Genomic DNA, 60,410 nt, shown 5'->3' on the forward strand with positions numbered 1-60,410 from the left:
GCTATATGCTCACGATTTACTGCTGAAAGCCAAAAATTTTAGACACTCTTTGTATTATTTTATAAAAAAAAATGTACAGAGCAGATCACTGAAGAGACGCCGTCTGTTTATAGTTTATAGCCCAGATTTGCGGAAAAATGGGTCGACTTTTAGTAGAAAAATGAGTTCAGCTTCTTTTATTATATGCGTTAAAATTACAATACCCATCTGTTTGACTAGAAAGCTCTCATATGACACCCATATTAATGAATTGAATGTTGAATGTATGAAATATGAAATATGAAAGTTATGAAGAATATGATGAAGTGTGTTTTGGAACCACTGGTGGTTCCAAGGAGCATAAGAGGCTATTGGCTGCAAAATAAAAAGTAGTTATGCCGCTATGCTGATGTCATTAACAACTCATTATATATATTAATTGTGTTCATTAGGTATTAGTTATTGGTTGGTTATATACTTAAATTAGTATAGTATGTATAATTATTTATAACTATTGTTGCCTGACAATGGTGGAGCTTTCCTCGCACAGCAAGAAGGACCTAAGTTTGATTCCTTGGCCGGATGACCAGGGTTCTTTCTGTGTGGGGCTTGATCTGCATGTTCTCCCTGTGTCTGAGTGGATTTCATCATACAGTCCAAAGACTTGCCGTCAAAACAACTGGAGCTGATAAATGCCCCCTCAGTGTGAATGTGTGTATCTGCCCTATGATGAATTGGTGACATATGCAGGGTGTTTCCTGCCTTGAGCCCAGTGACTGCTTGGATAGTTGTGGTGTATTTGCTCTGGGTTCTTTAAATAAAGGAGATTTTATGCTCAAATACAGAGGGGAATTGATATACTTCCATTGAATGAGAGAGAAGAAGGAACCCACACACACACACACACACACACATACACACATTTTCTAGGCCGCTTCTCCGTCAAGGTCGTGGGGAGGAAGTTCTCCCGAATTACTCTATTTACGATAGTTGTGGTGTATTTGCTCTGGCTTCTTTAAATAAAGGAGATTTTATGCTCAAATACAGAGGGGAATTGATAGACTTCCATTGAATCAGAGAGAAGGAGGAACCCACACACACACACATACACACATACACACATTTTCTAGGCCGCTTCTCCCTCAAGGTCGTGGGGAGGAAGTTCTCCTGAATTACTCTATTTACTATTATCTATCTATTACTAATTACTCTATACTCTATGGCGGTAAGTTTCAGAGATTACATGTTGGTGATTATCATAGAATATATTTTGTAGAGTATATTTTTTGTCCAAGATTTAGCTGAAATTAAATGAAATTAATGAAATTAAATAGTTTTATAGTATTCTCTATACTAGAGTATAGTTAAGGCCTTGAAATAATATCACAATATTTGGGGATATTTTTGCAGTAACAATATTAACTAATTAACTAAAGAAAGCTCTGAAATTATGTCCATTCATTTAAAATACTTTATTATATTTTGCTGCAGATAGTGAACACTTAAATGCAAATTCCAATAAATGTACAATAAATGAACCTTCAAAAAGTTGACAGTGAGAGTGATGCCGCTATGTGGTGGAGGCTGCATAACTTCTTGTTGTCAGCAAGTTAGCCAGTAAATATCTGTGCATATCTCTGCCACCCATGCACTCTCTGAGAAAATATTTAGCACTGTTTGCAATATTGTAGCTTTTGAAGCCAGCGCCAAACATGCTTGTTTTCTTGGTAAATAAAGGTAGCAAACCACCTGTCAGAGGAGCTCAAACAAACATCTCAAATGTTTAAACAGATTATTTAATTTTACAGGGACAGGATGCCAAAAAATAGCCTATTGTCATTGGCTGTGTGTTTCAAGGTGTGGGTCAAAATTCAGTAAATATGAATTCAGTGCAGAAAAAAACTGTCTATTAAAAATGAATGGATGAGGTACGTGTAAAACCTTTTTGCCATGATGTTAACATACTTTAACGTAGCAGTTAGCTTGACACAGCATTCGTCACACATTTGTTCAAGGCCGTTTGCAAGGACTATTTCCTTCCTGAGATGTGGCACCTAAAAACCTCCTTTTCCATTTGCATAGGCATCATGTTCTTGGCTAACCAAAATGTGACTACTTCAATAATTTTAATCCAGGGCTTGCTTATTTGATTTGCGGAGTTCCATTTGCAAATGCTCCAGCGATTGTTGCCTGAGAGACTACCTTTGGTTTAGTTTGTTGGTTTGAGAAACCTGTGCTCATCTGTGCTCTCAGACTCACAGGTTCTGACACTCCTCGTACTCAAGAGAGCACCTTTACTTTAGGTGATTAAATAAATTGCCAGCTTTTGTGGTCATGGTATTTTTGCACATTTTGCAAATTACTGTTTTTTGGGGTCTAACCTTCCGTTGCCAAAAAACCACTACACTACTGACATAGCTCCCCTTTTAAGAACTGAATTGTACCCAGTGCTTGTGAGACTATTCTCTGTATTTAGGTACCATGAGTACAAGTCATGTGTGGTTACAACACAATAGCAGGATATGGCAAAATCCTGTTGCATTTAAAACTATACTGGTGTTAATATTCTGTTGCCCTCCCCTATATTTCAATAGTAGTTTCTTTTGTTTTTCTTAATGCTTATTGATTGTTGTGGCACTGCTAACTGTATGCAGTAATTTAGTTCAAACACAGAATACCCATCCATCCATCCATCCATCCATCCATCCATCCATCCATCCATCCATCCATCCACTATCTAAGCCGCTTCTCCGTCAGGGTCGCGGGGGGGAGCTGGAGCCTATCCCAGCAGTCTTCGGGCAGAAGGCAGGATACACCCTGGACAGGTCGCCAGTCACACAGAATACAATACATTTTTTTTTTTTATTTTAAAGCATTGATGCAACAAGAGAGGATGACATCCTTGCCTGACTAGTGAACGATGAGCACAAGGACCCCAACTGTAAAATGAAAAAGATCACTGTCCAGGGAAAACCGCATCTCTGCTTTTTTGATTGTATTTGTTTAAAACTGTAAGACAGGTGAATGACATTATTAGCTTAGTAGTATGGTATTTGTTGGTTTAGGTATTTGTTGTTAACAAATGCTCTTCAATTCTAAATGTTTGACTGTAATATTTGAAATCCCTGTAGCCTACATGTAAGGATACTGCTGACAATGTTGAACCAAGCTGCTCAGCTTCAGGTCCTGTGACCAATGCTGGAGCTTCTACTTTTGACTAAAAGGTATTTTAAATCTCAGAATAGAAATGTTTCAATGGTTTTGATTACACTCACTGTAAAGGTTAGCATAGCGAGGACCACGCCTAAGGAGAACCTTCCACTATAGTGGTAGACTCTCAGGAAAACATATAGATAACATTTCTGAAATACAGTGTATGCCCTGCAATGGACTGGTGACCTGTCCAGGGTGTATCCTGCCTTCCGCCCAAGGCTCCAGCAACCCCCACCCCCACCACCCCCCCGACCCTGACGGAGAAGCGGCTTGGAAAATGGATGGATGGATGGATGGATGGATGGATGGAACTACAGTGTAGGTTACCCTATAACTAATGTCATTCAGGATCTCACATGAACTGGCAATAATTTCCTGTTTTTAAACAAGTGTTTAAGGTTGATATTGGTTACACACACTGTCATGTCTGCCATAATGGGGACCACGTCTAGGTAGAAACCTTCAGTAGAGCATTAGACTCACAGGACAATATATAGACTTTATTTCTGAATTACAGTTTAAATGCCCTCATGAGCAATGTCATTCAACATCTGAAATGAATAGTTTCCTTTTTGTACATGAGTCTGTAAGGTTGGTATTCGTTACACACACTGTCAGGTTTACTATTGTGGGGACCATATCTAGGACAGTTTGCATTACATGTGCACTATGTAGTGTAGCCTGGGACAGCCTCATTGCTTTTGTAAGAAATGCTCTTCAATTCTAAATGTTAAACTGTGATATTTTAAATCCCTGTAGCTTGCATGTGAGGACTCTGCTAACATGATGGATGTAGTTGAACCAAGCCACTCAGCTTCAAGTCCTGTGACCAACACTACTTGATAGTTCTGTAGCTATTTGACAGTTTAAATGCCCTCATGAGCAATGTCATTCAGTGTCTGAAATGAATTTGTAATAGTTTCCTCTTTGTACATGAGTCTCTAAGGGAACCAGTCCTGTGACCAAAAGGTAGTTTTGAACCCTTAAGCAAGGCACGTAACCCGCAACTGCTCCCCGGGCACCGTGGATAGGGCTGCCAACCGCTCTGGGCAAGTGTGCTCACTGCCGCCTAGTGTGTGTGTTCACTAGTGTGCATTCATGTTGGTGTTTCACTGCATAGATGGGTTAAATACAGAGGTCTAATTCCACAGTGTGCAAATACAGGTGACATAATAGTCTAAAAAAAAGGTTGGTATTGGTTATACGCATTGTCAAGTTTAGTATAGTGGGGACCAAATCTAGGTAAAGACTTCAATTAAAGCAGTAGACTCACAGGACAACAAATAGACAACATTTCTGAACTACAGTGTAGGTTACTTTATGACTGTCATTCAACATCTGTAATGAATTTGTAATAGTTTCCTGTTTTTAAACCAAGTGTTCAATGTTGAAATTTGTTAAACACACTCAGGTCTGCCATAGTGGAGACCACATCTAAGTAGAACCTTCCACTATAGCAGTAGAGTCACAGGACAATGTGAAGACTTTATTTCTGAATTACAGTTTAAATTCCCTCATGAGCAATGTCATTCAATGTCACTGTCAGGTTTAGTATAGTGGGGACCACATCTAGTTAGAGACTTCCACTAAAGCAGTAGGCTCAAACATATAGACAACATTTTTGAACTACAGTGTAGGTTACCTTATGACTAATGTCATTCAGGGTCTCATATGAATTTGTAAGAGTTTCCTGTTTTTAAACAAGTGTTTAAGGTTGATATTGGTTAAACACACTGTCAGGTCTGCCAGAGTGGGGACCACATCTATTCAACCTGAACCAGCAGAGCACACTATGTGCCTCAGCATCTGCTGACCACGCTGTTATTTTACATGGCCGACCACTTCGTGGCTGAGTTGCTGTCATTCCCAATCGATTACACTTTGTTATAATACCACTAATAGTTGACTGTGGAATATTTAGTAGTGAGGAAATTTCACAACTGGACTTCTTGCGCAGGTGGTGTCCTATCACAGTACCATGCTGGAATTCACTGAGCTCCTGAGAGCGACCCATTCTTTTATTAATGTTTGTGGAAGCAGTCTGCCTATCTAGGTGCTTGGTTTTATACACCCTTGGCCATGGAAGTGATTGGAACATCTGAATTCAATGATTTGGATGGGTGACTGAGTACTTTTGGAAATATAGTGTATCTTGAATGGAGAATCTCCAGAGCTTTATGTTTTATTTTATGTTGTTAATTTTGATGGTTTTCTTTGGTCTGGATAATCTGGTCATGTGGACAGGGTTGTTCAAGGTAAAATATTTTTATTCTTTATTCTCAAGTTTATTGTTTAGGTTTATTGCGTATTTGTTAGGGTTGCTGAGGTATGTTCATAACATTTCTACATCTAAGACTTATTCTGTTGCTAATAAATAAGTATTTAAACTAATGCATCTGTCTGGATTAGTCATTTTGTCTGCATTAATAAGAAAAAAGCAGGGTTCCTTCCCAACATGGAACTGTTCCTCACAAAGAATGACAACAGGTGATATGTGTAATGATGGTCCACAGATATACTCAGTACCTGAAATGTCCCCACAAGTGGCCTTCAGTTCAGGTCTGAATTCATTATGTTCAAAAATGAGAAATTTGATAATTGATTCACTTGATTCACAAGTGCATTTTGATAAAGATTTAGATTTTTTCAAGTCTGTTGGACCTTTGGAAAGGGTGGCCCCCACAATGTAACAATTCCTCCAGGTGACCCCCACAATTCACAAAAACAAGTATGTGTGTGTGTTCTTGTATTGCTATACTTGTGAAGACCCCATGTCCTCGCTAAGATATGACTCACTTTCCTCACTTGAGCATATGCTCATGTGTGTTTTCATGACAATTCCTTTTTTTATTTGAAAAACTAAAAGAGCAGAAAAATCCAAAAAGTCTTTTGTATACTGACATTAAGGTTAGGGTTAGCTTTATGTTTAGGTGTAGTTTTATTCAGCAACAGTAGCACAAAAATCAATAGAAACCTATAGACGTCCTCATATGTATAGCAAGACAAATGTGTGTGTGTTGCAAATATTTGGTAGATGGTTGTACTTTATTGATCTGCAATAGCAGCAAAATAAACCATTGAATGTACAGCACAAAAACAGCATACACAGACTATAAAATGTGGTGCAAAACAAAAAGCTTTGGCTCGATTATACAAGCCCAATTCCCATGAATTTGGGACGTTGTGTAAAACATAAAAAAAAACAGAATATGATGATTTGCAAATCCTTTTCAACCTATATTCAATTGAATGCACTACAAACCAAGATATTTAATGGTCAAACAGATAAACTTTGTTTTTTGCAAATATTCACTCATTTTGAATTTGATGCCTGCAACACGTTCCAAAGAAGTTGGGACAGGGGCAACAAAAGACTGGGAATTGAGGAATGCTCAAAAAACACTTGTTTGGAACATTCCACAGGTGAACATTTTAATTGGAAACAGGTGAGTGTCATGATTGGGTATAAAGGGAGCATCCCTGAAAGGCTCAGTCGTTCACGAGCAAGGATGGGGCGAGGTTCACCACTTTGTGAACAACTGTGTGAGCAAATAGTCCAACAGTTTCTCAACATGCAATTGCAAGGAATTCAGGGATTTCATCAGCTACAGTCCATAATATCATCAAAAGATTCAGAGAATCTGGAGAAATCTCTGTAAGTAAGCAGCAAGGCAGAAAACCAACATTGAATGCCCGTGACCTTCGATCCCTCAGGCAGCACTGCATTAAAATCCAACATCATTCTGTAATGGATATTACCACATGGGCTCAGGAACACTTCAGAAAACCACTGTCAGTGAACACAGTTCGCCGCTCCATCTACAAGTGCAAGTTAAAACTCGAAAGCCATATATCAACAACACCCAGAAAGGCTGTCGGCTTCTCTGGGCCCGAGCTCATCTGAGATGGACTGACGCAAAGTGAAAAAGTGTCCTGTGATCTGACAAGTCCAGATTTCAAATTGTTTTTGGAAATCATGGACGTCGTGTCCTCCGGGCCAAAGAGGAAAAGGACTGTCTGGATTGTTATCAGTGCAAAGTTCAAAAGCCAGCATCTCTGATGGTATGGGGGTGTGTTAGTGCCCATGACATGGGTAACTTGCACATCTGTGAAGGCACCATTAATGCTGAAAAGTACATACAGGTTTTGGAGCAACATCTGCTGCCATCCAAGCAACGTCTTTTTCAAGAACGTCCTGCTTATTTCAGCAAGACAATGTCAAGCCATATTCTGCATGTGTTACAACAGCGTGGCTTCATAGTAAAAGAGTGCGGGTACTAGACTGGCCTGCCTGCAGTCCAGACCTGTTTCCCATTGAAAGTGTGTGGTGAATTATGAAGCGCAAAATACAACAACGGAGACCCCGGACTGTTCAGCAACTGAAGTGGTACATCAATCAAGAATGGGAAAGAATTCCACCTACAAAGCTACAACAATTAGTGTCCTCAGTTCCCAAACGCTTATTGAGTGTTGTTAAAAGGAAAGGTGATGTAACACAGTGGTAAACATGCCCCTGTCCCAACTTCTTTGGAACATGTTGCAGGCATCAAATTCAAAATGAGTGAATATTTGCAAAAAACAATAAAGTTTATCCGTTTGAACATTAAATATCTTGTCTTTGTAGTGTATTCAATTGAATATAGGTTGAAAAGGATTTGGAAATCATTGTATTCTGTTTTTATTTATGTTTTACACAACGTCCCAACTTCATTGGAATTGGCGTTGTATTTGCATGGGTACTAATTGAAATGCGAGCAGTCATGCTCTCGACATCAACAAAAAAAGTCTGCAGCTTTTTATCATTTGGTGAAGCAATAATGGATCATTTTTATTTGAAACAACAATTTCCAGCGAGAAGGGACCTTTGTGTCGTTAGGAGTCCAGGAATGGAGAGGTAACTGGTGGATGGCCATACATCAGCATGCAGGAGGAGCTCAAAATCCAAGATTCCCTTCCTTCACCTGACATCCCAGCAAAGCACTTCCGGCCTTCAGGCATTCAGACAGGTTCTCCACTGAAACACAGCATCATGAAACATGAATCACAACCATTACACTGAGCTCTCCAGTTTAATATACATACCTACCTCACACCTACATTATTATATCAGGGTGCCAGAAATCGAATTATGAAAATCAATTAAATCAATCAGATATTCGCCACATTCCAATACAGGAAGTCTGAGAAAGTATGCAGGCTATAAAGACCAGTAATTCTGGTGACATTTGTGAGTAACATTGATGCATTCCACCAGACAAGCTCTCTCTGCTTGGCACAAGTGAGCACTCAATGCTGTTTCTGCTATGGAAATTAAGATTAGGAGCACGAACCATATCAAACATATCTAAGCCACCTGACTAGGATTTCCCTGGATGGTCCAGGTTTTTGGTTGTCTGTCCTGGAAATTCCTGTATGCAAAATCTCTAGGACTTCATGCATTTTCATATTGCTGCTGTCAAAAGAAAAACTTGTATATCCATTTGTCATTTTTGAATTTTTGGCATAATTTGAAAATGTCTGTTGCCCTTTATATTGTATGTAAATTCCATTCTTAATGAAATTTACATACAATATAAAGAGCAACAGACATTAAAAATAAAGTAGATTTATTCCTTCTCCTGTAAAGTTACCATTTTGGAGATACAGGGTTTTCTTTTGACAACAGCAATACAATAGTATTTATTACCTTTCATTTGATTGGTCAAAATCATATGTATATAAAGAATACTTTGACTAGTTCTGATTATCCTCAATGTTTGGACAAACATTTGGGGACAGTGCACTGCTGTTGACATGTATAGACATTTGGCAGCATTTTAACTCATTAACTGAGTAGATTGGGTTCTGCAACTGAACTGATATCTATTTTAGACTGCATCATAAGCATAGCAACCCATCAGCTGAACCTAGTAAAAATTCACATCACAGATCAAGTGACCAGGGTTAAGGTGACAACACTAGGCAGCAAACAATTTGATATACTTTTTGTTATTTCAACAGTTAAAAATGTTGGACCTTTAAAATCTCTAGCTTATTACATACTAAGGTTTATTGTTCAGTGACTACAGGGACTTCAGTGCAAACTGTTTTTTTAACAGAGAAAATACATAAATGTGTAGGTTGCTTTGGTCACTCATGCTGCCATCTTGCCAGTTATTCTTTTTTTTCTCATAACTCTCTGTTTGGAGTCTGAAATACCTCCATTTTGAGGGCCATGTAGCCCTAACACTTTGCCCTAGCCCTCTATCTCAACAAAAATTGGGACATCCTAACCTTGACATGAACCAAAACAGAGGTCTAAGGGCGAAGTGGTAGGGGCAGTGGGACTGGGCCTTAGTGCACCTATGTGGCAAGTGTACCTAATAAATTTACTAGCAAGCACTGCTGCAATTAAGGTATTTAATAAACTGGCATCTCAGTATAATCATGGGACTCCAGTAAACTATACCAGACAGAAATAAGACCCAGCACACATGTGTTGTGAATTGTGACTAAACCAATCAGTGTTTCCTCTCAGGTTTGCTGTTTTACGTTGAATGTAAGAGTCATAATGATTGAAATATTCTACACTGTGTTTGTTGGTGATGTTCTGTGTCACCTTTCTGAGAATGGATCCAGGATGTGGCCTTCAAGGCAATAAACTTCCACTCTTCACGTTTATCTGCCCTGAAACCGTGGAGCCAAATCAGAGCCAGAACAGTGGCCCACACCGCACTGTCCACCTGCACACCATCATCAAAACCATAGACAGATTTCAAAAGGATCAAAAAACATTTGGTTGTATAAATATCCCATATCCCATTCATCATTGGTCAGTTTCTAACCTCAAGACCACTGTTGGCCAGTTATTATTTAGGTAGTGGACTATGAATGTATCAAGCACAGTGGTTTTTACATGTCAGCATAACTGGTAGGTGGATCCTAGAACCAGAAATCTCCAGGCAAGAGTGACTTACTTTGACCACAGATAAAAAGCTATACATTTAACTTAATGTAGCTAATTGCCTATAGTAGGATACAGTGTCTAGCTACAAACTACAGTATAATAAACCTTCATAACATGCACCAATAACAAATTTAGAAAAGCTAAAATAACCTACTCACTGGACGTTTTGTCTGGGACTCGGGGCAGCAGGACAGCAGTGACTTTACATAAGGAAGAGCATCTTAAGTAGCTGATAAATACATATAATTAAATCTGATTGGTACTTTGGCAGATTTCACATCATCTGCACCAAATGTAGCTACACCCAGTTCAAATCAAACAAAAGTCAACTTTCAAGTCAAAAAGTCAACAGGTGTCTTTTATACAGATGACGAGTGGAGGATAGAAGAGCTTCTTAAAGAAGAAGTTACAGGTCTGTGAGAGCCAGAAATCTTGCTTGTTTGTGGGTGACCAAATACTTATTTTCCACCATAATTTACAAATAAATTCTTTAAAAATCCTACAATGTGATTTCCTGGATTTTTTTCTCATATTGTCTCTCATAGTTGAAGTGTACCTATGATGAAAATTACAGACCTCTCATCTTTCTAAGTAAGAGAACCTGCACAATCAGTGGCTGATTAAATTCTTTTTTACCCCACTGTACATTATTGTAACTCAGCATGACAAACCTGGGCCGGCATCTGCTTGTCCAGATTCTTCTCTGCCTTGCCAAGTAGATCAAGAAGTCGAGTCTCCAAATCCCAGAACCCTGCAGCTTTCTGGTAAGAGATCAGCTCCAAGTAGGGGTCCTTCTGGGATGGTGGGACTGACATGAAAATATGTTCTAAAGTATTTATTTTAATTAGAGAATCATATGCAGTACTGTGTAAAAATCAGACATATTTGTTAAATTTTTTGTCTTAAGCTTGACTGGACTTAATGGTAGTAGGCAATGTTTCTACTGACCTAATACTAAAGCTTCTGCTAGCTATCTTGGTAGAGCTGGCTTCAAAAATGGCATGAAACCCCGTTTAATTAAAAAAAAAATCAAACAAAAATGTGAAAAAAATCCAATAATTTAATTTTCATAGACCTTCAAAAGACCAGTCTCCCCAAACATATAGTGTAATTAAACCTTGCTCTGCTCAACAAAAGTTCACTACATAACAAAACACTTCTGACTCGAGATCTTATTAAAGAACATATGCTAGATTTTATGTTTCTGTCAGAAACATGGCTTGGTGATGCTGGCACAGCAACTCTACTTGAAATTGCTCCTGAAAACTACAGATTTATATCCATACAGTAAGACGGGCAGATGAGGAGGAGGAGTGGCCTGCCTTTATAATAGTGACTTTAACTGCAAATGAATTCATGAATTCTTGTCTTTTGGGTGTTGCTATTAATCTTTTTAATGATGAAGACTGTGTTTATATAGACCTCCAAATTCTATATTTACTACAAAATAGTAAATTTGATCAGAAATTGTGGCATTATGATCAGTTGTGTCTACAAAATTCTTCTCTCTGGGCACTTTAACTTAACTAATCAATAATCCTTCAGATAGTAATGCATTAGAATTCATCAGACTCCTAGAGACATTTGATTTGAAGTAGCTCATGGGCAGCTTATACCTACAAGCTTTTTTAGAATGTGCTGTTGGCATCAAATTCAACATATGATATGTTGTCTTTATATCATTTTCAATTAAATATAGGGTTCCAATGATATGCAAATCATTGTATTCTATTTTATTTGCATTCTGCACACTGTCCCAACTTTTTTGGAAATGGGGTTGTACATGCCTGTCTGTTTTCTGCCCCCTGCCTGTGATAATGATGAGCACTGAAGTTTCCTTAATAAAACTGCATTGCACACATTGCCTTGCTGAAATAAGCAAGGTGTTCCCTGAAAAAGAAGTTGTGTAGATGGAAGCATATGTTGCTCCAAAACATGTATATATTGTTCAGCATTAATAGTGCCTTCACGGATGTGCATGTCACCCATGCCATGTGCACTAATGCACTTCCTTACCATCACAGTTACTGTCATTTGAACTGTGTGCTAATAACAAGCCAGATGGTCCCACTCCTCTTTAGCCCAGAGGACACAGTGCCCATGATTTCCCAAAAGAATTTCAAATTCTTATTTGTTGTACCACAAGACACTTTCCCACTTACCCTCAGCCCATTTTAAATAAGCTTGGGCCCAGAGAAGGTGGCAGCATTTCTGGATCCTGTTTATATACAGTTTCTTCTTTACATCGTAGACCTCTAACTTACATTTGTGGAGGCAGTGACAAACTGCCTTTACAGACACTGGTTTTCAGATGTGTGCCTGAGTTTTCCATTACACAATCACATCTGCTTTTAATGCAGTGCAGCCTAAGGGGCTTAATGATCACTGCCAGTCAATATTGGTTTTTGGCATTGTCCCCGTTCATGCAAAGATTCCTCCTGACTCTCAGAAATGTTTCATGCACCACAGATGAAGAAATCCCCACATTCTTTGCTATTTCACATTAGTTGTGAATTGTTACACCAGATGTTTTTTTAGCATTACAGAACTTTATCAGTCTTTTACAACTGGTAAAGGAACTGGAATTTTATCACATTCAAAACAGGCATATATTTAAAAAAAAAACCATTTATTAGTTTCAATATATATGTGTTATCTATGTACTTATTTTACATTAAATATACATCTTAAATGATTTGCTCTCATTGCATTTAGTTTTTATTTATGTTTACCACTGCATCCTAACTTTTTTGGAAATTGGGTTGTAATTAAACAAGACTCTTTCTCTGGGTTGCTAATAAAAAAATGTGTCTTACCCTGTGCTACTGATCCTGACTGATGTCGATCGTTCCTTGCCCTGGGTAATTTTCAGAAAGAGAAGAAGGAGAGGGAAGCTGATGACCCCTGTTTAAAGTACTGAGACACAGTAAGGATGCAGTAATTATGCTAAATGCAGTCATCATGCCTCAAATTTACCAGATATAGTGTTTCCAACACCTAATTTTTACTTTGGCACCAAGGTATATCAACATCCATCCATGTATTTTTCACCCATTTCAGAAGTATAAGCATAAGCATTTTCATTCATAAGCATTTTCTGTGAAAGGAATGACGGTATTGTCTGTTAATTTTACTGAAAAAATATCTGTAATCTATGTTTTACCAGGGTTACCTAGAATTCTTCAGATTTCAGTTTTACTTAATTACCTCTTATTTTCTTATCAGATCTCTTCTAAAGTGAAGTGAATTGTCCTGCATATGCACAAAGTATATACTGTAATTTAACTGAATTTTCCATTAAATGTGTGACTGGATTGACTGTTAAATTCTATGGAAAATGTATCGGCATTTTCTTCAGCATATTTTCCTTTTTGGGGGCATTTTTTACAGTGTATTCAGTGTTACTTTGATTTGGTTGGATGTCTTCACTGTTGTACTGAATTGCCTGTAATGTTGTTAACAATGTGTAAAAGAGTGGATTTTAAACTTACCTTGCAAGAGTTTGATATTCATGTTCTGCACAAAGAAAAGTTATTGAGAAAAATAACTTATTTTAGGGGGAAAATATATGAAGCCACAAAAGGCTATAATTTTTTTGCTCTTCTGGAAAAATGGTGAAGAGTTAGTAATATAGTATCTGATTTCACTCTGATAACACACCTGCAAATGCTTCATAGCAGGACTGAGGTGAACTTCCCATGGATCTTTTTCAATAAGTGAGAGAAACAAGAGGAGGAAGCTGGTGAGTACTGTACACTGAGTACTGAGAAACAACACAATAGCTATGGCCAAAATAAACCCTATAACTGGCTGCTGAATGGTGGTCTGTGTGCTTGCCGTTAAATTAACTTAAACATACTGAAAATAGTTAGAAGTGCATTTGGGTAATTTCAGGGGTTGATTATTCTAGTCCAGCTCACATCTTCAGTTTTGACCTATGTTTGACCCCTTTTGCCAGAAATTATAGTTTCTTTTGTCAGTCATTAACACTTCAGTTAACTGTAATTCTCCTGCCAGAGTATATAAAACAGCCATATATAAAGGAATATAAAAACAGCTGGTGGGCTGTAGTGCAAAAAGCCTCAGAAACTGATTTTTAGTGTAATATTTTATAGCAATAACAAAAATGGCAAGTTAAAGCTGAGGCAGACAGCAGGCCAGAACAGTTGTTTTTATGTGTATTTGAAAGACAAGGTATAGTTTCACAGTGAAACACTGCATTCCTCACACTCAAAAATGACATACATTAAGCCTATACATAAAAAAAATGTAAAAGTGCAGTGTGCCATCTAGTGGTGAAGTTGCAGATTGAACTGAATACCCCTCCCTCACCACTCCCTTTCCAAGTGTAGTAGAGACTATGACATGTTTGAATCCTGGTGAGGCCACAGTCCAACAAAATAAACTGATTAATGATAAATCGTAAATGACACTTTTGTTAATACCGCTAAATCTGTGGGTCATCAATAATGGCTAAAATTCTCAGCCAGCCGATGTATTGGCTGGACTTTAGTGGAGGATCCAGAAGATTTTTCTCTTTTGAGCTGAAGGAAACATACTGAAGGCATTTTTTTTATATTGTGCTATATCTGTGATATACATTCTGTATCTGTGCGCATGTGCTGAAGTTGTATTTTAGGCTGCCTGTTATTGTGGTTACCCTTGTATGGTCATGTTTGTCACACCTGTTACTTGTCCTGTATGAGCTATGCCTATTCTTGGCATCAGTCCAGCTATATAATTGTGCTAGCCCAATGACTTACGGGCTAGCCGGATGTCTTTGACCTGCATGCGCAACGAATAAACTTCACTTGTCAAGACATATGGCTGGTTCCCTGGAACACAATGGTTTGGTTTTCTACAATACGTTATTTTTTACGGATAAAACAGTAAAACTATGGAATGTTTCATATATGGAGTGAATAAATTGTCCTGTGTATATACACAGAATATGTACTGTAATTTAACAGAATTTTTTATTCTATAGATTCTATTCTATAAACGAGTGACAGGATTGTCTGTTAATCTTACAGATAGTGTACCCATATTTTGCATTTTTTACAGCTCTTTGACACTGTACTTGATAGTCTGGGTTACTTTGATTTGGTTGTCTTAGGGCTGTACCGAATTGCATGTGATACTTTATGCAATGCTTTAAACCGTGTGTAGAACTGTGCATTTAAAACTTACCCTAGACCATTTTCGTATTCATATCCTGCACAGACAAAGAAAAGTACGAAAAGTAAGAAAAATTAAGCCAAATAATGGTAATCATACAAGCCCTCATTTATCAAAGTTGCATACGTCAAATATTGGATTTAAAGAAAACTCCTCTCTGTTTTCCTGTTTAAGAAAAATCCCTACCTGCTAGTGATTCCCATTCATATGAGGGTAATGCTCCATACCAGGACTGAGGTGAACTTCCCGTGGATCTTTTTCAATAAGTGAGAGAAACAAGAGGAAGAGGCTGATGAGCACTGTTCACTGAGTACTGAGAAACAACACAACAGCTATGGCCAAAATAAACCCTATAACTGGCTGCTGAATGGTGGTCTGTGTGCTTGGCCATTAAATTAAGTTAAACCTGAAAAACCTGAAAAAGCATTTTACTCATTTCAACGGTTGATTTTTCTTGTCTAGCTTGCGTCTTCATTTCGACCCTATGTTTAACCCCTTTTGCCAGCAATTATGGTTTCTTCTATCAGTCATACTTCACTGACAGGGTATAGCTTCACAGTGGAATAATACATTCCCCACACTCAAAAAAGACAAAGATATATAGTATCTTACAAAAACCAGTACACCCCTCACATTTCTGCAAATATTTTATTATATCTTTTCATGGGATAACACTATAGAAATGAAACATGGATATAACAAAGTAGTGAACAGCTTGCATAGCAGTAAAATGTACTGTCCTCTCAAAATAACTCAACACAGCCATCAATGTCTAAATAGCTGGTAACACAACTGAGTACACCTCACAGTGAACATGTTCAAATTGTGCCCAGTGGTGTTGTTGTCCCTCCCTCATGGCAGGTGACTTGTTAGAGAGAGCAGGGCTGTTAAATTTGGTGTTTTGGGTACAGTTGGCTCATACTGGCCACTGTATATTCAACATGGCACTTCATGGCAAAGAACTCTCTGAGGATGTGAGAAATTGAATTGTTGCTCTCCCCAAAGATGGTCTAGGCTAACACCCTGAAAATAGATGCATGAGAGCCGCCAGCATCTCTGCAGAGGTTGAAGAAGAGGGAGGTCAGCCTTTTAGTGCTCAGACCATACGCCGCACAATGCATCAACTCGGCCTACATGGCCGCCATCCCAGAAGGAAGCCTCTTCTGAAGCTTACACACAAGAAAGCCAGCAAACAGTTTTCTGAAGAAAAGCAGTCCAAGAACATGTGGAAGGAGGAGGAGTGCAAGGTGTCTAACATCTACCAGTTCCTTGATGTCATTATGCAGTGGAAGAGGATTCCAGTAGCAACCTGTGCAGCTCTGGTGAATTCCATGTCCAAGAGGGTTAAGGCAGTTCAAGATAATAATGCTGTTCACACAAAATATTAACATTTTGAGCACAGTTTGTTTACTGTGAGGAGTACTCATGTGTTGCCAGCTATTTAGACATTAATGGCTGTGTTTTGAATTATTTTGAGAGGACAGTAAATTTATACTGCAGTTATATCCAAGTATCATTTCTATAGTGTTGTCCCATGAAAAGATATAATACTTGCAAAAATGTGAGGGGTGTACTTACTTTTTTTGAGATACTATAAATTAAGCCTGTAAATGGAAAAAAAAAAAAACAAAAAAAAAAAACAAACTCTTAAAGATGCAATGTGTACTGCAATGTGTACAATGTGCCATCTACTGGTGAGATTGAACTGAATACCCCTCCCTCACCACTCCCTTTCCAAGTGTGTAGTAGAGACTTTGGTGGGTACATAGCATATAGACTGGTGCACTAAATTACCTGTCCAGCAGTGAACAAGAAATCATTAGAAAACATTTGTCCCTCATCAGCAATTTTTATTTGAGAAAGGCTAGTGTTTATCCTTGTTTTCTGCTGTCACTAAATGGTTATCTAGCACCGGCAGCAACCACTGATTCTTCCTTTCTGTGTCTTCCAACCAGCGCTACAGCACCTGCTGCTTAAACATAAAAAACACAAAAGGTGCTCTCTAGAGCCAGTGTTTGGTTTGTCCATTTTGAGATAGTGTAGGAACATGGTGGTGCAACATGGTGGATGCTGATGAAAGATATGTAGATCTGATATGTAGATCTATGTAGATCTGAAAAGCTGATTTTATCTGGATTATAATATTATGGATAGTGGCTTATTATAGGGGTGATTTATTTCCATTTTTGCATTTTGCAGAAAAGATGTATTGGCAGGATTCTAGTGGAGGATATAGAAGATCTTTTGATTTTCTGATTTCATGATTTTTTGTGGATAAAACAGTAAAAGTATGGAATGTTTCATATATGAAATCAAGGAACTGTCCTGTATATACACAGAATATGTACTGTAATTTAACAGAATTTTCCATTAAAGGAGTGATGGGAGTAATTGTGCTATAGAAAATGTACTGTTTTTTCTTTAATATATTTTCCATTTTTCATATATATTTTTACAGTATACTTTATATGCTGTGCTATTTTGATTTGGTTGGTTGTTTTCAGTGTTGTACTTACAATGCTTTAATCAATGCTTAAAAGTACAGATTTTAAACTTACCGTATAGGCATGCCAGTTTCACCTCCTACACAGACAAAGAACATTTATTAACAGAATTTACTCATTTTGGGAGAAAAATGCATAAACCTGCAAAAGCATTTCATGTGCTTTTCTGACCAGAGAGAGAAGAGTTAGTAATACAGTATACCACTGCCCATGTCACCTGCCAATTTTGTAGGGGGACTCAAATTTAAAATTTTATTTAACTATAACTGCATTATATACATGCCACCCCCCACCGTGAGAAGTTATTGGAGGAGCCTGTTAACCTGTTAACATCTGCTGACTTACTTAGTATGGTTTTGAACCTTCTGTTTCATATATGTGGTTGGTATAATGTAGTGAAGAGGTATTTAATTAAAATTCAAAAGGTCCAGTTAAAGAAAATATCCTTAAGCAAAGGTCCAGAACATCATAATGTCTAACTTCAGTGCCATATACTGTTTACTGAAGTAGCCTAGTACTTATATCGACATCTTATACAGTCAATAACTGAATGTCAAATCAAATAAAGTACAATTCAGTCACTTTTTAACAATATTTATTGCCATTTTTCTATTTTAGAGAAAGCTTTCTGAAATAATCTGGCTCACTTTCTTCTCTGACTGCCTTGTCCCTCCCCTGTCTGTGCGTCACTCACAGTCTCAGTGCTCATCGTAATGCACAGATCTGATTAGCTGAGTAACGTCACATGTTAGTGATGGTCCGTGAGTCTCCCAGGCTGCTAAACTGGTACCATAAATGCTAAAAAAATCATGTCAATTAAAATAGGACCTGATGTTAAACCTCACTGAAATTAAAAAATTCTCCATAGTTTACCTATTATATGACCAGGTCCACATAAGACAGCATCTGGGTCCGGACTGTAGTCCACCTATTTGTAACCTCTCATGTAATGGGTAACACCTCTGCTTTCTAAGCTGTAGACTGGGGTTCAGTGCCCTGCCTGGGTAAACACCCTACATCATACTAATAAGAGTCTTTGGGCAAGACTCCTAACACTACCTTGTAAAAATGTGCCTACATATGTAAAAATGATCATTTAACAATCAATTAATTTATCAATTAACTATAAATCGCTCTGGATAAGTGTGTCTGCCAAATGCTGTAAATGGAAATATACATGAAAGTATTGAATACAAACTTCTCCCTCAATACTGGGCAGCATGTGAGTTTAGAGTTCTGAAATTTTTAATAATAAAACAGTTAAACATACCACATGCTTGCGCCACTGGCACTGTCCTCCTCACCAGTGGTCCTTTCACTGGCTTTCCACTGCCCTTGTGGACGGCAAGGAAAGCAGTGAAAGTGCTGCTCACTCCCACCTGCACACTGAGCTCCACCACCTTTACTCTTAAGCTCTCGTCTTTCTTTTCCCTCTGCTCCATTTCCAGAGATCGGATCAAGGAACAAGCAGCCAGCCTATGAATTCCCAGCCTTCACACAATATCAACAATGACATTAACAGCTTTTACTTCCAGCGTACTGATATTGTTAATATCTGAGGTAAAATTACTGCTGTAAAAAAAATCATTATTAGTATGCAGCGCCCTCTATAGACTGCAAGGGCAAGTACACTGTGTGTGTGTGTGTTACCCTGTGTCCCCAGAAGGTTTAAGGCAGAAGCTGAGCTGGCTTGTCATTGGTTGTTCTGCCAGACCATAGTGCACAGTGACACTTCCTTCACTGTCCTCAGAACTCTAAGTTAGACAGACAAAAACAGATTATTATATAATAACTTAATCATCTATATTATTTTATACCTCTGGTCAACTATTAGAAGTAGTTCATGTAAATTAATTAAAATTCTTATTCACATTATCAACTTGTTTTTACCACTTTCCACATTTGCAGATGACACCACAATTGTTGGATCTCCAATGACAATGAGGAGGCCTACAGAGAAGAGGTCCACTTTCTGACACACTTGTGTCAGGAGAACAACCTCTCTCTCAATGTCAACAAGACCAAGGAGCTCCTAGTGGACTTCAGGAAGCAAGAGAGAGCGTACACCCCCATTAGCATCAACGGAGCCAAAGTAGAGAGGGTCAGCAGATTCAAGTTCCTCGGTTCACATCTCAGAAGAACTGACATGGACACCACACTGGTGGTAAAGAAGGCACAACAACGCCTCTTCCACCTCAGGTGGCTGAAGATGTTTGGCATGAACCCCCGCATCCTCAGAACATTCTACACATGTACTGTGGAGAGCGTTCTAACAGGCTCCATCACCACCTGATATGGAAACTGTACTGCCATTGAGTGGAAAGCTCTGCAGAGGGTGGTGCGGACAGTGCAGCTCATCAGCAGGGTCCAGCTCCCAAACCTTTTCTTCCACCGGGCCATCAGGCTGCTTAACAGCCAGTAGTGCTGTTATAACAGTCTATAGGCCTGTCACTGCACCTCTGAGTCATCATCTCCATGGACAACCACCACTTCATCCGCATTTCATCAGACTCACTCCAATCCTCTGCACCCTCTGCATTTTGTTCATTTTCCAAATGAAAACTTCTCTACAGGGAACACCTTTAAATATGCCATTTTCTGCTAATTTTAGGGGACAATTTTTATGTATTTGCTGCAGTTAAAGTTAATATATAATAAAAATGGTCCTATGAGTTTTACACATTTATTTTGTTAAATTAAACTAAAGTAAATTAAGTAAAATAAAGAGTAATTGTGTATCTCTACAGGATGTGCACTTATTCTCATTTTTGCATATGACTGTATAGACACCATATGCCAAATTTTTGAGTTCAGGCATTTCAAGCACACCCATTGCTATAAGTGTATATACTTTTTTTTAGTAGTGTACAAAAATAAACACATCACCATGCAATTTCAACACACAAACACTGACAGTGTAACGCAGGGGTATTTAATTAAAATTCAATAAGATCCAGGTAAAAGGTCTGGAACATCATAATGTCTAACTTGCATCATGACTTTATTGTCAGTTTTCTCTTTTTAGAAAACAAATAATCTGGCTCACTTTCTTCTCTGACTGCTGTGTCTCGCCTCGTGACTCCCCTGTGTGTTCGCCACGCACTCGAATCTCAAAGCTCATCGTAATGCTCAGATCTGATTCGCTGAGTAGCATCACTTGTGATATATCCAACAGATGTGATTGGTCTGTGAGTTTCCTGGGCTGCTAAAGCTACCGTGAAGGCTAGAAAAGTTACGCCGATTAAAATAAGACCACCCTGTCAAAATTAAATAATTCTCCATATTGGTTATGGGTTATAAGTTCAGGTCCACATAGCACAGTGTCTGGGTTTGGACTCGGACTGCCTGTTAGTGACCTCTGGTATTATGGGTCATACTGAAAAGCTCAGAGATGCTAAATTTATGCCCTGCAAGATCTGCTCCAGTTAACTGTAGCAAAAACAACACCAAAGCCACAAGGTGGCTGACCACGCAAACATAGAGTACAGCTGCCAAAGGCTGCAATGTACTTCTTGCAAAACAGAATTCTCAAGGTTTGCATGAAATCGAAAGTGCCATTGCGAGTTTGCAAACTTGCATACTTTCTGCAGTTTTGCTTTGCCTGTTGTGGATGCTCCACTAATGCAGGAGACACTAGGTCATTTTATGATAACTTCTATGACTACTGGAAAAAGATTCCATCACAGTTATAACTATGGCGACCTGTGAGTCCATAATGCTGCCACCATTTAAGGTGGAATGGAAAAATTTGAACAAGAAGCTGGCAAATAGAAATCCTCGTCCTTGTGTGAACCTATATATAAGATAACCTTGCTGACTACTTGTTAGTACTACCGAATAATAGAATTAACACCTCACATTTAGGAAGTATTTATTGTTTATTTAATAAAAGCACATTGTGCAGTGAAATATTGGCGTCTGGATAATGTTCTGAGGTTGTTTTTCAGGGTTTGGGCTCGATCCCTTAGTTCCAGTGACGGGTGACGTTAAAGCTACAGCATACAAAGGCATTTTAGACAGTTATATGCATCCATATATGCTGTTACCTGTGCCTCCTTGTACATTCATTATTGCACTGCCAACAATCCTAAAACATTCCTAAACATTCCCTCCTAAACATTCCTAAAATAAGAACAGAAGGTTCTGCAAAAGAGTTTGCAAGCTGCCAAAGGGATGTTTTTAGGTACTGGTCTGCTAGGGTGTTCAAACTTTTGGATCTGTCATGATGACTATTTTATTTTTTAATGTTTAATAATAAGAACATACCTGTGCATTAATATTTGCAGAAAATTTTATACTTAAAATTAAAATCACTTCTGTGTTTGCATCTTTTCACTTCAAAAATCATAGTGTACATATTATATATATTGACAGAGCTTTCTCACCTCTCCTGTGAGCTGAGCGTACAGTAGTGCCCTCTGACCCTGAAAGAGAACATTGAGGGGAGGAGACAAAGTAGTGACAGACATGCCCTCTGGAAGGGTCCATTTCACAGAGATGTCAACAACAGCGGGCTGCAGGGCGAAGCTGAGGGACTGCATCACCTGCAGAAAAGAGGAGACGGATCAGAATCGATCTTCACTCTGCTCTTGTCTTTGTTTATATTCTACTAACAGTGTAAGCACACACAGCCATGCCCAGACTTACTTTGAGCTGCAGTCGGTCATTGCTTGTGATGAACTGGGCAATGCCGCGTCCTTCTTTAGCCATTCCTGTGATCAGTGCAGTGCTGGCTCCCTGACCAATGCCAAAGGTGAAGCACCTGGAAGTGAATAAGTCCAATGTATCAGTCCATCCTACCATCTCTACAAAACAGACTGTGATCTCATGTGTGCCTGAGTGAATAAACTGACCTGCTGGATCTAGAGTGAGTTCTGACCAGGTCCAGGATCTCTTTGGTGTTAAAGACACCTCCATCAGTGAAAACAAACACCTTGTAAAAGAGAAGAAAATTTTATGTGGTGAGCACAAAAAACCTCCACCCCTCCTCCCCTTTTTGGAGATCAAGACCTAGGTGTTGAGCACTGTACCTGTTTGGGGTGATCTGGAAGATTGTTTTGGCTATAGATGTGCTGCAGTGGTTTCAGAATCTCTGTTCCACCCATGTCCGCCTGCATAGCCTCCACTTTCTTCATCGCCTCCTCCATCGTCTGCTGAGTGTATTTCACACTCTTACTGGAACAAAAAAGAATGAAATGAACTCATGCATCAGTGAGGTGAAGCTGTTTTCAGCTATCAAACTAAGGCCCAATCCCATTTCACCCCTCACCCCTAAGCCCTCTGTTTTGCACGTTCATGTCTAGGTGTAGGATGTCCCAATGTTTGTTGAGATAGAGGGGTTGGGTGAAGTGTTAAGGCTAGATGGCCCTCCAAACTTTTTCAGAGACTCCAAACAGAGTGTTGTGAAAATTAAAAAAAAAATATGATAACCATTGTATTTTCTTGGTTTAATGCCATTTCAGTGTATTATAGTGATTTTCTTCATAACAAGCATAAAAATTGCTGATAGCATGCTAACCTCTCAGTAGCTAGCTAACTTTCCCATTCCACCTTAAGTAGTCCAGCAGTTCTGATGCCTGAAGCGCCAGAACGTAACTTCTATGCCATTTAAGGTGGAACAGGAAAATCTGAATGCTTCATATCACTGAAGAATCGGGGTGGGTGATAATAAATAATTGCCCCCCTCTTTTTGAAAGCATATGATGCCCTAAATGTGACTAAAGCCCAGCCGTGAGGAGCTGAACTTTACCCTGCTCTGCTGTCACTGCAGACGGGCCGGGTCGCCTACAGAGCAGTGCTAGTAGCTGTTAATGAATTAGTGTTCTTTTTATTTTAGGGTCCCAATTCATAGGGGATGATTTCAACCACTGCCCCTTGTAACTCAGTTCCAAGGGGTTGGGGTGACACTCAAAATCAAGGGGCAGGGCTAAAAAGAAGAAATGAGATTGGGCCTAAATCTGCTAGTGCACTAATCATCATCATGATGACCTGAGTGACCACAGAGCACTCACTAGAAAAAGTACTTGAAGTCAGAGCCAAAGCCATAGATGTTGAAGTAGCAGCCCAGGGGAAGACTCTTCAGCAGCAGGAGAAGAGTTTCCTGCAGAACACCACAAGAAGTAACTAACATGTTAATAACAACATGGAAAAATGATCATGTGCTAATGAAGAATGAGGAGTTCCAGAAGGTCTTCATTAATCTCCCTTATTTACATGTATCTTCAATTATTGTAAATATTTGCAGGTAAGGGAGCAGGTAATACCTTCTCTGTGGCAGTCCCCTTTGGGATTCTGACCACTGTAGAACAGATCAAAGGGGGCTAACAAAGTATTGCAGAGAAACAGATGGGCTACAGTCTGTAATTGCAGAACTACAGTGCTCCTATATGGCCAGTGGAGCTAATAAAATGGACAATAAATGTAGAAACGAGGAGGTGTACTTAATAATATGGCTGGCCAGCGTATATTTGAAACAATGTTTTAATATGTCTTATCCTTTTAGATTTTTAAACTGTTGTAAAACAAAGTCTCAGCCAATGTAATTGAAAGGAAAGTGAACTAATTTCCTAAAATTCCTAATGCAATCATCGCAATGTAAACAAAGTCATTCACAGAGGTTCAGTTTGAAATGCACCATTCTAGATGAACTTACGGTGTTAAAATTGATCACAGTGATGGTGATCAGAACCATATGTCTGAAGAGTTTAATGGCTCTAAAAGCAACCTAACAGAAAGTTATTAGATGAATTGGTTCTGAATATGTGTTTCTCAACTTAAGAGTGTTTTTAAAATCCATTCATGGTGGAGGGGTACATGCAAGGTGTTATAGTCCCCAAAGAAACTTTCTTTTCTTTTTTATTCCTTTTATTTTTTTCTACAGTTGGGTCATTCTACAGAAACATCCACTTTTCTATCTCACCATAGGAGTCACTGGTGTTACTGATCCTTACTGGTGTCACACATAATAAATGAAAAATGCATTTTACTAAATGGCTGCTACAGAGCATCAAACCACATGTTCTCAATCATGGAATGTCCACTAAAATGTGTAATTTAATCCATTTGCATTCTATTTTTTTCACATTTACCTCGGAATAACGTGGGTGACACCAGTGACTTCAACTAAGAGCTTCAAATGAAACCATGAGCTAAATGAGAAAATCTTTGATAACTGAAAGACACAGTGGACTCACCATGTGCTTTTCTTCATAGGTCCTCAGAAAACAGTTAAAAGGAGGTCAAGTGATGTCATCAGTGTGACTTTTATTTCAAAATAAGAGATTTTTTGTTATGCAGTAACACCAGTGATCAGTGACACGACTCAACAACTTTAATTATATATTTTATTATATTTACTTGTCATTTGTTTTCTTCATGTCATTTGATTTATATATTCCATAGTCCTGTACAGATTATTGTAATTAAAATAGCAGAAAAACGTGGCCTCATCCTTTACACATGGCTATGAGGACGAGCACCTATGTGGTGTTTGGAATTCTATATGATTGATTTAAAAACCAATATTGCTGAATTGAGGCTCCACAAGGTGTAACTGTTAAAATAACATATTTTATTTTAAAATAGAAATAAATTGTCACCCTTGGTGTTTTTTAAGTGTAATATATCTGTAAATGCTAGGGCACCAAAAAGGATTTTCTGTAGAATGACCCATTTACTATTAGGGAACTGTTATAATATTACACATTAAAAACTCAGAAGACATGTGTATGTTTACTGCTCATTGCATGTTAAATAAAATAGCTATATTTGTGCATTCCTTGTTTTCTGTCACCAGCACTGTAAAGAAATCAGAATTGGTAAGTTTCTCTATAGTACACCATTTTACATTCAACCTCTCGCAATGAGTCTTTACATCTGGATGATTTAATTATCTATATTTAGTTTAAAAAATTTGTGAAATTTCCTTTTAACATCAACAATTGTCAGCAATTCTGGCCGAGTAGGTTTCTCTAGAATGGCAAAATAATTAGTACATTTCCACTTTAAATATTAACACGTGCTTTAAAAATAATCTAAAAACTTTACCCGGGCGCTCCTGATGGAGGAACCGCCCATACTGCCAGACTGATCCATTAGGAAAATAAACTCGCCACGGTTCCCAAAAGTATTTGCCACCTCTGGAGGGAATTCTGGATACAGACTTAGCATGACCACAGAGTCGCCCATCAGAGAACCTGCAAAAGGGAGACTTTTTGAAGGCTCTGTAATTAAACATCCTGTTTCATTTTCATGTTAAAAGAAGATGGTAGGTGAGAAAATTGTAGTTGCTTCAATAAGCACTTGTTTAACTTCTTAAACTCTTGACTTATTATGCAGATATTAATATTAAGATGCATTTTGGTAACTTTTATGCAGGGTTGGGATAGTTACTGAAAAATGTGTAGTTAGCTACTTTGTAGCTATTTTACTAAAATTTGTATCTACAATTTAGCTGCGTTTCCAGAAAAAGTAGTGGCTACTTTTTAGTTAATTTTTGAAAAGTAGTGTGCTACTTTATAAGTCATTTTTGACAACTAATGTGCAACTTTTCAGGTTATTTTTGAAAAGTAGTGGCTATTTTTCTAGCTAATTTCTGAAAAGTAGTGCGCTACTTTTTTAGTATTTTTTTTTAAAGCAGTGTGTTTTTTAAGGTAATTTCAAAAAGTAGTGTGCTATTATTTAGGTAAATTTTGAAAAGCAGTGTGTTACTCTTTAGCTAATTTTTGAAAAGTGGTGTGTTACATTTTAGATAATTTTGAAAAGTAGTATGCTACTTTTTAGTTAATCTTTAGTTAATTTTTAAAAAGTAGTGTGTTCGTGTTTTTAGCTACTTTCAAAGTGCGATTGTCAGAATCTCCACCTGACACACCAAACAAGCCCAGCTGACAGTGTGAACAAGACATTGCATTTAGTCATGAGCTAGAAAGGAACATACAATTGAAAAGCTGCAAATATGCAAAAAGTCACCAAAAAAGTGATTTTAATTGTAACCAAGAATAAAACTTGCACAATCAAAGGTGTGATGCAGACTGCTTCTACAAACATTTATGAAAGAATGGATCGCTCTCAGGAGCTCTGTTCCAGCATGGCACTGTGACTGTGAAATCACAACTGTCAGTGGTATTATAATAAAGTGGAAGCGATTGGGAATGACAGCAACTCAGCCACAAAGTGGTTGGCCACGTAAAATACTGATATCAACCCAACAGAACACCTCATAAATGCGCTTTTATAGAGTTTTATTCTATCAGAGATTTATTCCATCAGAGTTTCTTGGCCATGTGCCAGATGAGCTAAAAACTCCTACCTGGTTTGCCGTTCGGAACTCCCGCCTCCACTATAGCAGTGGGCTGATGGGCATCCTGGTAATAAAGCAACATCTCCACATCCCTGTCGAACTTGTGTCCTGGAGAGAGACTCACCTGCATTCAGATAATTGGGGAGTCTGAAAACTCTGAGATGTCTGCTCACTCAAACAGGTCTTCCCTTTTTTTTAGTGCACACTCACCTTTGCCTGAGTGTGAGCTGTGTTGAGGTAAGTCAGGGGTTCCAGAGAGCAGCTGGACTCTACTCTTGAAACAGGGATGGGAGAGATGATATGGACACTAAGGGTCAAAGTATAAGGCACCTTACATGCAGGAACAGATTTCACCTTGGGCACATTATTTGTATCTGAGAGAGAGAGATGAATGAAAACAACCACATTAAACATAAAACAGAGAAATATGAAAATAGAATCTTCAATTGTAACATCACAAAAAAATGGTCATAAGCATTCTAAATAATAAAGCAATATAGCTTGCCGATGTTGCTGGGTGCATAACGTGGGTTGAGCACAGCTGGCAGACAGAAGCGCAGGCCATCATCCGGCTGCACAGCCAGCTCAATAACATAGATGAGAGTCACAGCAGCGCTTTCTTTAGGAGGCAGGTTCCCCACAGCCAGCCGAAAAATATCTGGGCTTGCATCGCTCTCCTCCAATAGAAATGCCTGCTGACCTGAACTTATCGCATCATCATACTCGTCCCGTGCCTGAGAAAGAGAGGGCAAAGCGCATAATCAACCTGCAATGCATCATGAAACTCTGAAGACTATGTGCTTCATAGAGGTGTGATAGTGTATTGTGGAGAATGGACAACTTAATTAATTAATGTTGCCATTTAATGCAGCTGCATTGTTTAAACACCAACATTTGCAATCAAATAACATACGTCAACAACTCACTACAGCACTCCTCCTTCATCCTAGCTCCTATTTGATTATTAAGCAGCAACAACATTGATTTCTTCATTCATATTTTGTTCAAAATTCCTAAGAATACTAAACCACAGTCCCAGCATTGTGATTTGATTTGAATCATGGGCTGAGTGTATTGTTACATCCCCATCAATAAAAAAATCTAATTCAGCTTCAGTTTTCCTTGATTACTTAATTAATATACAAATATATTAATTTAACATATCCTCAAAGTCATAAATCAGACCTCAACACTACCCAGCAGTCATTGGGTTGAAGATCATAGGGCAGACACAGCCAATTCTTTGGACTTGGGGAGGAAACCCACACAGACACATGGAGAACCCTGGTTACCTGGCCTGGGAATCAAAGCCAGGCCCATCTTGCTGTGAGGCGACAGCGCTACCTACTGCCACACTGTCCCACCTATGAAAACGTGATTATTCAAATTGTAAACCCCCCTCTTACTGCTATACCCCTTCCCCCACTACTCTGCATGCTGAACAGATGAGATGAGAAAGAGCAGAAACAAAAATAGCTCCCATTGTAATATTAATAATCAGAAAGATTCCGTCTTTATTTTAGCCAGATTTGAGTAATTATCCCTGCTTCAGTGCAGTGTTGCTGAGCCTGAATTGCTGTTGGTTTAGCCCAATATTAGCCCATGTCGTTAACAAGGATAATAATCAATAATAGCTTGAGCTCAGAGCTCCACACAAAACACAAGTCTGTCCATTCAGTGTTGATCCCATCTAAACTTGAAACAATGAAGCTTCAATTACCTGGAATGAACCTGCATGGACGTGTTTAAGGCCTTTCTGTCTAAGCTAACGCTTAAGCTAACGCTTGCTTTTAGTGTCTCACGTTTGACCCTAGTGGTGCGGCTTTGAAATGTGAAGGCTGAGGCATCCAGGTAAGAGTAACAAGTGCTTTCACTCTTCTGCTCAGGTTCTTACACTGTCCTTACTGAGAACCAGCTGGCACGGGTTTTGGCAGCACAGACTCAAGCCACATTCTGTGGCTCTTGAAGGTGCTTGGGATCAATGTTGTCTCTCACAGCTCTCATCCACATCATGCATGTCCTCTCATTAGTATATTTTAGTATATTGTGCCATATTTGCTTTTTTGGATGTACTGAAACAGACTGTGCTTTTAATGGAAAATCACATTTTTTTAAACAGTGTCCATTCAGTGTCCACCTTGTCGGCCCACCTTGTAGATGTAAAGTCCGAAAAGAATGCTCATCTGCTGCTGCACAGTTTGTGTTGTTCATGCTCTAGTCCTTCATCAGTGGTCACAGTACGCTGCCCACAGGACTCTGTTGGCTGGATATTTTTGGTTGGTGGACTATCCTCAGTCCAGCAGTGACATTGAGGTATTTAAAAAGTCAAGCAGCACTGCTGTGTCTGATCCACTCAGACGAGCACAACACACACTAACACACCACCAACACGTCAGTGTTACTGCAGTGCTGAGAATGATCTATTACCCAAACAGTACCTGCTCTGTGAGGGTCCATGGGGGTCCTGACCACTGAAGAACAGGGTAAAAGGGGGCTAACAAAGTATCAGAGAAACACATGGACTGCAGTCAGTAACTGTAGAACTACAAGTAGAGTGTATCAACAAGGAGGCGGTCATCATGTTATGCCTGATCGGTTTATGATTGGTTTTTGAGATTTTTTCAAGCAATCTGTCTGTAGTTGTTTATTATTCATCTGGGTCCACAACTTTCCATCAACCAAGGAAGAAGAGGCACCAAGAGGCCTACTCAGCCAGGCTAGTTCCAGTCTTTGGCCCAATTGCTCTTGGATGTCACGCTCACCTTCTGTTTCTCCTGCACCTTGGCCACCACCTCCTGATTGGCGATCTTGGCGCTGAAGTGACAGAGAGCTGCTTCTGCAGGTAACGGGAACACAAACAGGGCCTCCACCGGAAGCTCCTCCTCATTCACGTACTGCAGGGTGGATGTTACCGTGGCAACATGCCCCTTCACCTGCACCTCCACCTCCACACTCTTCAAAGGAACTTGTGCACACGAAAAAGCAGAAATGAAGTTTAAGATGTTAATAAAAAAACAAAAGAGCATTCTCATTCAGTGCTGTGAAAAAGTATTTACCCCCTCCCCGATTTCTTCTATTTACATATTTTTCACACTTGAATGTTTCAGATCATCAAATTAATTTTAACATTAGACAAATATAATCCCAGTAAACATAAAATGCTGTTTTTAAATGATGATTTTGTTTATTGAAGAATAAATGCTGTTCAGCTTTATCTGGCCCTATGTGAAAAAGTAATTGCCCCTTAGCTACTAAATTAACAATTTGATCTAATTCAACTGACTATTGAGTTCACTTTCACTGCCACACCCAGACATGATTACTGCCAGACCTGTTCAATTCAAACATCACTTCAACAGAACCTGTCTGGCAATGTGAAGCAGCTAGAAGGTCTCATAAAGCAACATTTGATGCCTCGTTCTAAAGTGATTCAAATATAGATGTACATCAAAGCCATTGAAATCTGCCAGTTGGAGAAAATTTTCAAGGCCATTTCAGAGGCTCTGGGACCCCAGGGAATCACAGTCTGAGCCATTCCACAAACAGAGAAAACTTGGAACAGTGGTGAACCTTCCCAGCAGTGGCTGGCTTACCAAACTTTCACCAAGAGCGCACCGACAACTCATCCAGGAGGTCGCAAATGAACCCAGACGAAAGAGAACTAAAGATCAAAAGAACTGCAGGCCTCACTTGCCTCAGTTAAGGTCAATGTACATGATTACAATAAGAAAGACACTGGGCAAAAATGCGATCCCTGTGGGAGTTACAAGGCACCATGTGGCATATACTTTCTCACAGTACTGAATGTGGCATATACTTTCTCACAGCACCAATTGTGGAAAGTACCAAACCACACAGCCCTGTTTCAGACCTCTACCACCTACAAGAAAAACAATACAGGAAAGAGCCCTGCAACCTACTTTACAATAAAAGTATATATGCCTGAGTGACGAGTTCAAGTAGGTAACCATCACAAATAAGAGTTGTAAACATAATAGGACCCAATGTCTTGTATAGGAAATACAATAGAAAATACCTTGGTGGCCTGTCTGGGTTACTAGGCCACAGCTGTTCGCATTTATGGAAGCCTGCTGAGTAAAGAAGCAGTTACAGCATGTTAGAAAAGGAATTCTACAGGAATTCCAATATAGTTCCCTTTACCCAACACTGAGAAACTTTATGTTATAGAAAAATGTCAAATTATGCTTTACAGCAACTAACGTGCATGAACTTGCTACATAAAGTAATGATGCTGCTTAATGTCTAATAAGTAATTGATTTACATTATTATGATCAACATTAGCCCTGCGATGGACTGGCGACCTGTCCAGGGTGTATCCTACCTTCCGCCCGAAGACTGCTGGGATAGGCTCCAGCACCCCCCCGCGACCCTGATGGAAAAGTGGCTTGGAAAATGGATGGATGGATGGATGGATGATCAACATTATAATACATAAAAAAGAGGAAACACTTTACAATAACAACAGTACTAGAGAGTGATAAGCATTATTAAATGGTACAGAAGGGTACAATTTCTCCTGAACTAATTGGAAAAATGAGAATGAACTTTTAGATTTTATTCATTCATTTATAATCATTACTAAATGGTTAAGTAAGGTCTTAATTTATCAAAGTACTATTGTACTACATAATTTCTCATAGTAACGATAACGAAAATGCTGATTTATTATTAAAGTCATTTATTAATGTTGCTCAATAATAGAGATATTACGGCATTTGGCTGATGCTCTTATCCAGAGTGACTTACAATTTGATAATTTTATACAAGTAGGCAAAGGTAGTGTTAGGAGTCTTGCCCAAGGACTCTTATTGGTTTAGTGTAGGGTGCTTACCCAGGTAGGGGATTGAACCCAAGTCTACAGCGTAGAAGGCAGAGGTGTTAACCACTACACTACACCAACCACTTACTTAGTACAAATTAAGCACTACAGAAGAATTTATTGAAGTGTAACATGTGAAACAAAGCGTTAATTAACATTTTATTATAAAATCATTTACCAAACAAAAAATAAATAAAATTTTAATTAAATAGTTGATAAAGATGGCAGACTGTCAGATGTATAATTCAGTGTTTATTATGTTTGCTATCAGTGTGCTTATGTAAGTTAAGACTTCTTAGCAAGGATGACATTTGTGGACAGGCTCCATGGTCTGTGTATATAAATATATACAATGTAAATGAATGTTAGACCACAGAAGTCAACAATAAGCCAATTTTTGGCTGGTGGTAATCTAATCTAATAAAATAGCCTCAGTCTATTTACATTCTTTTAAGAAGCTGCTGCATGAATCACTTCATAAGATGTAAGAAAGTAAACAATGTGACACTCTTGCACTGCCACAAATTCAGATAACACCTTATACTTGTGATAAAGTAAATAAAGCATCCATTCTTACACATGTTGCTTTTCTTCTTAGTTGCGAACATTTAGCCCCCATCTCTCCTCCAGCTGTGTCAGTCTGATCTGACTGCAGCTTTCTTTCCTTGCTGTAATGTAAGGGGGCGGTGCTGCTACACTTATTACCAGACACCTTACAAGTCAGTAGGAAGTTCAGTTGTTTGTACTAATGTTGCAGTAATGTTGCAGTTTTATGTTATTATTTATTATAATTTTTAAATCCATTTGTTTCGCATTTTAGGACAAATCCTCTTTTTCTTATTCAAAAACATGTTGCTAGATACTAAGTATTTTGTCCAGTGCAGAGGTCAGCTTTAGGTAGAAACCATCAGTTTATGTTTCTATAATAAACTGGCCCAGTCAGTAAGTGTAGCAGGTCAGTCTAAAGGCTGTGTGCTTTGTTTTATATCAGAAATTTGACTCCGGCACACAGTGTGAGCCGGAATGTCTTATTTTGGGAGAAAGAAGAAAAGGAAAAGATGAATGAATGAAATTTATGTTTATACTATAATTAAGACCCCATCAATAGGACTTAATATTCATACAGTTGAAGATTTTTTAAAAACTTTAAGGAGACAGGCAGAGTTTCTGCAACATATTTTCATAGCTCGGGTTTCTCTTCGTTCATGCACAAATCTTTCACCTTTTACCAAAAATTTTCCATGGAGGGGAACGTTGACAAGTTCTTCTTATTTTTGAAGGCGCTGCTATGGCAGAGCTAAATCTGTGGGGCAGTTGTGGGCTGGAGGTTACGGAACCAGCCCTGTGACCTAACCTGTTGTACATCCTTTCCAGCTCTATCTCTCTGTTTAGCCAAACGATACAAGTCCTTTACTCCTTCTTTACTGTCCAGCCTCTCATACAGCTCATCATAGGCCTGAGCCTTTGCCACCATTCTTTTTGCTAAGCGACTAGCCTCACAGTACTCCTGCCTACTTCCTTCATCTCTCTGGTTATCCCACTTTTTCTTAGCTGCCTTCTTCTTCTGAATACTCTCCTGGACTTCCTCATTCCACCACCAACTTTCCTTGTCTTCTTTCCTCTGACCAGACGAAACACCCAACACATTCTTGGCAGTTTCTCTCACCACCTTAGCTGTAGTTTCCCAGTCCTCAGGTAGCTCCTCACTGCCCCAAGGGTCTGTTGCAATTTTTTCCCTGAACCATCCTCCTCCTTCAGCTTCCACCACCTAATCTTTGTCTCTGTCTTCACTCTCTTCCTCTTCTTTGTTTCTAATCTCATTCTACAGACAAACACCCTATACCACTTTACAATCTCCAATCTCCTTTGAGTTAAGTGATACTTTTTTGATCTCACAGCCAGGGAAATTCCACCTCCACATTTAACCCATCCGTGAAGTGAAACACCACATACAGACTAGTGAACACAAACACACTAGGGGGCAGTGAGCACACTTGCCCGGAGCGGTGGGCAGCCCTATCCACGGCGCCCGGGGAGCAGTTGAGGGTTAGGTGTCTTGCTCATGGACTGTCGGCCCTGGGGATCGAACAAGCAACCTTCCGGTCACAGGGCCAGCTCCCTAACCTCCAGCCCACGACTGCCCTTTAAGTGGCATCTCCTGCTAAGGATATAATCCACCTGTGTGCACCTCCCACTCTTGTATGTCACCCTGTGTTCTTCCCTCTTCTGAAAATACGTGTTCACCACAGCCATTTTCATTCTCTTTGCAAAATCTACAACCATCTGACCTTCCACATTTCTGTCTTTCACACCATACATACCCAGCACCTCTTCATCCCCTCTGTTCCCTTCACCAACATGTCCATTGAAGTCTGCACCAATCACCAATCTCTCCTCTCTAGGGACACCATCTACCACTTCATCCATCTTACTCCAAAATTCCTCTTTCTCCTCTAACTGACAACCAACCTGTGGTGCATATGAACTGACCACATTCAAAATCACACCATCAACCTCCAACTTCAGGCTCATGATACTCTCTTTACATCCAGAACACTATTCCCAAGCTGCTCCTTTAGGATTATCCCTACTTAATTTCTCTTACTCTCTACACCATGATAGAACAGTTTGAATCCACCTCCAATGTTCCTGGCCTTGCTTCCTTTCCATTTGGTCTCCTGGACACACAGAATATCTACCTTCCTTCTCTCCATCATGTGTGCAAGCTCTCTGCCTTTACCAGTCATTGTCCCTATGTTCAGAGTCCCTACTCTAACCTCCACACTCCTGCCTTTCCTTTTCTCTCGCTGCCTTCTAACCCGCCTTCCTCCTCTCCTCTTTGATGGTCTTCGACCTACAGTAGTCCAATTTCCACTGGCACCCTGCTGGTCAACAGCACCGGAGGCGGTCGATGTTAACCCGGGCCTCGAATGACAATAATATTTGTGATCCACATGATAGTTTTGGCACAAGTTTTACGCCGGATGCACTTCCTGACGCAACCCTCACCATTTATCCGGGCTTGGGACCGGCACCAGAAGTACACAAAGTATACCCCTAATGACTGGTTTTTACACAAACAGCTGAGTAACCGAAAAAAAAACTTGTGGTGAAAACATTACTTACATGCCATGAAAGCACTTATTGGCACAGATCTCTTTACAATGCTGACAAATTCATCAGAATTTTGTTTGGAGGCTGCCAGGAAATGTGGTAATGTGGCCAGAACCACACACTGCTTGACCCTCTTTAACAACATAAGAAGTCTGTGTTAAATTATGCCCCCATTAGGTTGTTCCTCACACTCCCTTACCACTCTGCCATGAATGGATGTAAAAAGTAATCACAAAACTGTCATAAAACAACATTTGTGGTAGCGAATAAATTATTTCTTTCTGTGAGGGAGCTTTGAGAGTCAATAACCTTTTTGGGTTCCTGGTTCCTATTGGCACGACAGGAAACCACTCACACGTCAAACCACTCTGAATGGACTTACACCCACACTGAGGGATAGATCATGAATCTGGTACTTATCATGGGTATGCTTGAAGCTGCCTACTTTCCCTGAACTGATTGTTCTTGATTGTCCTTTTTTGTCATGTTAAAAATGCTGTCCTCTCAAGTCCATTTTGATAATTAAGCTGAAAGTAATTGGAACGACCACCATTATCCTCTATTGGTAGTACCTGCAGCTGACCGCTGTGTTGATAATGTTGTGACACCTTGCTATTTTGGAAACCTGCCCAAGCCAAAGGTAAATCCAGTTGAATGCTGTGGTGAAAGTTTGACTTGCCTCCTAAACCTAGCAGATAACTCTCTGGCAGTAGGCTGTATTGGGAACAATGGAGCAGGAACTGACTCTCCAAAATCAAAACTGATCTTTGCTTTAGAGGCATTTTCATACAACAATGCTGCCTAATATGCTCCAGCTCACAAGACTCTCACATTCAATTTAACATCTTTTACAGTGTTTACTCAATTGTTTAACAGTTCTTGGTGCCACACCATGCTCTTATGCTTTAATGACCTCAAATGAATCAACTACACCTGCTCCATCATTCAATTATCTTGAGGTCTGGACACTGGGGTGGTCAGTCTGTTGTTCTGAGAACAGCATCATCTTCTTTGAATTGCATTTTGTTTTCTATCTTATTACATTTTCTCAGTAGAGGCCTCTTGACAGCTACACATCCTTTCAGACCCTTTGCACTGGGTCGTCTTCTCACAATGGAAGGATGGACAGAAACAAATGTGGATGTTTTCAGATCTGAAGCCAGAGTAGAGCTTGATTTTGCCCATCTCTCAACAATGAAATCTCTGTTTTTTCTGTGGTGACAATTTTGGTTTTCTACCAGCCCTTGTTTTGTTGTTAGAGTCCCATTCTGTATAGATCTTTTGATAAACTCTTTTTGGAAAATCTGTTTTTAAAACTAATCTTTTATATCTAATGAAAAGTAAATAATGGTCATTTTGACTGAAAAGTAAATAAATGAAAATCTCTGACTTTTGCATAATACTGTAGATACACTTTATAAACTTTACAATTATTGACTGTAGTCCTTGTGATGATAAACAGCTGTTGCCACCCTTTACCCCAGGGCTTTGCTCCCTGAACACTGATCTTTGAGGAGTAGTACTGGAGAGCCCTGCTCCACCCCATTCAATATAAAGAGACCACAGCTGACCAGATATTATTTGGGTGGTAGAAAAAGATAAGCAGTAGTCTATAACTGTAGATCTAGTGTTTGCATCCCTGTGTTTGAAAGCAAAGCGAACAAATCTCTGCACACTTTGACAAATTCTGGATGTCCTGAAATACCAGTGACTTATGCTTTGTGTGTTGTGTCTCTACTTCTTCTCACTTTCTCATATCATATTAAGTCTGTATCTTTTTCAATGGTTAACCAACAGTTCTTGGCACTACATCATCTAATGCATCTAATGCTTTAACAACTAAAAATGTGTCAACTACACCTGCTTCATCATGTAAAGCAATGGTTTTCAGATTGGTCCTCAGGGACCCTCAGACAGTTTTGCTCCAACCCAACTCTCAACATGTAGATAAAAAATGAAGTTGTGTCATCAATATAGTGGGCTGTAAACTGACATCATTAGATTGGCAACCTTACCAAAATACCCCACACCAACCACCAAGCTTTGTCAAATATGGCTTAGAGCTATATATTTTGATTGTTGGTAAATAATAGTGTCTTATAGTAGATTATCAGGTCACGTGATTCCAGTGAACATGAGTGTTGGCCTGCTGGTAGCACAAATGTAGCATTATTTGTATTTTATCCCCTTAATGACCTCATATTTCATAAGACCAGTTCCCTGGGGGAACTGACCATAGAATGACGCATGACTTCAGAGGCCATTTATGGAGTGTTCCTTTCCTAAAAATAGATTTTGCTTACCCTCTTTCCAAAGTCACTTTATCCGCCATCTGCTTTTTTAATGCTTTGTCCAGGTGGTCAGCCTCATTATAACCCTTGGCACCAATACATAATGGACCTGACCATACTCATGGGCCTTTACAGAGGCTGACTCACTTCCATTAGCAGATTATGGGCTTCTTGCACATAGATTAAACCTGATCTGATCTCAAGACAAAACTGTAATGCCAACCAGGTTTCACCACTAAAGAAGCCTTTTCTAATCTAGGCTTATGACCAAATTAAAATAATAAATTCAGATATATTCTTAATCTAGGTATGTAAAACTGGCCCAATGAGATGAGCAGAGCACCATTCTGTTTGGTGTCAGATCCTAAGCTCATAGCCCAAATATTATTTACAACATTTAGGTTGCATTATACTTGGAACCTCTCTAAGCATGCTGTACCTTTTAAACAAGGCAACAGATAGCCCTATTCCCACATGACCCCTTTAAATCCGTAACTACCATCTTTAAACACAGTCAAGAATGAGTAACACTTCTAGATATGCTTGAACACTCATATTTAGGGTCTCATGGGGTTTCTTTCCTTCCTTCATCCTAGTGAAATTAATGGCTGTTGTTAAAAGTAGCCCTGAAATAGATCCTCTCTGTCAGCTCTGTGCCAAAGCACACTACATCATGCTGTACTGCCAGGACACATGGTGAACACATTGCAGGGATGTCAAAGGTCAGCCAGTTTCCTATACAGAAAGACTTCCTTGCTTAGTCACACCAGATTACTCATAGTCCTTTGTGACAAAAATAAAAATGTAAAACAGCTATTTTTTTTCTTTAATTTTAGTCGTTGGTGTTTCATGGCCATATCTAAAATGAAAAAGCTAAAATATAAAAGAAAATCCAAGCTTCACTTTAGCTTTGGCTTTTCTTCATGAAATGCAGAATATGTGTCAAAATTAAAATCAGGATGCAATGTTTATGCTCTTATTTCTTTTTCATAGCAATCAGCTGCATATCTGACAAAATAAAAATGAATATGCAAAATGGATAAATTAACTGCAAATTGACAGTTTGAGATGCAGTTTATGATGCGGCTGCGCGTTAAGTGTCAGAATGAAAACGCAAATGCAAAGGAACATCAGCACCACCTGCTGGAGATTTAAGTGTCATTTCACGCTTTGCTTTTCTGTTTTCAAACTGTCCAACATGCAAATATATGTTAATAAGCGCTAGGCAGATCTCAGATCTGGTGAAAATAAACATTAGACCAAACGGCATCAGGGAAAAGGTATCAGATCAAACGCAAGCCTCGTTGAGCACATATTGGTTCATATAACTTAGAAAACTATTGTGTATCTCAATATAAATGCCAGTATAACACTTTCACAGTTTTTTCTGAGGCCGTTTGGTCTGACAGCGTTTGGTCTGATGTTCTGTTTCAGCAGATCAGAGACATGACAATGCTTTCTCTCAGTCGTTTAGCTTGAGGAATGATGCCGTTCTGACTCTGAGTGCTGAGGATTTCCTAAAATGTACCCTGTAGCCCCGCCTAGTGCTTATTAACATATATTTGCATGTAAGTCAGTTGTTTGAAAATAAAAAAGCAAAGTCTCCCTTGTCTCCCCTGCCAAGGACTGGCGACCTGTCCAGGGTGTATCCTGCCTTCCGCCCGAAGACTGCTGGGATAGGCTCCAGCACCCCCCCACGACCCTTACGGAGAAGCGGCTTAGAAAATGGATGGATGGATGGATGGATGGATGGATGGATGGATGGATAAAACACAGTGACCTGCTTTTTCTTTGTCCTCTTTTCGTGCAATCCACATCATATTCCATGTCTAACCAGTGTTTCCTGAGGATTTTGCCTTGTCATTTCTGGTTCAGGGTCATTTGTTTTAGAGCTCTTGTTTTATTCAGGAAAGCTTTTGACGTCACTGCACTCCATCCTGCCTGCACCCTCTTCCTCACCTCTTTTTTGCACTGTCCATTGCTCTGGATGGTTAACCCCAGATATTTGAAGTCATCCACCTTTACGAACTCTACTCCTTGCATCTTCAGGATTATATATATATATATATATATATATATATATATATATATATATATATATATATATATATATATATATATATATATATAATCCATAATGTTTTTGTATGAGTTATAGAATATTATTTGGTCAAAATGATGAAAATGTGTAATATAGTTGTCAATATGACCTCATTTAATAAAAAAAACATTTTTGAGGGCTTGCATCATTTGTCATTTAACATGTAATTCATTGTGTAACTCAAGCACTCTGTCTTCTGCCTCTCACAGCTAAATGTCAATCAAAAAGTTCTGCCCACCTCAGTGATGCAGTTAGTATGTACGCCAACTCTTTAGGCCCAATCCCATTTCTTCTTTTCACCCCTATCCCTCGTTTTTGAGTGTCACCCTAACCCCTTGGAGCTGAGTTATAAGGGGTAGTAGTTGAAATCTTGCACAAATAAATGTGACTCACAAATAAAAAAAAAAAACAACCAAAAAACATTGATTGATTAACAGCTACTAGCACTGCTAACAGTTATTAGTAGTGGCCCATCTGCAGTGATAGCAGAGGCATTTGTTAACTGTTGGGATTTAATTACATTTAGGGCATCACATGCCTTCAAAGAGGGGGGGGGGGGTTATTTATTATCACCCACTCCTAATTCTTCAGGGATATGAAGCTAAAGTCATATATTGACCAGCTTCTTGTTTGAATTTTCCTGTTCCACCTTAAAAGGTGCAGCAGTTATATTCTGGTGCTTCAGACGTCTGAACTGCTGGACTATTTAAGGTGGATCGGGGAAAGTTAGCTAGCTAGCCACCAAGATGTTAGCATGCTATTAATGATTTTTCATGCTTGTTATGAAGAAAACGACCATAATACATTAAAATGACATTAAACTAAGAAAATACAGTGGTTATTGTAAATTCTCACATTTGTGGGTTTCTTTGGTCTCTTGTGCTCCATTTTGCCATTTTTTTCTTTTTTTCTCAAATCACTCTGGTGTCACTGCAGTGCTGTGAATGATCCACCACCCAAATACTCCCTGCTCTGTGAGGGTCCATGGGGGTCCTGAGCACTGAAGAACAGGGTAAAAGGGGGGCTAACAAAGTATCAGAGAAACAGATGGACTACAGTCTGTAACTGTAGAACTACAAAGTGACCCTATACAGTGGGTTGCAAAAGTATTCATACCCCTTGAACTTTTCCATATTTTGTCACATTACAACCACAAACATAAATATATTTCACTGGAATTTAATGTGAAAGACCAACACAAAGTGGTATACAATTGTGAAGTGGAAAGAAAATTATACATAAATCAAAACATTTTTTACAAATAAAAAACTAATAAGTGCGACGTGCAAAAGTATTCAGCCCCCTTTTCCCTGAGTGCAACCAATTGCATTCAGAAGTTGCCTGATGACTGTTAATGACTCAAAAGGGTCCACCTGTGTGTAATCTAATCTCAGTACAAATACAGCTGCTCCGTGACGGCCTCAGATGTTGGTTAAGAGAATATTGGGGAGCAAACAGCATCATGAAGTCCAAAGAACACACCAGACAGGTTAGGAATATGGTTTTGGAGAAGTTTAAAGCAGGCTTAGGTTATAAAAAGATTTCCCAAGCTTTGAACATCTCACGGAGCACTGTTCAATCCATCATCCGGAAATGGAAAGAGTATGGCACCACAGTAAACCTGCCAAGACAAGGCCGTCCACCTAAACTTACAGGCCGAACAAGGAGATCACTGATCAGAGAGGCAGCCAAGAGGCCCATGGTGACTCTGGATGAAATGCAGAGAGCCACAGCTCAGGTGGGGGAAATTGTCCACAGGACAACAATTAGTCGTGCACTACACAAATGTGGTCTTTATGGAAGAGTGGCAAGGAGAAAGCCATTGTTAAAAGAAAACCATAAGAAGTCCCGTTTGCAGTTTGCCAGAAGCCATGTTGAGGACACAGCAAACATGTGGAAGAAGGTGCTTTGGTCAGACGAGACCAAAATAGAACTTTTTGGCCACAATGCAAAACGCTATGCGTGGCGGAGAAATAACACTGCACATCACTCTGAAAACACCATCCCCACTGTCAAATATGGTGGTGGCAGCATCATGCTCTGGGGGTGCTTCTCTTCAGCAGGGACCGGGAAGTTGGTCAAAGTTGATGGGAAGATGGATGGAGCCAAATACAGGGCAATCTTGGAAGAAAAACTGTTGGAGTCAGCAAAAGATTTGAGACTGGGGCGGAGGTTCACCTTCCAGCAGGACAACGACCCTAAACATAAAGCCAGAGCTACAATGGAGTGGTTTAAAAAAAAGAATATTCATGTGTTAGAATGGCCCAGTCAGAGTCCAGACCTAAACCCAATTGAGAATTTGTGGCAAGATCTCAAAACTGCTGTTCACAAACGCTCTCCATCCAATCTGACTGAGCTTGAGCTGTTTTGCAAGGAGGAATGGGCAAGAATTTCAGTCACTAGATGTGCAAAGCTGGTGGAGACATACCCTAATAGACTTGCAGCTGTAATTGCAGCAAAAGGTGGCTCCACAAAGTATTGACTCAGGGGGGCTGAATACTTTTGCACGTCGCACTTATTAGTTTTTTATTTGTAAAAAATGTTTTGATTCATGTATAATTTTCTTTCCACTTCACAATTGTATACCACTTTGTGTTGGTCTTTCACATTAAATTCCAATGAAATATATTTATGTTTGTGGTTGTAATGTGACAAAATATGGAAAAGTTCAAGGGGTATGAATACTTTTGCAACCCACTGTACAGTAAGTGGAGCTGATAAAATGGACAATGAAGGTAGAAACAAGGAGGTGGTCATAATGTTATGCCTGATTGGTGTATATATAGTGATATAGTACATGTACACGCTAAAAGGTCAGCTGTCATAATGTGCTATCATTTCATCCCATATGACACAACCTAATGTCAGCATTACTAGTAACTAGACATATGTGTTATGTCAACCTGACATTGCAGATTCAATCTGCCATCTCCTCTTGGTTTGCTTATTATGATTGTTTATTATTATCATTATTATTGATCTGGGTATTTGTGTCAAATATGCTATGACAGTGCAGAGTTCACATTTTTCCATTGAAAACACAGGTTTTCTCAGTTTATCCAAAAAAAGAGCTAAAATATGTTATCGAGAGGATTACAACGTGTCTATTGGAAACTTACAGCAATAGAAAACATATGTGTAAGATCAGGGCTATCAATTTTGGTCAGGGAACTAGAGCGTGGTTTTCTGGGGGCTGAAAAACAGCACCACTCATATCATCCCACTCAGCTGCAGCTCATCTCCGGAACTAATAACCTCCCACATTTCCAGCACTATTTTGAGCAGCACCAGATTTTTTAGATTTAGTAATATAGCTCTCAGTAGTAAAGCCCAGGTGAAGTCAGAGGCTGACCTGCACCACAACCCTGTTCTTGGCTCCCGTTCAGGCTCCCCGGAGGACTCTGAGACCAGAGCCAGATTCTCTCCATTGGTGCCAGGGCTTCGAGGACTTTTGCACGTACAGTGCTGCTCAATGTTCCATTGACATGGCACAGGATCCCACATTGCTGTCCAGTGCTCCGGAGAGCATCAGCAAGTTTCCAATTTTGCTACAAACCTATATACAACCCTTTTTTCCAAAAAAGTTGGTACGCTGCACAGAATGTAAATTAAAATAAAATGTGATAATATGCAAATTATGTAAACCATATTTTTAAAGGAAAATAGTACAAGGACAACATATCAAACATTAAACCTGAAATATTGTTTTTTTTTTAAATATATGCCCATTTTGAATTTGATGCCAACAACACATTCCAAAAGTTGTGACAGGGGCATGTTTACCCCTGTGTTTCATCACCTCTTTTTTTCAGAACACTCTAAGCATTTGGGAACTGGTCAGGACCCCATGGAGCCTCACAGAGCAGGTACTATTTGGGTGCTGGATTATTCTCAGTACTGCAGTAACACTAACAGTGGCAGTGGTGTGTTAGTGTGTGTTGCGCTGGTCTGAGTGGATCAGACCCAGCAGTGCTGTCGGAGTTTTCAAACACCTCAGTGTCACTGCTGGACTGAGAGTAGTCCACCAACCAAAAATAAGTGTCCCTTGGGCAGTGTCCTGTGACCACTGAAGAAGGACTAGAAGATGACCAACACAAACTGTGCAGCAGCAGATGAGCTATCGTATCTGACTTTACATCTACAAGGTGGACTGACAGGGTAGGAGTGTCTAATAGAGTGGACAGTGAGTGGACACAGTGTTTAAAAACTCCAGCAGCACTGCTGTGTCTGATCCACTTGCATGACACACTCTAACACATAATGCTATGCCTGATCTGTGTATGTAACACTGATGTCATATTTCTGCAACCTCAGTAGCATTCTTGGGCTCTCTGAACAGTGATCCATCATGGTTCTCCAGAAAAGTTTCCTTTGCAAACAGAGTGACCAAACATTCCTTTCTATCTTCATATATCCCCTTTCCGTGGGTGTTGATCCCTGCTACTGTAGGCTATTGGTTGGCCTGACTGCAGCTCCTATTCCTGCTGAGCCACACTGGAGAGTGATGTGCTCCTCTGGGTTATAATATTTAGATTCTGGTGCTATAGCAACTATATTTTTGGAGCGCATGCTTCTCCACATCTGTGCACTCCCACACACCGTCTTTGTACATCTACTGCCTCAGTTTGTCACAGTTGTCTGCTAAATGCTCCAGCCACTGATAAACTGATCATACCTTTAACGTGCTTTGGACATTTCTATAATGGATCGGCTCTTCTCAGGGGTCCCATCATCAAATTGTTCCAGTGCACTGCAATTTAATTAAAGTATTCCATTCCATTACTTCGGAGCTACTCTGCATCAGATGATCTCACTATATTGACAGATAATGTTACTTTTTATTCAAGCATTATTTCATAAAACAAGTCAAATTGTCTGCCATTATGGCCAGATCATATCATCAAATACAGTTATTTAAGTAAAATGTCTAAAAATATAATATGACTACAAAAATTGTAAAATTAGATTTGGCTTTCTTTTATCTGTACCGTAAACCGTTGCACCACCCAGAAGCCCAGAGCATCAAATCGTGTAAAAATGTGCATCCAGGGGGCCCCATTCTTATCTTTTGCCCAGAGCCCCAGAATCACCAAATACTCTGGTTGGATCTGTTTTCTATCATCTGTCACAGACAAGCCATGATTGATCACATGATCTATAATTGTTGACCAAATTTCCCTGAAAAGTTTTGTTTAGTTATGGTTTTCATGCCAAGGCCACCCGTTTTAGAACCTCGGAAAGTCATTAAATAGGCCTGGAGTTTGGTTCATCCGTTCATAATTTGGTGTAAAGTTGCATTCTTAAATTTGTTACAAGAGTATGGAAAAAAGAAACAAGCAAGAAAAATTTTGTTTCTGCAAGTCATAGGTGAACTTGGGGTGACCTTTTTCCTTTGGTTGGTTTGTGTAGGGGGGGGTGTAGTATATTGGGCTAAAGTAATGCGAAATCCTGCAAATTAATGAATAGTCAAAATTAAAGTCTAACTACCACCTAATCTAAAAATACCTAAAAGCAAAATACTGAAAATGAATGCACTCATTATAAAAAGTCAGGCTGTCAGGCTGTTTAATAGTTCTAAAGCTGTTCTAAATAGTTCAGGCTGTTTAAGTTCTAAATGGAAGCAACTGATCATGTAAACATGTGATTTCAACATTCTTGTAGGTTCCAGAACCAGCAGAGCTATTAAACAGCCTGACAGTCACAGCTGTGGAAAGTACTCTTAATAAAGGCCAGTGCGCAACCATAGTCATTTCTGGCATACTCAAGTCTGGCAGTCAATTTCAGTCATGACTAAGACGGAAACCAGCCATATATAACTGTGAGTGGGACTAAATGTTTAGGATGTATATGGGAGCAGGACAAATGGCGTAAATTTTTTGTGGGAGTGGACGGGAGCGAGATGAAATTTTGTAAGTGGGCAGCGAATACTGCACTAAAAAATCTGTCCTGTGCAGAATGTCATCAAACACTACCCCACATCCTATAAGGAGACACTGCAGAAGCCTAGTAAGACAGAACAACCACAGTCCACACTCTACAGGACAGGACTCCTGTTTCTGACACTGAGTGAGAGTTATAATGACCCCAATCATCCACTACGGACACTGTAGTGACCAGCAGAGACAATGCAATCATCCCTATCCCATCTGTTCCCACCCCTTTCCTTGCATGTAAATACCTCTTAGCTAACTTTAGCACTGTCAGCAGCAGCCTTTCCCTTCAGTTCCCCTGCCAACCCAGAGCATGGACTGGTCAGTGAGTACTACTAATGGACTGGATCGAAAATACAGCTGGCACTTTGTGGTATGTTCACATATCCACAAGTCAGTTGGTGAAATTTCTGCCCTGCTAGATCTGCCCTAGACAATTGTAAGTGCTATTATTGTGAAGGGGAATCATGTAGGAATAACTGCTCAGCCACAAAGTGTCAGATCACATAAAGTCACAGAGTAAAGCCACTGAGTGCTGAAGTGTGTAAAAATCTCCCATCCCACTTACTACAGAGTTCTAAACTGCCTCTAGAAGTAACGTCAAAACAAGAACGGTGCATTGGGAACTTAATGAAATGGGCTTCCACGAAAAATTTTCTTTGGAGTGATAAAATCATGCTTCACTATCTGGCAGTCTGAATCTGGGTTTGCCAGATGCCAGAAAAATGGTACTTACTGGAATGTATTGTGCCAACAGTAAAATCTGGTGGAGGAGGGATGCCTGGGGCTCTTTCTCAGAGTTTGGGCTAGGCCTTTTAGTTCCAGTGAAGGGTGATGTTAATGCTACAGCATACAAATACACTTTTTAGATGATTATGTGCTGCCAACTTTGTGGCAACAGTTTGTTTGTGGCATCCCTTTCCTGTTCCATCATGACTGCGTCATTGTGCACAAAAAGAAAAACTCCAGTGGCTTGCACAGATCCCAGATCTTAACCGCACTATACACTTTTGGGATAACTTGGAATGCCTAATTTAAAGTCAGGCACTTTCACCAACCTCAAAAATGCTTAGATAAATATAAACAAAACCCAACAGACAGACTCCACAATTTTGCGAAATAGTGGATGGCTCTGAAAAGAGATGTCTAACAAGCTCATGCAGGTGTATTGGTCAGGTGTCCACATACTTTTGGCTATGTAGTGTATCTTTAATTTATTTTGTCAGTTTCAGTGTTTAGTTTCTTTACACTCCATGGACTTATCAAAACGTGGTGTGACTGACAGTTTCAAAAGGCATTCTATTCATTTTCATCTTTGTAGAAAGGTCAATTCGTTTAATACACCAATCTGTCTTTACCTTTAGGGCACATGTCCTATTAAGTGTGTTTTTTTTTCCCCGTTTTTGTCAGTGCCTCTTTCAGGTGTTGTAACTCTAGTAATTATATGAGACAGCCATATGCTATATGTTGTTTTTTTTTCAGAGGACATGTGGCTTCTCAAATATGTAATCACTTGAGATGTAAATGCCAAATAAAGGTTTCAAATTTTTATAAAACTGTACATGTTTTGATCAAAATTTTATCATATGAATGTATCAATTCAAAAAAATCAATTCACACCTTAGACATCTTTTAGAAATGTTTAGAATAAAGTGCCTAGGAGTTGAAAAGATAAGAATTATGATGATTGTTCATTATATGGCATATTATGACTTATTTTTCTTGATATTCTCACCTGTAGGATACATGTAGATTGCTAAAACTGCATGTGACAGACTGTCACAGCAGCCAAGCCTTTGAGTGATTTTGCTCAGGGCCAATATGGCTAATATTCCAGCTAATAAAACACTGTTTAAGTACACTGGGTATTTACTGTCAGCTGCTTATAATAACAATTACTCTTATAATACTGGTTTATTTAGACCACACACAATAAAGAACTATATAAATATCTATATAAATAAAATGGTATAAAATTGTAAAATATCAAAATAAAAATACTTTTTAAATAAAAAAGTCGCTCAATTCAAACATCTCCTCTATCAACTCCTCGTAGGTGTACTTCTTTTTAGGCGGCATAATAGAAATGAACCAAATACAGCAAATACAAACAAGTAACTGTCCTCGTAGCAGCACATTCAATGTGTCTCTGTCTCTCTGGCACAAAAAAAAAAGATGTTTTTTAAATTGATCAAACATCAGATGTCAATGATCATAACCAATACTTAACTGGCTACAAGCGTTGGCCTATTGTTAATGTGTTAGTGTATTTTTTTGTTTGCAAAAAACTGCATTTTTAAATGACATGTTTTGAAACATACGGAAGTTCAGATATTTTTATGCAGCTGGCAAACTGTCTAAAAGCTTGCTAGCAAATTTTGAGTGTTTCCTCGAATGTATTACTGTGATAATAAGTCAATATCATTCTTAACTCATTAATTTCCCTCTTTGCCGAGTCGGTTGACCAAAAGTTCTAATGCACTTCTTCTTCTTCTTTCGGCTGCTCCCTTTAGGGGTCGCCACAGCGGATCACCTGCCTCCATCTTGCCCTATCCACTGCCTACTCTACTTTCACACCAACCATCTCCATGTCCACATTCACTACATCCATAAACCTTCTCTGAGGTCTACCTCTTCTCCCTCTGCCGGCAGCTCCATCTCCAACATTCTTTGCCCAATATATCCACTATTCCTCCTCAACACATGTCCAAACCATCTCAACCTGGCCTCTCTGGCTTTATCTCCAAACTGCTCCACCTTCACTGTCCCTCTGATCTGCTCATTTCTAATCTTGTCCATCCTTGTGACTCCCAACAAAAATCTCAGCATCTTCATCTCCGCCACCAGTTCTAATGCACTGAATATCATATTTCTTTATTGTATATACATTACATGTAAATGTAAAAAGAAGTGATCAAATATACATAATTGAAAACATTTGAGTATCATCAAATTCCTTATTTAATTACTTAAGTTGAGGATTAAGATACTCCAGTACAGGTAATTTTGAACCCCTTTAATTGAGGCTGTATATATAATTTTTGAGGATGTAGCACAAAATAATTTTTTAGAACAGAGATGAAAACTTATGGAGCCCCGCTGGTGACATCCTGTATGAATAACAATAATGCATGGCCACAACTTAATAAGGTGTTCGATTGACATGATTAATTCGTTAGTAAAATGTGGGAAAGAGATCCTAATGCATTGCCATGACTTAGTAAGCTGTGATCTTCTTCCCACACCTTACTAAGTCATGACTTAGTAGACTTAATCATCTCATTACCACACCTTACTAAGGCATGGCCATGCATTATTTTTATTTATACAGGATGTCACCAGCGGGGCTTCATAAAAACCACATAACAAAAACATTTCAGAGTGAAAATGCAGAGGAGTCAGTCTGCTGCACGCTGGCTGAAGTGAGAAGGAGGATCTGTGGAGGCTGTTTCTCTGGAGGTGGGTCCTTATTGGTCAGCCAAAGTGGCTGCACATTCAGCTGTGGTCATTGTGATGAATGATTCCTTAGACAGTGACCGCTCATCGTTTTGCAATAGTGCCTGACATACTTGACACTCATTCTTATGTAATTTCAATGCTGTTTCTGTTTTCCATTGTGTTGGGTGCTTCCTCTACTGGCGGTGGTGGGGCACTCAGTGGATCTCCAGACAGATTTCCAGTTGCAGGTGTACCCAAGCCTGAGATGGTCATTTTGTTACTGTTAGAAATCCATTAGAAACCATTAGAAAACATTCAAAAAACCATAAGACAACCATTAAAACCTTAGGCAACCATTATACAACCAATAGAAAACTATTGGAAACTTTTAGCAAACTTTCAGAAAACCATCAGACAACAAAAAGTGCTTTGCATGTCTAGAGAAACATCTTTGCTGGTTACCAATAGGTTAGAGAGAAAGTCAGTCCTGAAATCAGATATTGCTAGAAACAAAAGCCCATGTTGATACCCAGAGAAAAAGAAACAGAATTAAACACAGCAAAACATTTAATTTGCAGTCATGTGGAGGGAGCCAACTAGATCAGTTCTAGAGTCACCATAATCACAAGAGCAGTAGAGGTTATGGACAGTGGCAGTGAAATGAAAAACTGGTTTGTCAACAATCAGAAACACACTGGCACCTGTGTCTGGCAGTAAATGGATACCCACATAATTGAGGCCAGCTGTGCTTGAGCCCAGCTGCATGATATTATCTGCAGAGGAGTCACGCTGCTGCATAATGTCTGGAGTGAGGAAGAGGATCTGAGGAGTTCTTGTTGTGGTTGGTTCTTATTGGTTAGTCAAAGTGGCTATATGTTCAGCTGTGGTCTCTATGATCTCTGTGATGACTGAGTCTTTACACAGTGACCGCAAGTCATTTCATCCTGTAATACTGCAAACTTGCATCAGCTGGTGAGTCACCATAAGCTGGCAACTTATTTGCTCACATTCACCAGGCAGCTGGTGACGTTGCCTAAATACACCAATCAGGCATAACATTATGTCCTTGTTTTTACACTCATTGTCCATTTTATCAGGTCATTACAGAGCAGGTACTATTTGGGTGGTGCATCATTCTCAGCACTGCAATAACACTGACGTGGTGGTGGTGTGTTAGTGTGTGTTGCGCTGGTCTGAGTGGATAAAATACAGCAGTGCTGCTGGAGTTTTTACGCACTGTGTCCACTCACTGTCCACTCTTTTAGACACTCCTACCTTGTCAGTCCACCTTGTAGATGTAAAGTCAGAGATGGTAGCTCATCTGCTGCTGCACAATTTGTGTTGGTCATCCTCTAGTCCATCATCAGTGGTCACAGGACACTGGATATTTTTGGTTGGTGGACTATTCTCAGTCCAGCAGTGACACTGAGGTGTTTAAAAACTTCAGCAGCACTGCTGTGTCTGATCCACTCAGACCAGTGCAACACCATGGGACCTTTTCACAAAGAATCATGATTACTTCTGGTTTAAGCGTTAGCCGGGTAAAACTCACTTCCGTTCCATACAGCTACTGCAGAAGTGATGACAAAATGTTATAGCAGTTGTACGATAAAACTGAGCTACAACATCTATATTTTAGTTTCCTGCACTGTCAAACAGCGAGAATAAGGAGTGGATGGAAGCGCTGATTTAACTTTAAACCGAGCTAAAATGTGTGGGACAGCCTCGTTTTTACTGCAGTCTGCTTTATACAACATGCCAGTGATTCTGTAATAATTCTGTTTTCAAAAGAAAGAAGAACTTTTATACGCAGTTAGCATGAATTTGATTATATTCAACTAATTAGCTGAGCTGGCTAGAAGCTGTTGCTAACAGTAGCCATTCTCACAAACTGCATTACCCGGCTAACATAAAGCAGCATCACCAGAAAATGGAAATCAACACTTCGCAGTAAAACCGTGATGCTAAGATACAGTTTAGCTAGGAGGCGCATTGTTGACTGAGCAGTGAAAGGTGGATGTTTTCCGAGGTGCTGGGGCACGGTGGCGTGGTGGGTAGCGCCGTTGCCTCACAGCGAGGAGGGCTTGGGTTTGATTCCCCGGTCGGGTGATCAGGATCCTCTCTATGTGGAGTTTGCATGTTCTCCCTGTGTCTGTGTGGGTTTCCTCCGGGTTCTCCGGTTTCCTCCCACAGTCCAAAGACATGCAGTCAGGCCAATTGGAAATGTTAAATTGCCCATAGGTGTGAGTGACTGTCTGTCTGCCCTGCAATGGACTGGTGACCTGTCCGAAGACTGCTGGGATAGGCTCCAGCACCCCTCCACGACCCTGACGGGGAAGTGGATTAAAAAATGGATGGATGCTTCAAAAATCACCATGAAACTAAAAGAATAATCCCGTGCGCCATTTTGCTAAAATAGCTCGCCAGTTAGCTTTAAACTTTGCTGCTCATATGAAGCTGGTGCTCCTCAAACTGCTAATGGTAATTTAGCTAATTAGCTTAGCGCATGTAGCCTGCTAGCCTACCATAAGCTAAAGGAGAGTTTAAACGAGGTCTGTAAAACAGACTTTACATATACAAGTTATTGTTTTGCATTTATAATATGAGAGAAATCGCTGATATGCTGTAAATGTGTCACAGGACCTGCTCCATGTTAGCCAGCTGGTGCCAGCAGCTAATGAAGCTAGCTTCCTTGTTTGGGAATACAGGTACGGTTAGCAATGGCCGCTAGCTACAGCTAAATAACGTCTATCAAAGCCATACTAACGTTATATATAGCTAAAGGTTCTTTCTTTAACCCTCCTATTATCTTCAGTGTTTAACGTCTTTAAATAAATGATTGGCATCATTTTTTTTGCTTCATATTTAATGACTGTTTCCTATGTTAATGGGGACAACTGAGTAAACATAAAATAAACATGATTATATGATGATGCCCTGTACATATGTTGTACACATCTGTGTTCTTTGGGGTCAATTTGACCCCAGGCTGTTTCAGCTACATAAAACAAAAAAATATCAGCATTTTACACACATTTGTTTTGGATGATATTGAGGGCAATTTTAGAATCTTCACAAACTGTATTAACTGTAGGAGTGCGAGAACCACTGATAGTTCACTAGACATGGGGAGGGGAACACATAATTCTCACGAGAACTTTGATGTTCTCCATGCTGTGGGGGAAGATATGGTTCCGACAAAGATATTGAGAGTTCACACAACATAGGTGGAGGTGGGAAAATATGGTTTCAGCAAATATTATGATAGTTCACATGACATATGGAAGGGGAACACATAATTCTCGTGAGAACTTTGATATTTCCCTTGCTGTGGGTGCGGGAAAATATGGTTTCAGCAAAGATAATGATTGTTCACATGACATGTGGAAGGGGAACACATAATTCTCGCGAGAACTTTGATATTTCCCTTGCTGTGGGTGCGGGAAAATATGGTTTCAGCAAAGATAATGATTGTTCACATGACATGTGGAAGGGGAACACATAATTCTCGCGAGAACTTTGATATTTCCCTTGCTGTGGGGGAAGATATGGTTCCGACAAAAATATTGATGGTTCACACAACATAGGGCTGGAGCATACATATAAAAGCACACACAGCCATCTAAACCATTTCTCTTGGTGCTCTGTGTCTCTTTCTGCTCTCTCTCAACTAAAAATGACTTCTAAGGAAAGGTTTTCTGTCAATGAGGTGTTGGTCACATCTTTTTGACCATGAAAGTGGCATAGAGGAGAATGTGTCTCAGACAGAGGATGATGTGGAGGAGGACCCTGATTAAGAGGCATCCTCCTCTGATGAGAATGAGACCCTAAGTGTTGATCCTCCTTTTGTCTCTCAACCACCAGCAAACACTTCACCTTCCGAAAATGGAAATTTATTGTGGTCCCTCTCCCCACTTGAACAAAAGGGTAGACTTAGTGCTGCTAATGTCATCAAAATGATTCCAGGCCCCACCAGATACGCTGTCAGCCGTGTCCAAGACATGAAATCAGCATTTGAGCTCTTCATAATTTAAGATAAGATAAGATAAGATAATCCTTTATTAGTCCCACAGCGGGGAAATTCACAGTATTACAGCAGCAGCAGAGTAATAGAAGTAAGGCACTCAGTAATAGAAACGGGAAACAGTACAAACATTATAAACATTATAAATAATAAAAATTAATGTTAAATCTCTAGACTATTTACAACAAAATAAGAATAATAATAAAATAAGAGTTGCATAAGATCTGTATTGCACAATGAAACATATTTGCATTCTGAATGTGTGTATATTGTATGTGTGTATATTGTATATGTGTGTATATTGTATGTGTGCATGGTCTACTGGGAGCAGTGCTGGTTGAACAGTCTCACAGCAGCAGGAAAGAAGGACCTGCGATAGCACTCCTTCACACACTTGGGGTGAAGTGAAGTGAACACCATCAATGGAAAGGACATACTTGACATGACAAGTTCAGAGGGGAGGTGTGTGTATGGGGACAGCTGGAAAGATTTGGATGTGACCCGCTTGCAAGCCTACATTGGGTTGCTCATTTTGGCAGGAGTGTACAAGTCAAAAGGCGAAGCAACAGCAAGCCTTTGGGCTGCTGACACTGGAAGGGCAAGATTTCCAGCCACCATGTCTCCAAACACATTTTTGAATTATCCAGTGTCGTACGCTTTGATGACAGAGAAACAAGGCAGGGCTGACAAGAGCGTGACAAACTCATAGCAATATGGGATGTATGGCACCAGTGGGTTCTGCGATTACCCTTTCTTTATAATCCTGGCCCCCACGTGACTGTGGATGAATGTATGGTTGCATTTCGTGGGCGCTGTCCCTTCAGACAATACATGCCAAGCAAACTGGCCAAATACGGTGTAAAAAATATGGAGGAAACATGGCAGGTGCCAGGTCTGTCCCAAAAGAAATGACTCCAAGATCAGCAACACCTGTGTGAAATGCAAGAAATACATCTGCAGAGAAAATGCATGCACTCTCTGTACATCAGTGTACAGTAGTGCAGACAAAAGGCTGGAATGTTTTTTACTCACACCTACATATTCGCATACAGTAGCATAGAACAATCCCTGAAAGTGCTCAAATGTACTCCCTTATAGGTGTATTGTAAATAAAGAACTGTTATGTGTTCCTTACTGGTGTTCTAATGATGATGATGTTCTGTTTTACAAATAAAATCCTTGTAAATGTTTGAAATTGTGTTTGTTTTTTTCCTGGGGTCAAATTGACCCCAAACATAATACATGTTACTATTCTTGAAAACATAAAATATTTTTCATTACGAAAGTTTTAGATTACAAAAATATGCACTTAGAAATGATATAAAGCCATTTAAACACCACAAATATCTCTATTTTCAATTTTAGGTCAATCAGTGAGATTTTATGGTGATGTGCATATATCTCCATAGTTGCATAACAGGTATTCTGGATATATAAGGTGGGGTGGGTGGGAATTGGGAGTGTTATTTTTTTTTTTAATCGGCTATTTAAGTAATCAACAAACAAATATAGCATGTGACATAAACTTGGGTAACAATTTTAATTATAGTAATTTTCTGGAGGTTTAAATTGCTGGGGTCAAATTGACAATTGATGACGATTTGAAAAAAAATAACAGAAATATTACAGAAATTGCTGGCATGTTGTACAAAGACAAAGACTTTGATGTGGGCAGCTGCAGCAGCAGTAAACAGGGCTACACCACATACAGTATTTTAGCTGTGTTTAAAGTTAAATCAGTGCTTCCATCCACTGCCTATTCTTACTGTATGTCACAACAGTGCACAAAACTAAGATATGCTTGTTGTAGCTCAGTATTTGAGCATTATAGTTCACTACTGTAAGTAGTAGTTGTATCAGAGCCAGTTTATGTGGAGCTTGGGCACTTCCTATTATTTTAAAAACAGGCCTGCTAAACAGCAGAGGGCGCCCGAGAGGGAGTCCTCAATGAATGGGAGTAAATGGAGCTCAACAGCTAAAAAAGAACAGTTAAAATAGTTTCTAATCACCCAGAACACATGTAACTATTAAAGATTTAGTACATCACTGCTATCGGATCAAAACCATATAACTCCAAAATAGTAAGTTTACAGAAGAAAGAAAAAGACATACTTTACTTTTAAAGTAATAATAAGTTAAAAATAAGTTTTATTCCCACAACAGTGATATACATCCATCAAGCATAACACTATGACCACCTCTTTGTTTCTACACTCATTGTCCATTTTATCAGCTCCACTTACTGTATAGGTGCACTTTGTAGTTCTACAGTTACAGACTGCAGTCCATCTGTTTCTCTGATACTTTGTTAGCCCCCTTTTACCCTGTTCTTCAGAGGTCAGGACCCCCCTGGATCCTCACAGAGCAGGTACTATTTAGGTGATGGATCATTCTCAGCAGTGCAGTGAGACCGACGTGGTTGTGGAGTGTTAGTGTGTGTTGTGCTGGTCTGAGTGGATCAGTCACAGTCAACTGTCATTCCTTATGGAAGGTCCCAAAATAGCCAACTTCTCATTCCCTTGACTCACAGTCTGCTCTTAAGGCCCGAGTGTTATACGTTTGGAACTGACTGCATGCTTTAATTCATCTCGGTTCCTCACGCACTCTGCCAAAATCCTTCCATTTTTCCATTGCCTACAAACTTAACCTCACATTGGCAGCAGAGGCTTCCCTCTTCGGCCATGTCAGCTATACCAGCACAGGTTTAAAAGTTTTCCTTTTTACATGGGTGGTTTGTTGTTCTTGCTTTCCCAATCAGATCTGTCCGCGCTTGTTTAATCAAGTTTCGACACATGCAAGGTTTCTGCCAGGCATGACTTCAGGCTTATAGTATGATGCAATGAGGACTGATGGTATGACCATGTGTGTGTTGATCATTTTCATGCTGTTTCACTTGTTCACAAATGGAGTGAATCAACTTAACCATTCAACTTAACCATTTTACCGTCAGCAGCTACAAATAAAATTTAGAAGGCAAACCCAAACACCCAAACACATGTGTTGTTAAAAGAAGAGGTGATGAAACACAGGGGTAAAAATGCCACCGTCACGACTTTTTTGGAACATGTTGTTGGCATCAAACTCAAAATGGGCAAATATTTTTCAAAAAACAATAACATTTCTTCGTTTCAACAGTTGATTTGTTTTATTTATATTATATTCAATTAAATATATATTTACATGTATTGCACATTGATGCATTTTATTGGGTTAAATTGCAGAAGTGACATTTCCCTGCTGTGGGACTAATAAAGGTCACTTAATTCGAATTTTTATTTACAATTTGCATAGCATCCCAACTTTTTTAGAAACAGGGCTGTAATAATAAAACTTAAAAATATTGGTCACATTTAAAGGGGAACTCCACTGACATTTCAAAGGTTCTGAATAATGCAGTCCTTGAGATGTAAACAGAGTCATTTAAAGTTGAAGTGGTTCAGTGTAGAGAAAATTACAGATGCTGATTACTTTACAGTGATGGCGATGGGAACCAGGGGTTGCCATGTCTACAACATAAATATAGGCATTTTATTTACTATCCAAAACCACCAGCAAACTTACATGTGCCTTCTGAATTTTATTTGCAGCTGCTGATGGTGAAATGCTTAAGCTGATGAGAGTGAAATTGTCTTAAACCTGAAAATAATAAGCTTTCTTTGGGGACTATTTTGCGTCAAAGTCTAGTAAACTTTACTCAATGATTAAAAAGGTAATTATCACTTCTAGTTTGACCTTGATAAGCTAAGCTAACAAACGTAGTGAGTCATTTCTATGGAGATTCCGAAAATGGACTCCTTCAGTGTTCTCTGAGACTAAATAAAGGTTGATTGATGTCAAGATTGTACTTGGCCCAGGGTTATGATGCGATTAGTGATAATGAATGACAACCACATTCCTTGCATAACTTCTACTGCCTACTCTGTTCTACATTTAACTCTGTCTAGACCATAGTTCATTGACTATTTTGACCATGTGTCAGTGACTCAGATGGTACTGTAAAGGTTTTCATTTTCAAAAATAATCTATTTTTTGATTCCAACACCTTTGGGAGTCAGGATTGACTCTTGGCCCATGACTCTATTCTGGTTTATTTCATAAAAGGCTGATTATTCAGTAACTACAGGGACTTCACTGCAAACCAGTCGAGGTCTTGGAGGAGTGATGGAGGATTATGTGATACAGGAAAGAATGTAATTACCAGCTCTCAGCATCACTGCTCACTGTAAATGATTAAATTAATACAGTTTGATGGTAAACCATGGCAAAATACCCAAAGGTTAGTATTACCATTTCAAATTTAAATAATTAAAACTCATGGTTGATTAGACTCAGTCGTGTCACTCACTCACTTGATACTTACCAGGAGAACGATACTTGTCTGACTGCATTGTGCCAAGTGTAAAGTTTGCAGACCAAGAGATTTTGGACAATTTCATGCTCCCAACTTTGTGGGAACAGTTTTGGGACGGCCCCTTCCTGTTCCAACATGACTGCACACCAGTGCACAAAGCAGGTCCATAAAGACATGGATGAGCGAGTTTGGTGTGGAAGAACTCGACTGGCCTGCACAGAGTCCTGACCTCAACCCGATAGAATTCCTTTGGGATGAATTAGAGTGAAGACCGCGAGCAAGGCCTTCTTGTCCAACATGAGTGTCTGACTTCTCAAATGTGTTTCTGGAAGAATGGTCAAAAATTCCCATAAACATACTCCTAAACCTTGCGGAAAGCCTTCCCAGAAAACTTGAAGCTGTTATAGCTGCAAAGGGTGGGCCGACATCATATTAAACCCTATGGATTAAGAATGGGATGTCACTCAAGTTCATATGTGTGTGAAGGCAGACGAGCAAATACTTTTGGCAATATAGTGTATGAGTGTTTATTTGTTGATATGTTTATTTTTAGGATCCCACTTAGCTGCTGTTGTGATAGGCGCTATTCTTCCCGGGGTCCCGTAGATATCATTCATAACACAAATAGTGCAGTAACAGTTAACAAAACAAGTCAGACAAAACAAAAAATCACGAAAAAAAAAGAGAGAGAGAAAAAAAAAGGAAACTGAAAAACAAAAATTAGACAACCACAACTGAAAAATCACCCTGAAAGCACACATCATGTATACTTACAAAAACCTAAGTTGACTATATCCTGGTAAATATCTACATTCCTGCCCTCTCCACCATAGTCTTATTCCAGCTGTCAAGGACTGATCTACTGAACTGATCTCTAAATTTGTTAAATAGGGTTTATCAGTTTTTTAAACATTATTTTACTCTCAGTTTTAAGCAGTGAGACTGGTAGGGAATTCCACTCCTTTATGGCTCTATAAATTACTCTCTGACAAGTAGTTGGTTTTTGCCGTGGGTAATCTGAATTTTTTTTTGCCATATATCTTGTTATATTAGTTTCTCTACTTTTTACCTGGATATTTTCGTTCATAAGTATTTTTAATATGTCGAGTTAAAATCATCTTCGACCTTTAACTCTTCAAGTTTATGATGCATTTTATTAAGGTTGGTTCTATATGGACATAATATGTAATTCTTGCTGCATTGTTTTGCAGTTTTGTCAGATGTTTCGTTGCCACATTTGACCATATTGCAGCACAATAGTCTAAATTACACAGTACCAGTGACCAGTGGCCACTAATTTTAGTGACCTCAGTGTTAAAAACGTTGCACCTCTCCTGATTACTCATAAGACTGATATGATTGTGTGGATCAGATACAGCAATGCTGTTGGAGTTTTTTAACACTGCGTCCACTCATTGTCCACTCTACACGCACTTTACTTATTGGTCCACCTTGTAGATGTAAAGTCAGAGACAATAGCTCATCTGGTGCTGCACAGTTCGTGTCAGCCAGGGGCATCATTAGAGATTTATAGACAGGGGGGCTAAGCCTTTAGTCTGGGGGCATGCTCCCCCAGGAGAATGTTTTTATTGGCCTCGAAATGTTCATCGTTAACTTTTAGGGTAGAAATAGTCAGAACATTGATTTAAAAATGGCTTTTTGGTCAAATTGACACCCTGAAGTTCTGTTCTGTACCAAGCACAGATCTTTTACAACTTAATATCTGCTCACCTACACAAATCACAGACCACACAAAGGTCTTAAAGTCAAGCACTGCTATTTACTCAGCCTTAGACAAGCTGCTGGTCCTAAATGTCATTCAAATACACAGACTTTAGATTGGTACAGTCTCAAGTTGTGCAACCAGATAGAGTGAGCTTTTATATTGTTGTTTATATGTTTAATGTCTGTCTGTCATTGTTTAATATTGTAGGTAATATGGACAAAGTGGCATTCGGGCCTAATATACTCTGCCCTAATATATTCTATCCTAATAACCTCTACTTCAACATACTTTACCCTAATCTGTTCAACTTCATTCTACTTCAACACACTTAACCTTAATTTATACTACTTAAAATACACTTTCCTAATCTACTATAATCTACCTGAACATTTGACAGCACAAAAAACAGATGATATAGATTAATTTTGGCAACACTTTCTATCAATGTCACATTTGTAAGCATCTATAAATACATTCATAACATGTTATAATGCATTCATAAAGCAGTATAAACATGGTTATGCATTTTATAATAACAATATAACAAATAATGAATTACACTGATTTACACTTTCTAACCATGTTTATTATACATTATGAATTGTTAATATGCATTATAAGTAGTGTTAATAACATGTTATACTGCCAGTGCCAAAGAAGTAAGATTGGAGCTTGGAGAGCGAAAGTAAAAACAAATACAAAGTATATTTGCTCCCTGAGATTTCCAGTATTTTATTTGAGCATAAAGTTACTGTGAAGTGAAGGCCTGTAGAGTGAGAGGTGAGACAGTAAAGTTCTGTCATTGTAATTTGTTCCCTCACTGGTCCTAACATCAAGCTCTAGAACCCTTCACTCTGTAACACTACACTGCAGTACAGTAATGATCATTTCTGCTGGCATTCTACTGGATATGCAGTGTTAAGTTTGTGCCAAGCTAACGGTGGTGTAAATTAACAGTGGTGTACATTGACTTTCCCTCATTGGGTAAAACACTGATGGCAGCACTAGTTTAAACTCTGACGTTTCAAGCCTGTAATGAGTTTTATTGTGTATGTTTTAGTGTTTCAGTAAATTCTTCAGTAAATACTTCAACTTGAAGCCTCACTCTTCACACTGGAAGAGGCTTTAGCACAGTATGCCTTAGTTTACTTAGAGCGGAGAAATACAACTTATAAGCTCTTATAATTTTCTATGAACAGTACTTATAATGCTTTATGTTGACAATTCATAATGCATAATAAGCATGGCTATAACATGTAATTGTTAGAACCTTTGGATGATGTTTTAGGTTGTAGGTTCTGCTGTGAATGTAAGCAAAAGGTCCTCCTTCCTCCTGAGAGTCTAGCCAGCTGGGGAGGGGGGACGGGACTCAAATGACCACAGAGACAGTGTCTGTACTCAGAAGGCTTTCCCCATTTATTAATCAGAATAGCAGAGTTTATATACACACAAATGGCATGACCATTGCATGTTCAT

General features: G+C 39.2%; 1 protein-coding gene and 1 non-coding gene across 2 annotated transcripts; one reads left to right on the top strand and one right to left on the bottom strand.

The window, feature by feature from the left end:
* Nucleotides 1-8,073: 8,073 nt before the first annotated feature.
* Nucleotides 8,074-52,006, bottom strand: LOC108429876 (von Willebrand factor A domain-containing protein 5A-like). Its single transcript, XM_017701936.1, has 23 exons — nt 51,986-52,006; nt 31,155-31,209; nt 29,881-30,083; nt 27,624-27,852; nt 27,329-27,492; nt 27,128-27,242; nt 25,867-26,015; nt 23,832-23,920; nt 22,851-22,995; nt 22,674-22,753; nt 22,468-22,582; nt 22,206-22,364; nt 19,471-19,574; nt 19,091-19,311; nt 17,875-17,899; nt 15,503-15,570; nt 15,329-15,353; nt 13,799-13,842; nt 13,630-13,654; nt 12,955-12,995; nt 10,810-10,946; nt 9,791-9,914; nt 8,074-8,206 (listed from the first exon to the last, which is right to left on the bottom strand). The coding sequence occupies exons 1-23, from the start codon at nt 52,004-52,006 to the stop codon at nt 8,127-8,129; spliced, it is 2,418 nt and encodes an 805-aa protein (XP_017557425.1). The 3' UTR covers nt 8,074-8,126.
* On the top strand, nt 33,144-33,258 carry LOC119263761. The gene has a single exon (XR_005130497.1). It is a non-coding gene; the product is annotated as a U5 spliceosomal RNA (small nuclear RNA).
* Nucleotides 52,007-60,410: the final 8,404 nt, after the last annotated feature.

Source organism: Pygocentrus nattereri, chromosome 7 (assembly GCF_015220715.1).
Source record: "Pygocentrus nattereri isolate fPygNat1 chromosome 7, fPygNat1.pri, whole genome shotgun sequence".
Classification (NCBI taxonomy): Eukaryota; Metazoa; Chordata; class Actinopteri; order Characiformes; family Serrasalmidae; genus Pygocentrus; species Pygocentrus nattereri.

What these genes read in the sequence shown, in the direction of transcription:
- LOC108429876 (XM_017701936.1), bottom strand. Translation starts at nt 52,006, where the DNA reads ATGGAGAACATCAAAGTTCTC. An exon ending in AGTTCCGAACGGCAAACCAG is followed by an intron (nt 26,016 to 27,127) that starts GTAGGAGTTTTT and finishes TCCCTTTTGCAG; the next exon opens with GTTCTCTGATGGGCGACTCT. An exon ending in GAATATCAAACTCTTGCAAG is followed by an intron (nt 12,996 to 13,629) that starts GTAAGTTTAAAA and finishes AAAATTACCCAG; the next exon opens with GGCAAGGAACGATCGACATC.